Source organism: Sebastes umbrosus, chromosome 6, assembly GCF_015220745.1.
Source record: "Sebastes umbrosus isolate fSebUmb1 chromosome 6, fSebUmb1.pri, whole genome shotgun sequence".
NCBI classification, from domain to species: Eukaryota; Metazoa; Chordata; class Actinopteri; order Perciformes; family Sebastidae; genus Sebastes; species Sebastes umbrosus.
The window spans coordinates 3,906,271-3,978,359 of record NC_051274.1 but is presented as its reverse complement, the minus strand read 5'-3'; the positions used below and the strand labels follow the sequence as shown (position 1 = coordinate 3,978,359).

General features: G+C 41.6%; 2 long non-coding RNA genes across 2 annotated transcripts in view; one reads left to right on the top strand and one right to left on the bottom strand.

The window, feature by feature from the left end:
- The first annotated feature begins 34,988 nt into the window (after nucleotides 1-34,988).
- On the top strand, nucleotides 34,989-52,431 carry LOC119490146. The gene is made up of 3 exons (XR_005207338.1): nucleotides 34,989-34,999; nucleotides 48,430-48,431; nucleotides 52,319-52,431. It is a non-coding gene; the product is annotated as an uncharacterized LOC119490146 (long non-coding RNA).
- A 9,593-nt stretch (nucleotides 52,432-62,024) lies between these two features.
- Nucleotides 62,025-72,089, bottom strand: part of LOC119489366 — a 16,800-nt gene continuing 6,735 nt past the window's right edge. The window contains exons 2-3 of the long non-coding RNA XR_005207159.1: nucleotides 62,177-62,179; nucleotides 62,025-62,035 (exon numbers count right to left, since the gene is read on the bottom strand). This is a non-coding gene — a long non-coding RNA (uncharacterized LOC119489366). The remainder of the gene's footprint in view (nucleotides 62,036-62,176; nucleotides 62,180-72,089) is intronic.

The window sequence follows — 72,089 nt, the reverse complement described above, 5'->3', positions numbered from 1 at the left end:
GTCACCTCGGTATCTGATTTATCTGATACCGCTGTCTTGTCATTGTGTATCTGTAACTAACGATGTGAAGTGATAATGACATTTTTTTTTTGTGTGTCCTGCTGTACCCTGTTCTCCTACTCCTCCCTCTCTCACTTCGCTGGGGTCATCTAAGACCAGAACAGAGTAGCAGGACTTTATACTTATCACTCATAATGGGGGGGAAGAGAAAGAGAGAGAGAGAGACAAAGACATAGGCCCCCGTCTCTCGTTCGACCCTTCTATTTGTCAGGAGACTCAATCAATGTGTAATTACCGTGGATGGCTATCATAAAAAACAATGGCAAGAGCCCCTCTCAAGGTTATCCACCTAATTGTGTTATTTATAAATATGAAATGGTTATAAATGCGGCCGCCACAATGGATGGGGCTAACGTCTGATGAACATGATATATTTCCAATTTGCGGTGTGAGATCCATGTGGACAGGTCGATGCGGCTAAGAGCTTTTCTGACTGTGGCTAATAGCGCTGATAATAAAGGCTCATGCTTGAATCTGGCTCTCAGGTAAAACAGATAAGAACCTTGAATTCATTCAACCCGGTTTGACACCTCAGTGGTTTCATTGGTACTGTGTTATTTTTTTTGGAAGCCCCACAAGTGAAGGGGTAAAATTGTAATGAATTAAGCCAATTCAAGAATACCATTAATTCCTAAATAGTGGCTTTTATTTATCTTAACTGCAGAGGTAGGCCTTTATTTGTAATTAGTATTTTTACTGTTTTGTATGTATATTTTATACATCACTATCTTGGTAAAAAGCCTCTCTGTTTTCTGATCTGTCCGTCCATCCATCCATCCATCCATCCATTCATCCAGACGAGACATATATAAAACCTCCAGCGTGTTCTGGGTCTACCCTGGGGCCTCTAAGCAGTTGGGTGTACCCAGAAAACCTCTAATGGCAGGCGTCCAGGAGGCATCCTGATCAGATGCCCGAACCACCTTAGCTGGCTCCTTTCAATGCGAAGGAGCAGCGGCTCTACTCCAAGCTCCCTCCGGAAGTCTGAGCTCCTCACCCTATCTCTAAGGCTGAGCCCAGCCACCCTACGAAGGAAACTTTTTTTGGCTGCTTGTATCCGTGATCTCATTTTCAGTCGCTCCCTAAAGCTCATGATCATAGGTGAGGGTCTGAACTTTGATGGACTGGTAAATTGAGCGTTTTGTCTTCCAGCTCAACTCCCTATTCACCACATTGGTCCGGTACAATGCCTGCATCACTGCTGACACCTTCTGTCCATATCACGCTCCGTCGCTTGAGGTAGTGACTCACTCAACATGGAGGGAGCAATCCACCGTTTTCTGCGAACCATGTCCTCAGACTTGGAGATACCGACTCTCATCCCGACCGCTTCACACTCGCCTGTAAACCAGTGTGTGCTAGAGGTCACAGTTTGATGAAGCCAACAGAGGCACATCATCTGCAAAGACCAGAGACAGAATTCTGAGGTCCGCAAACCGGACACTCTTCTCTCCCAGGGACAACCCTGCGGGAGGCCAACACCCACTGGAAACGTGTTTGTTGCTTTGTGCTGAGTACATGGACACAGCTCTCACTTTGGTTATACAAGGACCAGATGGCTCATAGCAATGACTCAGTTACCTCATATTCCTGCGGTCGTAAGCCTTCTCCAAGTCCACAAAACACATGTAGACTGGATGGGCAAACTCCCATGAGCCCTCCAACCACTCTGCAAGGGTAAAGAGCTGTTCCATTGTTCCACGGCCAGGACGGAATCTGCATTGTTCCTCCTGGATCTGAGGTTCAACAATTGGTCAGAGCCTCCTATCCAGCACCCTGGAAAGCCAACCAGCCAATGCGGAAGTACCTTAAACTTGTATTATTTCTAGTAGCCAGCAGGGGGCAACTCCTCTGGTTGTTAAAAGAAATCAGATTGTATAGAAATCTATGAAAAATGAGTCTACTTCTCACTTGATTTATTACCTCAGTAAACATTGTAAACATGAGTTTATGGTCTCAATCGCTAGTTTCAAGTCTTCTTCAATACAGCATGATGTTCATTTAGTGAATTGTGGTCTCATTTAGAGTCAAATAGACCATAAAGCAGGGGATGCTTTAGGGCGTGGCTACCTTGTGATTGACAGGTTGCTAGCACGGCGTTGTCTAGTCTGGGTTTTGTCCGTATTTTCATCTTACGACTTAAACCCTTTCACAGTGTGTTTTCAGTTCATGAAAGTTAGTTGTAACAATATGGTCGCCTGTCAGCATTCGGTTGTACTTGGCTCTACCATCTTGTGTCACTTGGTTCACAAAAAAACAAGATGGCGATTAGCCAGTGTTACTAAACATACACAAAAACAAATAGTCACATTATAGTGCAAGTAACTTCACCCTCTCCCAATGCTTTTAACTGGCCTGTATGATTGTATGTGCTGGCCGTTTTGTACCAGCTATTATTTCCAAATATTATTTGAATACCAACTCATAATATTTCTGAATTTGTAGTATATCAAAAAATAACTGGTGCTTGGATGAACCTGAAAAACTTGAATTTCAAATTTTTCTTATTTTTCATGTCAGAAAATATTCGGTTCTACCACGTCATGTTTTTAGAGCACGCGGCTCATATCTTTCTTCCTTCACCCACAGCACCGATAGAAACGCAGCTTTGACTACCAACCTCCTCATCCACTGAAACAGACTCTTATTCCCAGCTATCTATCAGCTGTCTCCTCCCCAGAGTCAGTCAGTCTCAGTGAGTCAGCCTCTCTCATCCACCTCTATCATGCTCCTCTGCTCCTCCTCATCGCTCCCAGCCCACCACGTTGCTTCATCACCTCACCCCCCCACCACCGCCACCACCACCACCACCACCACCACCACCAGCACCCAACGCTTGACGTGGGTCTCGGAGGACAGACAGCTCCCCTTTGCTCCCCTGCTCACTGGAGGATGAAATTAGCCTGCGGTGGACCGTCCGTGGCGGTGGGTCACTTCAGACAACCAGGCAGCGGTTCTTGACTAGCGCTTTACCCTCTCCACCACCACGAGCACCCACAAACTGACCCCCACCCTTCCACACCCCCGGGCTCCTTGCCAATAATCCCTCACACCCTCCAACTCACCTCACGTCCATCCTGCCCTTTTTGCCCCTTGAGTTAAAGCCATTTAACCCCCAGCATGGGGCAGAAAAGCAGGGGCGCAGGGGTTGGAGATTGGCCGCTTCACGTTGAGTTAGAGAAACTTGCTGTTTAAATCAAAGCCTGTTTGGTATTCCAGGGAGTGAGAGCCTGCTACTGTCACATAGCAGGACTAGGGCCCGCTGTATATAAGCTCTGAACACTCTGAATGCCGGAGGATGCTCTCATCGCCTCTCCGGAATGTTGACATCCTTATATTTTCTTGCAGATTTATTTCATTTCGGTCCATGATAAAGCTACTGTCTAGCTGCTTCATCTGAATTTACGCAGAAAACCCTCTAAAGTCTCTATCCATTTCTTGGAGAATGCAGTTATATGACAGCACTTGAATGAAACTGGAAACCATTGTGTAATATATGCAACACCAAGCTCCCCTCCTCTGCATATCATTATTACAGCAGTTGAAAGCCCAAAATAGTCGCACACTCCAATCTCATCCAATCCCCCGAAACACAGGACCCGTTCTTTCACGATGCATCCGTGCCAGAAGTCCCCAAAGTTAACGGCGCAATTACTGTGAGTGTCTATTAAAGGGGGCATAAAAGATGGCTGAGTGTGATTCACCACTACATCAGACACATAAAAGAACCAAGATGTGGAGGAAGAGGTGTGAACTCCCATCTTGGAGCAAAGGAGGACAATTACACCGAGGTTTTAAAGGATGAGATAAGAGCTTGTCTTTAGAGTCTATTTGCTCCAGAATGAGCTGAGGAACAGTGAGGAGTTTGTTGTATGATGGGAAGGTGGAAGGTAAATTATTATCATTTGCTCTTCCCTTGGAGTAGTAGCTCCCCTGTGTGGCTAATTTCTGGCGGACATTTTCGATCGCCGAAAGTGAGGATTCTCTGTAATTGATTTGGATCTTGTTAATTTCACAAATTATTAGGGCTGTCAATCGATTTAAGTATTTAATCGTGATAAATCACATGATTGTCCATATATCATGATTAATTTTTTATCTGTTCAAAATGTACCTTAAAGGGAGATTGGTCAAGTATTTAATACTCTTATCAACATGGGAGTGGGCAAATATGCTGCTTTATGCAAATATATATATTTATTATTGTAAATCAATTAACAACACAAAACAATGACAAATATTGTCCAGAATCCCTCACAGCTACTGCATTAAGCATTCAAAATATTCTTGAATCATAACATGGCAAACTCAAGCCCAACAGGCAACGAGGTGGGAGGTCAAGGGACCCCTTTGAAAATGGCCATGACAGTTGTTCCCCGCCAAAATGTAGCGCAAGTTTGGAGCTTTATTTCACCTCCTTCGCGACAAGCTAGTATGACACGATTGGTACCAATGGATTCCTTTGTTTTTTTTCTAGTTTCATATGATGCCATCATCAACCATATCATCACTCTAGCTTTAAAACTGCATCCGCTACAACTTCTGAAAGAGTTAAATTTGACAGCCTTACAAATTATGGATGTAATAAATTGTTCCTCAATACAGTTTTTTTTCTCTACCCAAATCAAAAACTATTCTAACTAAATATAGAACTTTTACTGAAAAATAGAAGGTCTCATGAAAAAAAGACAGAACATTTTTTGTTCGTTATAAATGCTCAAACCAAATTATTTTCCTCATAATGTTCATAAATGGCTTAAGATCAGGGGTGGAAGTAAAAGTCTAGCAGGTCAAAGACAAACTCTTCTATCTGCGCCAAAGTTGGATGGAAAGGGGAGGCCAGTAAATGTGAGCTGTTGTTGTCACTTTCAATAGACTTCACAATAAAGACGCCACCTTTCAGAGAATGTTCCCTTGAAATGTCAGGGCCATCCTCAGGAGCCTTGAAGGACGGCGTCTCTTTAAAAGCAATATTGGCAGTAAACATACAAGGCGGAGGCTGTCTATCTGCTTTTGCCATCAGAGCGTGGTGGAGGATGATAATCGCTGTGGAGGAGCTGCACCTATAAAAAAACAAAAAATAGCATGGAAAACAACATTTCAAGTGTGCATATCGGCAAGACAGGCTAATTGTTTATGACAAATTCTGCACTACTAGACAAAATTAAAAAAAAAACATCTGGAGATGGTGAATAGCAGCAAGGTGTCCTGTCTTGCAGTATCAATTGAGATGATTACCTTGGCACTCAAGCTTGTTTGTGCATTGAAGGGTCACAAATACTAATGCGTTGCCATATACAAAATCTGAGTAACAAATATTTTTCTTTCCTTTAGGTGGTTAAGATGTGTTAGTTTAATTGAGTTTATACTTTAACTCCTTACCATTCCGCTCCCTTTTCTTATAGGGTGTGGGGGGGGGATGTTCAAGGGTATATAAAAAGTCAACATTATATGTCACATAGAAGTGGTGTATATCCGCTGAAAGCTGGGAACCTGAAGATTAATTTGAGATGCAGCTCAGCACTGTGTGTCAAGTTGTTCTGGTCATCAATTAGAAATACAAAATAATTGATAAACAAATCATTCAATTAAAATAAATTGTGAAAGTGTATAAGAGCGTAGAACATGATGATATAAGCATATGATGGCCATCCACGTGCTCAGTTATGTCTCATAAATTGTTACAGCAACATTTGGGTTGATACCATTTGTTACAAAGATTTGGTGCTAAATTTAACTATTTTTTACCATTTGAGAATTGATAAAAAATGATCAATAATCCCTCCAAAATACCACATTAAGACACCAAGACCTCGAGGAACACCATAGAAAAAGCCATGCTGTGATTTGGTTTCAAAAACTTTTGACATTTGGAGACTTCTGCAAGAATTGCATTTTTTGGCGATTGGATGGCGAGCGCTTCTGTTCTGGAAACTGCTCAGAAACCCCCTTATTGTCAATCTCCCTAGGAAAGCCATCCATCCTCTGAATGCTCTAGGTCTGTAGTTTGTGACTATAAAGTTTCATGAGGCTGTGATTATCCTAGAGGTCACCACAGGTCACTTTATACAGTGATGTCAAATTTCAAAAAATGGTCTCACTATATGAAATGGCTACTATGGAGACTAACATCATCACACATGAATACAATTGGGTCTCATTGGATCCAAAAGAGTCTCAGCTTTACAGTGATACCCAATTTTGTGCAATTCCAAGACTGTTTATGGACCCCAGTGTTGGGGACGCAGATAGGAGCTAGTGTAATTATTAGAAAATATTAAAGATAAATATTGATATTAATAAATTATCAATATATATATTTATAATAACAGGGTGGGTCCCACGCCAGTATGCAGAAATATTCAAATACACCATTTTAGTATAGGTGAAAATAAACACATTTATACTGCATTCAAAAAACTGCATGGTTTTTGCCCAAAACTACATTATCATATAGTGGGCATGTCTGTAAAGGGGAGACTCGTGGGTACCCATAGAACCTATTTTCATTCACATATCTTGAGGTCAGAGGTCAAGGGATCCCTTCGAAAATGGCCATGCCAGTTTTTCCTCACCAAAATTGTGCGTAACTTCGTTGCGTTATTTAGCGTTCTTCCCGTCAAGCTAGCATCACATGGTTGGTACCAATGGATTCCTTAGGGTTTTCTAGTTTCATATGATACCGGTATCTTGACTCTATCTTAAAATCTTAGTCCGCAACTGAAAGACACACATAGCACATAATGTATAGCGAATAAATTAAAATATATTCACAAGTCAGCAAGGTATATTTCATACCTTACTGAAGCTGAAGTTGATGCAGCTAAAATAGATACGACGTGTAAAGACAAAAGTGAAGAGACAAAAAGAATTCTCAGAAACATTTGTGTCAGGAGTGTGTACTGATGGATATTTAACGCTGAATAAATCAGCTCTGCGTTGGTTTTGACATACTCGTACCTCACTGATCATGTGGTGAGCTGTGAGTTGACGGGGTGGGGGGGGTTTGAAGGTGAATGTATGTGCACTCAAACACATTTCTATTTTCAGTGTTTTTGTCAACAACAAAAAAAAGGGCTGTCAAGGGAAAAGAATGTTAAACTTGAAACAAGTGGATGAAGCTTCATCAATAACACCTCCTCAAAGTTACACTAATCAATATTTTTATATCCCCGTGACAACGTAGTCGGGGGTATATAGCGCTCTGCGTGTCCGTCCGTCCTTCTGTCCTTCCGTCTGTTACACTTTCGTTTCCGGAGCAGAACTGAAAAAAACATTTCCCTTAGGAACTTCAAATTTAGTATGATGGTTGCCAGTGTGGTCTAGTCGTGCCTTTTGGGGGTTAAAAGTCCAGGGTGCCCAAAAGTATTACAATTTTGGCCAAAAAATAGATTTCTTTGGGGCTTCAATTTCCTTTCTGGAGTACAACTCAAAAACTATTTCACTTAGGAACTTCAAATTTGGTGTGATGGCTGACAGTGTGGTCTAGTTGTGCCTTTTGGGGGTTAGAAGTCCAGGGTGCCCATTAATTAATTAGTTAATGCCCATTAATTCCATTAGTTCCTAAATAGCAAAACCGTTGGCCCTACTTTAGTAGGGGTCAAGTGTTGAGCGGGGGTATGTGAGCCATGCTCACTTTTGCCTTGTTTATAATAACAATCGATCAAATGAAATGTGTATAATGTGAAACTTGTCACTCATAGTGTCAAAACCACAGGGAACTAGCATCCAGTTATGCAGTGTCCCTCAGCTCTACGGGACTTGCTTCATTCTTACCGCTCTCATCAAACGGTAGACAAAGTTAGCGACTTGCTGGTGAACATAGTGGAGCATTTAGCAGCTAAAGAGACAGATATTTCCCTCAGGAGTTGGTGGAGACCAAAAATGGAGCTAAAAGACTATAGAATATTGGACTTAATTAAATGGCATCCTTTAAATAGTAGGAAAATACTGTGCCATTGACTTTAGACCAGGTTTTTGTTCCTCAATGGCACAATTACGTACTTGCACAACATGGGCGCTGGGCATGACAGTGATAACTGTGTTGGTTGGAAAGTAGCAATAGACGGGTTTCTGTGTGATGTCTTCACAGAGATGCGTGTGCAGCTAATGGGTAGAAAGCACGGAATGTCTAGCAGAGCCAAACTCCAAAGCAAAGATGGCGAGGAGTTGTTGTGCAGTAAACTGCACCAACCGCAGAAAAGATGGATAGAAAATGTTTAATATTGCGAGGGGATCACATGCCTTTGCTAAAAACAGAAGGAGGAAGCTAACGTTAGCTAACGTTAACTAACGTTAGCTAACGTTCGTTTAAATTTGAATCAAACATATCAGCAATATTGTATTGACTTTTGGTGTTACGTTTCCAACTGAGGGCTAACCGCTAACGTTTGCGAGCAACCAGCAACACACTGTTTAATAGAGATCCATCAGGGGTCTAAAGTTAATGTTCATCTGCCCGACATACAAAATGCTGCTGTGTGACTGGTTGTACTAATAACAAGACCAAAATCCAAGTCTCAAGTTTTATATCAACCCTATACCTGTTTAGGAATTGCTGAGGATCAATTGTATGGCGGCGGCGGTGGCCATCAAGAGGGACTCACGTAACTTAAACTCCGACCGGAGTGTCAACCAAACAGACCTTGGTCCCCCAAGTCAAATCACACTTATGTCTGATCTAATGTTACCCATTTCATAACAGGTGATAACAATAAATAAATCTCATACTAATACCTCATATGATAATGGTATCTGGTGGTCGGACTCTGCAGGGGTCTAGTGTAGTCAACAAGAATGTACAGACAATTCGAAATTTACGTCGATTACAACCGCTGCCAAAGCGTTTTTGCCCCCTGAATGTGCACGCACCCAGAAACGTTTGTATACAAGAAACCCGTCTATGCACCGGGTGTAAGATAGGGCCCTAGAAGTCATATCTCAGTTTCTGTATAATCTGAGTCACCACTGATTTTTTTATGTTTTCATGTTTATGTTTAAAAAACAAAACAAAAACAAATCTCCATCACTCCATCTTTCACCAATCTTCCTATTTAGTGCAAATCCTCAAGAGCTTTGTTGTAAATGAAATGAGATAATCTCATGTGCAGTAGTTTACAGTACATACAGACCCATTATTCAATCCAACTTGTGTTCTCTTATGATTTGATCTCGCAGGAATTATCCTTCTTCCATCAGCAAGGAGCACATTGCTCAACAGCTTAAGGGAGAGTGAAGTAAGTACATATTAACAGATGGATCCGATCATGGATGTGATAAAAATGGAAATGAAGAACAATGAAGCCCCTTGTTTTAATTGAATGATTAAAGACTGTAGAAAAATATCATTCAGGGAGACAAAGGTCCTTTTGAAGTAGCGTCCCACTCTTTCAAATCTCTTGCTTCAGAACTGGGAGTTAATTTCCCTTTCCACTGTTTACCATCTTAAACCTACAAGCTGAAGAAGAATCTCATGATTTACTTACCACTACTAATTATAGCTTTAATTACCTGGCAAATTAACATCTTGCAATCTGCAATTTACTATTATTATCTTCCATTTCACTGGCAAGTGCCCAGCATTTACATTGATGGCAAAAGCTCAGGGTAACCTTTTCAGGAAAATCACTTTAAGAAAACCAGTAACTGACTCACATTAAATGCCAAAGATGTTCAATCCAGTTCTATTTAATCCAATTATCTCATATGGTTTGTGTGCGGGAAGCCAGTGGGGGATCATGGTGTTGTCACTGGAGTAGCGGCACCTATTTGGTTGTGAAAGTAGCTTGATGATGACCAATAGGGATGGGCGAATCGATACTGTGGTATCGATCCTTCGATACTCACAAACTACTCATTTGGTATCGATTCCTTTTAAATGATATTGATAATAAATTATATAAACAAAACGTAGGTGGCTGCATCACTTCTAATTGTTTTTAATATAATGTTTGTGCCAAAACAGCCCTGAGCTGGCCCATGTCACATGACTGTGGAAACATATGTGAGATCAGAACATAGCGCACAGTTGCGCACTTCCGAATCAAACGTGAGTCTACTGCAGAAAGTCTATACTGAGAATGGGCCGAGTGTCGGAGAATGACAGAATGGCAGAAAGGAAACGTAGCGTTGTGTGGTGCTACTTTTCCCCAGTCTCCTTCAGCTCCCTCTGTCTGACAAAAGACGTTACAGGAGAGTTTTGAGAGAGGGAAAGCAGATCCAGGTACAGGTAGCACCGTTTATTAGTTTGTTTTTGCCGTGTCACCGCGTCTACCCCTAAATTCCTAAACATCATCATCACAATCTAATTTTAAATTTGGTTGTTACATGAGTTTCAAGTTCATGGGCACAACAATTACAGTGAAGCGGTTGTTGGCAATGAAAATCTTGCAAATGAAATAAAAAATGAGAATCTAAGACATTAAATAGTGTATAAAAATATAGGGTTAAAATATAAACATAAATAAAATGTGAAATATAGTAATATACATTTGTGGTAGACAGCAATTGCAAATGAATAAACGTGAATGAAAACAGTTTAGTTGTTTTTTTTTTCAATTTTTGTATCTGTTCAAAATGTACCTTAAAGGGAGATTGGTCAGGTATTTAATACTCTTATCAACATGGGAGTGGGCAAATATGCTGCTTTATGCAAATGTATATATATATTAATTATTGGAAATCAATTAACAACACAAAGCAATGACAAATATTGTCCAGAAACCCTCACAGGTTCTGCATTTAGCATAAAACAATATGCTCAAATCATAACATGGCAAACTGCAGCCAAACAGACAACAACAGTTTTTGCCACAATCTGCATGTGATTATCATAAAGTGGGCATGTCTGTAAAGGGAACACTCATGGGTACCCATAGGAACCCATTTTTATTCACACATCTTGAGGTCAGAGGTCAAGGGAACCCATTTGAAAATGTCCATGCCAGTTTTTCCTTGCCAACATTTACTGTAAGTTTGGAGCGTTATTTAGCCTCCTTCCAGATAAGCTAGCATGATATGGTTGGTACCAATGGATTCCTGAGGTTTTTATAGTTTCATATGATGCCAGTAACTTCACTTTAGAAAACGTTAAAGAAATTAGTGGCGTTAAAACGAATATACATATAATAATAATAAATATATATTTTTTCTAAAAATTGCCATTATTTAAAACAAAAAAAATCACATACCGATTTAAGAAACCATCGGTATCAGTATCTATCAGTATCAGTATCGTAAAAATTGGAACAAAAATTATCGGTATCGTATCGAATTAAAAATGTGTGGTATCGCCCATCCCTAATGACCAAGTGGTGACAAGGACTGCAGCACAGGGGGGGAGTTGGCCCTCCCAAATCGAGGAGTAAAGGTGTGGGGAAGTAAAAAAACAAAAAAAGGAGGAAATAAAAAGGAAAAGGAAAGAAGAAAATTTCTCACTATTATGTATTTCACGCTAGAGTGAGCATTTGACATATCCAATTTCTAACCTGAGACACTTACTGTGTCTTTGTGGAGCTGAGAGGGGTTATAGGGGAGATTATGGCATAACAGATCAGTGTGTGTGTGTGTGTGTTTGTCTATGCTCAAAGCAGTGGAGTCAGAGCCAGATAATAAAACAGTTTTTTTTTTGGTATTTGTTGTTTAAATAAGCTTTCACTATTTGAATGTGGCCATCTGACAGAGGGGTTGTTTATTTTCTATTGGAACTCTTTATATGGTTTTGTTTGTGTGTGTGCGGGAAAGAAATGATCATTTCACATTTGTTACTCTCTGGGGAGAGCACATCCAATGCCCTCAGGCACACACACACACACACACACACACACTCTCCCCTCCTAGCCTCTCCTGAGGCATCTCCATCACCATTACAAGCTTTTAAAACCAGACTGATACATGCACCACTGCTGTCAGTCACAGCAAAGTGACACCATAGAATGATAAACTCTTCTTTTCCCCATAGAATTGACAAATTGTCATGTTTTTTTTTTTCTTTGCACACATTTTTGGGCTAATTGCTCAGCTTTGTTTTCTGTCTCCACGTGTGAAATGCATGCGTTCTCATCAAAGTGGATGTGTTGGTTAACGCGAACTGCATAAGCTCTTCAATCACTAAAAAGATGTTTGCCGTCACTTCTTAATTGCACACTATTGCAATTATTCAAGTTATTTCTAGAGGAGGAGGAGGAGGAGGTGGTGGTGCTTTTTCCTGCTTCTCATCCATGCCTACTCTGCCTCTCCCTGAAGCTGACCTGGTGGCTCACCAATCTCATTGTCATAATTACCGTCATCACAATCACTATTATCTTAATTGGCCGTATCTCCTCGTTAGCTGCTCGTTAGCTAATTGACTCAGAGAATATCCCGCCAAACGCTTTGCGCAGTGAGACAAAAGGCGACAGACGGAAATCAAGAGGAGACATCTGCCTGTTGAGAGTAGAGAGAGAAAGTACGACAAGCGCCGGCTCATCTGTCACAGTAATGACTGTCTCAACAACTGTACACAATTATGCGGAGGAAAAACTAGCGCTGCAGCCGCCGCCGCACACTAGTTACACATGAGAACACTTTTCTACAAGTACATGCATAGAACACACAGTCAGACCTAGACAGATGCTTAATGACATGTTCCGACACACAGCTACAGAAGTTAAAAAGAACGCAATTAAACACCGGGTAAGACACACACACACATACTCCCACACACACATGCTATAGGCTCTCTGTGTGTCAAAAAGCCAATTATAGGACATTGAAAGGAACGGGAAGAAATACTGTAATTAAAGCGCGCTGATCTGTGTGGAAAATTAGGAGGAATAGCAGAAAATATCCGAATTATCGTCAATTAAAGCACGCGAGAGCTCGCTAAATATCCATTTAATGACACGGAGATGACTTAAGAAAAGCTAAGATAAGAAGGTGAAACTATAGCTGCTGCAATTTGCTCCACACTAAAGGAATACAACATTTCAGAAGCTTTAGATAAGAATTTAATGTGGGAGTATAGGCAGTATATATCTTTGGCATAATTGAGCAAAAATTCCATAATAATGTTTCAGCATATGTAATTCAAGTGTTCTGAGAGAAACATAGACCTCTGCACCTCATCAGGGCTCTGTTTTTAGGCTTTAAAAAATCTACGGACCAATCACAGGTCATTTCAGAGAGAGAGCGTTCATATTGGCTGTTCAATCAACGGAGGCAGCTGTCAATCACTCGTAAACTCCGATCAAATGGTAAAACAAGGCAGCGTTGAGCAAATATGAATCAATATTCTGTTACTGTAATGCCTATTTCTCGCATTAAATGTTATTGTTTAGCTGTAAAATGAGAAAGTTTGCTCTGGCTGGTGGGTGGTGTTTGGTATTTTCTCAACTGATCTCAACATGGCGGTCAGGTCACAAACTTTCTCAATTTACAGCTAAACAGTACACTACAAGATGTTTCTGAAAACATTTTAATCGAGAAATAGGAGTTAAAGTAAAGTACATTGATCTTGTACATTGAGCTCTGCCTAGTTTGACCGTTTGACTGGAGATCGCGAGTGATTGACAGCTGCTCAGAGACGGCAAGGCTCCAGCTTGGCTCTGATTGGTTGTTTTCCTCCGGTCTGTGAAATCTTGCAGATGTCATTAGGAGCACCGAAGGACACAGAGGCACATGATTTCTTTCAGACCCGTCTCATGCACTACTGTCAGGATATAGTGACCGTTTTTTTAATCATATTTGCTCTAATCTCGCCTACTGCTGCTTTAAGTCATTTCCCAAAACAGTAACCTCTTACATAATTGCTTTTTTTCTGACCTCCTTCCACTGTCTCCCTACTCTGTCCCTGTTGTTTCTCTTGTTGTCACTTCACCAGATTCTTTCCTCCGTTTCCCACCCTGTTCTGCTCTTCTTCCTCTTTCTTTATTGTCACACCATCCCACGGCCTTTTTCCACCCCATTGCCATTATATCCGCTCATTTTCCTTGCTTCCTCTTTCCTTTTACTTTGCACTTTGTGTCTGTCTCATCTTTTTCAGTAACTCTCTCTCTCTCTCTCTCTCTCTCTCTCTCTCTCTCTCTCTCTCTCTCTCTCTCTCTCTCTCTCTCTCTCTCTCCCTCCCTCACTATGTGTTCCTGTAGGGTTGTGGAGTCTGGTGGTGTCACTGGTAATAGGGTCCCATGGGTACTCTGTACACCATTGCTGGGGTCTGAGAACTGCCTGCATACTATGAAAGGGAGGGGACTTGTGGTTTCATGTCCTACTTTAAAAAGGGTACGCGTTCATTCTATGGTGTCACTTTGCTGTGACTGACAGCACTGGTGCACGTGTGTGCGTTCGCATTATGCATAAAACTGAAGTGACATGAAGCCACCAAGAGAGGCTGACCTAAGTAGAGGAGTTTAGGTATTCACAAGTTGGGGTGTGAAGATTTGTGAGATTGACCGTCTATCGGTGCACCAGTTGCACTGATGCAGGCGTACTGAACCTTTATAGTGAATGGAGAGCTGAGCTACAAAATAAAGCTCTCTGGCCCTGTCTACACGTATACAGATATTTTTTAAAAATGGATATTCTCCCCCTCCGTTTAAAAAAAAAAAAAATCTGTCCACATGACTTTAATTTTACAAAATATCTCTGTCCACACTTAAATGCAAAAATGTCAAATGCTTGCTGTAATATTTACATGTCACCACAATTGAGATCACAAGTTAAGGGTCAAGGAATTTTGTTAGCACCCTTCTCACTTCCTTTCCTTCAGCTTAATTACAGTCACTTCATTAATAGATATTGTTGGTGGGGGGGCTGTGATTCCTGGTCGAACTGCATGACTGTCATCTGCTGTCATCAACTGTCTCTTTACATGCATAGATGAGGAAAGGGAAGTCCTTCAGGTTTATGTCCATAGCTCTTCTGAGTGCTCCAAACCTCTCCTTCAATCGCCCAAAAGCACATTCAATCACCGTTCGGCCTCGACATGTTTAATGTGTTCTTTGCTTTGACCTCCTGTGACTGGAACATTTTTCAAATGTAAAGTTAGTCCGAGCAGTGCTAACAAAACGTAAAAAAGCCAGTAGTCTGCCATCTTTGTTATTGTTTCTGGCACATGCTCATTATCCAAAGCAACAATGGGCATGCACAAAATGAGGAGAGGACGCCATCGTTTCCCAAACGCTCTGTTTTACACATCCACACCGATACAAAGTAAAAAAAAAGATCAGCACCGTTTTCAAAAATATCCGTTTGTGTGACCCAAAACTCTGTTTGTGTGTGGACGAGAGGCCAAAACGTAGAGGAAAATATCAATTTTTAGAAATATCTGTATACATGTAGACAGGGCCTATGTCTATCTGTATCCCAATCCTCACCAATCGTCACATGCTTTGGGATTAGTGCTTGAAAGACGTGATACAAGCACCTGTGGCAACTTTTCCCAGCAGTGTGGCTGGCCTTACTGAGCATGTGGTAAACTCACACAGTCTCACGGTAGTTGTATGTAATGTAATGCATTTGATTTGTGTACGTAGACACGAATTTCACTTTTTTCCGTGACGCTCAGCACGACTTTCAACAATGTATTTTTTGTGCGTTTTTATTTCTGCTCCAGTCTTTTCAAAATGAAACTGCTTAGTTAAGTTTCGGAATACATCGACTTGGTTCGGCTTAGGCAACAAAACTACTTAGTTAGGTTTAGGAAAAGATTGCGTTTTGGGTTCAAATAACTCTAGAAATGGCATAACTTAAGTACGGAAGTTACGTAACAAATAAACCAAGTTTGACTTGTGGTTTCACACGGGACAAAAACACTGGTCTCCTGGGCCAAAGTACTGTGTTTTTTGACCCGCCCGTCCACCCCGACCTCCTCTCTACGAGGCGTTCACTGCTCTTTATACTTCCTGGTTCACAATTAAGTGGATTACATACATACAAATTGTTTTTTGTGCTGACCATCTCGAAAAACAAAATTAAATTTTGTGTATATATACACGAAACAATAAATTATATTTTCTTATTATTTCATGAACTGCTGTGGGACTGGGCTTGGTAAGCATGATGTACGTCTACATGTTTGTGCGTGCATGTGTATGTTCGAAGATTGTTAAACTGAATTCAAAATACAAAAATATGCAACCCCAAAAGACTTGCTTCCTCTGCAAATCAGATGTCCATTTGGGGTGGATCAACTCTTAAAGGGTAACTTTGGTATTTTTCAACCTGGACCCTATTTTCCCATGTTTTGTGTCTGAGTAACTAATAGGGACAACAATTTCTGAAATTGGTCCAGTATTGAGGGAGGTAGCTCTCCCTAAAATGGGCTATTGTCAGCCCTGCAGTCAAACCAGAAACTCTGTGTTTGATAGCAGAGCAGATTTTTTGTTCTATGCAAGCAAAATTTGACACAATATAGAAAGCGGCACCAATGATAAGATATGTGAAGCAGATGGAAGAATAGGAATGGGGCAGGAGTTGCCTCATACTCGAGAGGGATCAACAGAAAATAATCCAGACAGTGAAACAACTTGCAAATTAGACAGCTCGGTGACAGGTTTATGGTACAGCTGAGCATTTTTAAAACCACATAAAGCACAGTTCATGACAGTATACATTAAACACCAACTTGGTAGCTGTGCGCCTCTGTCCTGGCCTCTCTACAGAAGAGCGATTATATCCTTAGAAACCACTGAATCATTGCAATAGAGCCAGTTGTGATGACAAAACCACACCTAACTAACACGCCTCCCTAGACCCAAAGAGGCTGGGGATTTGTCCAGCTAACTCTGGTGGATGTACACACCGGGAGGTCCAAACAGCCCAGAGGCCTCCAGTCAATGCATCAGTTTGGAAGCGAAAAAGATTATGGGTATAAATGAGGTGTCTATGGGAGAGGCTCCCCCACTGTGAGCCTTTCAAGTCCAAAAAAAAAACTGCAGTTTCCTGCCAAACAGCATTTCAAAGAGAAGATATCTAATGATAACCTGGACAACCCCATGCATTGCAAACAATCAAGCTAGCAATGCATCTCAATCCTAACTGCCCTAATGCATGAACTTACTATTTTAATAAAGCTCACCGTGAGACCGTCTTTCTCTGGATGCTAAAAGCTAGCCCAGATTGACCATCTGTGCATCTTTAGTCAGTCACAATCTCTTTCTGGACTCTAGGAGAACCAAGACACGACGCTTGTACAATATTCTTCTGGTCATTTCGCGTGTCTCATATCCTGACAATATTGACACATGATTTAAAGGTCCCATATCGTGCTCATTTTCAGGATCAAACTTGAATTTTGTGTTTCTACTAAAACATGTTGACATGCTATAATGTTCAAAAACCCTGTTTTTTCCTCATACTGTCGGCCTGAATATGCCTGTATTTACCCTCCTTCTTAAACGCTCAGTTTTAGCGCATTTCGACGGAATTGCGATGAAATTGCAACAGCATTGCGTTGCATGGCAACAGCTTGGGTCCATGTGTACTTCCTGTCAGCTGATGACATTCACAAACACTGCAACCCGGAATAAACTGGGACGCATTTAGAATGTTTACGTTTAAATCTGTGTAAAGGGTCTAAATATTATATATTTGTGACATCACAAATGGACAGAAATCCTGACAGCTTGTTTCAAATGCAGAGTTTCTGAATACGAGCTGTGTGTATTTCCCTGTGGATTGAGCGTTTTGATACTTTCACAGTACTTGTATAGCAATGAGCCTGCTTTATAATAAAAAAAACGTGAAAATCTCACTTTTTTATAATATGGGACCTTTAAGACACATTGATTTGTACTTTTGCGTCTCCATTAGCTATATGAGAAGTCTGATTATACGCATCTAGTGTGTGGCTAGCCCTCACTCAAACCAGTCCACTTACCCACGATATGAAGGCTACATGCAATGGTACCATATTCCGTATGTACGACCACAATCGTTACAAATGATTTAGCCTGCGGATCGAATATCCAGCCCTGTCGCACTAAATGGCGTATGAATGACAAAGTAATTCACAAGTCATTTAGCGTGCAATAAGAACGCTGTTCTTGCTTTTGGCGTTTTATTTGCACGCCATGTAGTCTGTATTGACCGCAATGTGAAGGCATCCGCCTAAATATGCTACGCTCAGAACTAGTGAGGTAGAATAAAAAGTGAGAAAGACTGCTTATGGTGGGTGGGAGGTGAGATGGATGGGTCCAACACACCAGGCAGGAGGCAAGTGTAAGAGACCGGTGTTCGGTTTGTGATATTTTTTTTGTAGGGCTGTCAAAGTTTACGCGATAATAACACAAATTTGTTTTAACGCCACTAATTTAACATTTCGACGCAATTTGTGACCTCCGATCTTTCGGAGGTTCTAGCGTGCTCAGTTTGAAAGCTGGAGTAAACTACTGGCAGCATATGAAGCAAGCAAACGTAATGAATCCATCGGTACCAACCATGTCATACTAGCTTGACGCGAAGGAGGTTAAATAACGCTTCAAACTTACGCTAAATCTTGACGAGGAAAAACTGGAACGGCTATTTCCAAAAGAGTCCCTTGACCTCTGACCTCAAGATATATGAATGAAAAGGGGTTCTATGGGTACCCAGGAGTCTCCCTATTACAGACATACCCCCCTTTGTGATAATCACATGCAGTTTGGGGCAAAAACTGTTGTTGCCTGTTGGGCTACAGTTTGCCATGTTATGATTTGAGCATTTTTTTTAACATTTGCATAAAGCAAGCATATATTATCCCACTCCCATGTTGATAAGAGTAAATTAAATACTTGACAAATCTCCCTTTGAGGTACAATTTGAACAAATAAAAAATGTGTGATTAATTGAATATTTTAATCGATTGACAGCCCTAGTTTTTTGTACTTCTGTTACGTTGTTTTCAGTACGTATTTTACTTAGTTTACATACTTAGTTTAAGCCCAACCATGATGTGTTTTTATAAAGTAAGCTAAACTCTGTGGTCTTTTTGCCTAAACCCAAATGCAGCCAGAGTTTTGTTACATAGCGTAAAAATGACATGCAAAAAGAGAATGTGCAAATGCGTTCTCATGACATGCGTAATATTTCATGAGTTAACTAATGCTTTTTGGTTGCATTTCCTCTTTGCTGCAGAGGCAGATGTTGCTAGATACCACACACACACACACACACACACACAGGCTGAAGGCCTTGAGAGGCTGACAACCAGCCAACCCGTCTCAGCTATATGTAGTGAAATAAAAGGTCACAGAAGAGCTGCGCCCCTACTGCAGGCATGCACAGATGAAATGCATTTCACATGACAAGTCAAAGCACCAACCCTCCAACTGTCACTGTAGTTTCCTTCAGATCTCAACGAGCCAAAGAGTGTACAGCCACACGAGCAGCTCTGCCAGGCTGCACTTCGGCACAGCCTTGCTCGGAGCATTGCTCTTAGATTAGCATGACGGTCTGCTAACATTTGCTAATTAGCGTTAAATTGACAGTGTAGCTGAGGCTGGTGAGATGTCATTAGTCCTGCAGATATTTGGTCATAAACCAAAGTGTTGGAAACTTTCAACTGATGGGGCTAATGGTGAAAAGTCAGAGGATCACCAAAGTCATTAGGATACAGCTGTATCTGGCAGTAATGAATGTCTGTACCATATCGTGAGTCTGTCCAGTTGATGTTGAGATATTTCACTGGTTAACTGAACATTTTGACCTAGTGGTGGCGCTGGATCAAAAGTCAGGGGGAGTCAAAGTCATAAAGTATAGTGACCAGAAATACATGGCAATCTTCCTAATAGTTGTTGAGGTATTTCAGTCTGGACCACAAGGGCGCACTGTCAGACCAGACAACTGACCGCTAGCAGGGCTAAAAACTAAAAACAACACAGAAAAAGAAAAATAGGACACATTTGTATTTTTAGTAGGGCTGTCAAAGTTAACACGATAATAATGCATTAACGCATATTTGTTTTAAACCTCATTCATTTCTTAAACGCATAAACGCAACTTGCAAGGCTAAATAACACTCCGAACTTGGGCTAAATTTTAGCGAAGAAAAAATGGCATGGCCAATTTCAAAAGGGGTCCCTTGACCTCTGACCTCCAGATATGTGAATACAAATGGGTTCTATGGGTACCCACGAGTCTCCCCTTTACAGACATGTCCACTTTATGATAATCACATGCAGTTTAGGGCAAGTCATAGTCACTGACATACTGACAGCTGTTGTTGCCTGTTGGGCTTCAGTTTGCCATGTTATGATTTGAGCATATTTTTTATGCTAAATGAAGTACCTGTGAGGGTTTCTGGACAATATTTGTCATTGATTTCCAATAATAAATATATGCATTCATTAGCATAAAGCAAGCATATTTGCCCACTCTTATGTTGATAAGAGAATTAAATACTTGACAGATTTCATTTGTCAAGGGATTGGGATTAATCATGATTAAATATTTTAATCGATTGACAGCCCTAATGTTTAGCTTTAAGCAGCAATGCAAGTCATAGCAACTGTGCTTTCACAAGGAAAGCTGCCCGCTAAGCATGTTTTTTTTTTGTGCCAATGATGGTTGATGCTTTGACTTTTTTTCATTTAATCTTTATTTAATCTGGGAGTCTAATTGAGATTAACATCTCTTTTCTAAGAGAGACCTGAAAACAAGAAACATTCATAAGAACACCATTGGCAAAACAGAAACAACACAACACAATAAACAGGAATTAAAAACAGTTACAAGAATCGTAAAAAAAGATCAGATAATAAAGCTTTAAAATCTGTAAGGGGAATGCAAGACTGTAGTTTGTGGACAGTTTGCAGTTCATTCCATTTAAAAGGTGCATATTAGTGCGTACGAGGGGGATATCTAAGTTGAAGTAGTTACTGGATCATGTGCTGTGCTTACTAGATTTAAATGACAGAAGAGCTGTGAGGTAGTTTGGAAGCTTCAACGGTAGCATTGCAGTGTGCAATGGGTTTTAGCAGGAAATGGCAACATGTAGGAAAAACTTGTTTTAACATCTTCTAACATCTTAGACTGTGAGTGTGCGGTGCAAACAACCGCTCAATGTAACCTCAAGAACATGAAATGGGTTGACAACACCACGCCAAGTAAACAAGGGACACAGTGACCAGTAGTACATGTTTCAAAATGAATAAGATGCCTAAATGAACTACTGTCAGGATGTAGCCACATCCCTGTGGAATGAGTTGGCACCTAGTTGAATCCAAGCATCCAAGAAATCCAGTAGTTCTGGAGCTGAAACAGGAAGAAGTAAGGGCGGCTGTGGCTGAGGGGGTCGAGCGGGTCATCCCTTAAAGTTCCCATATTGTAAAAAGTGAGATGTTAATGTCTTTTATATTATAAAGCAGGTTTAAGTACTATATTAATACTGTGAAAGTATCGAAATGTTCAATCCACAGAGAAATACAGACAACCCACATTCAGAAACTGTGCATTTGAAAAAAAGCCGTCAGAATTTCTGTACTGGACTGGCTTTTATATGCAACCTTTTCTCTTTCTACTTCGTTCCATTGCTTTTTACTCCCATCAAAAGTTGTATTTAATGACTCTTACTGCATTAATTATGAGTGGTAGAAATCCCTTTTTCAGAGCTGAATTTAAATGATGGCCTTGTAAAACATTATGACAAGTCTTTACTTATTTCATTATTTTTGATGATAATTTAGATTTTCTTTTTTTTTTCATTTCTTTACTCATCAGGGGCTCCACCATACTTGCCAACCTTGAGACCTTAAAAATAGGGACGTTTGGTTTGGGGGTCCTCCAACAGGAAAATGTGAGTTTGTTTCCTGCATTCTGGTGACTTTAAAAGAATGAAAATGAAATAATAAGTACACTGCAATAGCATAATTTTACCTTTAATTCTCGGGAAAGAAAAACTGAAGATTGTGCCCCTCTGGCGTAAACTAATATTCATCATTTTTTATTAATTTTTTGCCCCTACTTGAGTATTTCCCTCTCTTAGTACTCTCAATTTCCCTTTCCTTCTCTCACTCACTGAAGGTCCATTCAGACTCAACGTGACAACGGCACCACTGCGCTCTGAAGCCCCTTATTTCCAATGGCTTGCATCACGCCAAGATGGCTTATCACTACGTCGAGCAAAGCCCCACTTTCGGTGCTGCCCGCCGTGAGCGTCGAGCGCAGCTCAAACATGAGCTCAAACTGCGCTGTGTCACGAGCATAGACTGCTCTCTTCCAGAAGCTCTATTGTCGTCCAGGTTGAAATAATAGAGCTTATAGGCGTTGTACAGTTCCAGAAACGGGCTGAGTTAACGAAAAGGAAAACAAGTTTGAAAATTTGCCATAAACCGGGAGAAATACGGAAGAATTATTACCCCGGGAGGAAACCAGGCAACACATTCTCACTCCCAACTTGTCATATACCACCACTTGGTCAGTGCCACTCGGCATTGGAGAACGATGCACAGGTTTCCCTTTTTGTGTTACTTTTGGACGGACCAGGGACGGCGTGTCAATATATCCTTGTTACACACATGGTGTCCTTTCAAAATAAACTTCCGTTTTCACGGGAAGTTAGATTTAGGCAACACAACCACTTAGTTACGGTTAGGAAACGGTCGTGGTTGATGTTAACTTCACGTGACTAACGGGACTGGCGATAACAAGTCACGTTACTAACAATGTACGTGACAAGATAAGTCAACATTACTTTTAGTTTCACATGGGACATGAACACCGGTGTCCTAGTTGAAAGTCGTGTGTTTGTTTGACTCCCCCCTCAACGGACTCTCACACTGTTAATACTATGTCACTTGCTAACCCTAACCCTAAAGGGTACCTCCGTGCGTTGGTTTCCAATGCCGAGGGGCGCTGCCTAATCGGCAGTGTTTGACGAGTTGGGAGTGAGAACGGGTTCAACGAGGAGAGGGCAAATTAAAAATGTGAGTCTTCTGGGAAAATCAGGAGGGCTGGCAAGTATAGGCTTCAGCTACTAGTGAACTTCTCTCTTTTAGTCACAAAATGTGATTAGCCAGCAGTCCCAGATACAGATTGAATAACTATCTGCTACCTCCCTGAATCACATGTCCATTTCACGCAGATTGCGAAAGTAAATTGCATGAAAGATCTGGTGAAATTTGCCTGTGCTTGAATCTGGCATTGCTCAATGATACCTCAGCAGGTTGGATGTTTTCCACCAGTCTCCTAATATTATATGTGGGGTATCCTAATTGAAATGTAGTTCAATGCTTGAAATAGACACAAATACCAAATACTGATATAATGTTGAACTCATTGGTCTACGGTTGTAACTGTCCTGAAACTGCAGCAATGCTAGACACTTCATTTTATTGACTAACAGTTTTTGCACTTTAATCTGTTGACATAGAAAAATTGTAATGCCATCATTTTATCAGAAAAATAGTAGGGAAGAGTCATGATATTCCGTCAATATGCTGCAGTTGATGCTTATGATGGTGGTGGAGTTGATGCTTATGGTGATAAGGAGACTAGCGCTTGTGCTTTGGGGGACCTGCCATGGGCATTGCAGTAGTGCATTCTGTATTTAGCTGTGTACGTTTATGCCTCGTCTTCTGTAACATAATTCTGCTTGCTGCAGCACATATTGCCTACTAAGAATTGTAACTTGAACCTGATCTCGATGGCATTTGGGCTTGATATGTGGACATTATTTTACTGCTTCACTTAGTATCTTTGAAAATAAACTTTGAAGTAATGAATCACAGACGCAATGGCCCTTCATTGGTAGGATAGAATGGAGAACGCCATTATATACCTTTTTTTAATACACAAAATCTAAATGTATGGTCAGGTTTTAGTAAGTAATCATTGATGTTGTTGTAATGTAAATAACGTAATAAAGACGTGTAGACGACGTGTCAGCAACGTAGATTTAAAACATTACGGCGAACGTATACACAAAGTTGTTTGATGACTGTCTGCTGACGTAATCACAAAGTTGGGGTAAGGTTATTATATTACGTTGTCCTATATAACGTTTAAAGGGACCATTTGTAACTTTGTACGCGCATAAATGTAGCGGGTTGTCACACATGTGCGCTCGCATATGCGCGTTCGCGTGTAGCCGCTGTACCCTCCTCCTCTGCCTGCTCGCCTTCACTCAGACAGCTCAGCTCGCTCCACCTTTAGACGTGAACGCGCGCTCACTACACACTGCAGAAGAGTTAGTTTAGCTCTGAGAATATCTAGTGAATGTACAGGGGACGTTTGTGCAGAAATAACTGCTGCAGCTCCTCCAGACCAACAGAGGTTTTCCGTGTCTTGTGAAGTGACGGAGCTCTACAGAGATTTACGTTGTCTTCTCGTTACCGACCGGGTGCCGGTGTCTCCTCTGCTCTCTCCGGCTGCGGGCGGAGAGAGCAGGGAGACACGCTGCAGAGCCCCGCTGCCTCAGCCTGCACTTAGGCAGGAAAAGCCAACACTAAGATCAGATCTAAATCATGTTCATGGTGAGACCTTCGTCTGGTCAGCTAACATTACTGCCAAGCAGCTGAAATATAGAGTGATATTGTGCTTTTAGCTGACGTGTGTCGCCTCACTGTTTTGAGCGATGCTCGTTCAGGTATATTGAGAGCGAGCAAGCGCGAGCCCGACGCTGACTTTCGTTGATTTCACGGCCACAGGTGTCGCTGTTAAGAAGCATTTCTGAAAGTTACAAATAGTCCCTTTAAGACTGTAATTGGAACGTATTTGCAACGTTGTTTTGTGATGTTGCAGCGAAGGGGCCATGGTCTTACATTTTTACGTTGATACTACTTAATTTCATACTATATAATGCAGACGTTACGAGACCAATAGAGGACGTTAATGGTACGTCGCCACAACCACATTTTGTTTGTAGGGTCAGCAGGTTGGATGTTTTCCCATCAGCGACGGTCTCCTGAATGCCACCCTGCTGGCCACAAACACAGAGAAAGAGATAGAAAGAGGTCCAAAAAAGAAAAGCTTTATTTTATTGAATTAATTCAGCTGAGAAAGGAATCCCATTTCCCCTTCGGGCTCAGAGGCCTATCAGGAGGGACAATGTAACAAGAGTCTTAGTGCTGCCAAGTCTGAGAAGGGTCAAAAGTCCTGAGGGTCAGGTGGGTTTTATCACTGCAAAAGTCTTATCTGACATTTGTCACAGGGACAGGCCTAGAGAGATAATTGGAATAGGATTCTCTCTTTCTCTCTCCTCCTGCATTTTCCTCTCTCTCCTCTTTTCAGACACCCCCCTACACACACACGCACACACACACACACACACACACACACACACACACACACACACACACACACACAGATCTTCTGCACATTTATCTTGAAGTGTGTACCGAAGTTGCTCTGCAAGCCTTGCCTTCACATCTCTCAATATCTTATCTTCAAGTAAGACGCCCACGGTTGGCATTTTAAGACGACACATACCGACCCCACACATACACAGATAACTGCCGCTACTACTCACTGTCACTCACAATGGCCCACACACAAGCTGCGAGTGTGTATGTACTGTATGTGTGTGACAGTGGGCGAATGATTTGTATGAGGAAGCATGCATTGGCTCGGTTGAGCTTGTGCGGTAGGCTCACGTGGAGCGCTGTGTGTACGTTGGTTTGTGTCGGCGCGTGCATGCATGTATACGTGAGTCACTATTTATGCAGGAATTGATGCATTTTTTTTGTTTATATCTGGGGGTGCGAGTGTGATTGTGTGTGTGTGTGAGAGTTGTTTCTGTGCCTGGTGCAAGCGATGGTAAGCACTGATTATACAGTAATGCTAGGTTTGTCAGGAAGCCAGCGGGCAGCCTGGTTTTAGCCACAGCGGGAGATGGCACCATCATCACCATTATAGCAGCCTCACTTTCAAAACTTAGAAATATGCCAGTCTGGACAAAGTGGTGTCTTTTCTACATTTCATTTGATTCTGAGTGGATCTCAGACTGTCTGTAAAAAAGAACGCCACTTCTGTTTAACTGCCAGTTCATATGGAGTCAGATCAGTCTCAATATTAATGAATGCACACAAAAGGATTCACAAATGTATTTTGTGATTTATATATAAATGACTCTCTCCAAAAAAAATATTTTTCAATGTACACAAAAATAGTTATCATTGTATATAAATGTAAAACAAAAAATCCAAATATATATATAAAAAAAAAAAGGTTTAGAGTTTAGAGAGGGTTACAGGTCTGGAGGACTCCAGGAAGAGGGGATGATAGGGGCATCATCAATGTGTGCAAAAATGTCAAATGTCACAGAATGATGCATGTTTTTAGGATACAGTATAAATATAGTACACACAGCAATTTTAGCTTCATAAAATGTTTAACTATGTTGTATGTATGGAGCTGTAATGTATGCAAAAACATACAGATTAATATTATCTATTCATCAACATGAACCTTTTTTCCTCTGTCTTTCTACAGTACCCATTTATCATATATTAGACTACATTGTGCTCTAATATAATAATGTAGGCAACATTTACAAAAGGATTAGAAACTTCTGTAGACTGTAATGTATATTTCACTCACTCCACCATCCCAGCAGAGATTTGTTTGAAGATTAGTAGACCTACTAAAGTTTTTCAACTGGGCATGTGGCAACTGTACACGGTGTGTTTCCGTGTAACGTTACGGCGGAGGATGCCTCCCTCATTCATTGATTCTCATTCACATCCGTGTTGTTCTCGTTCGTCGTTCACCTCCGGTGTGTCTGAAAACCTTCATGCTGCCGTCCCGCCATTTGTTTATGAGCCACGGCGACCTGCAACAGTTGCGTCACGACTGTGCGCCCTCATTTGCAACTGATTAAGTTTGTCCCACCCCGTTTGTTAGCAACCAAACATTGTGTGGTCCTTGACATTCACATTGAAGTCAACCCTGGTTCCGACCCTGGTCTGACCCACCTCTCGACCTGGGTCGCGAAGCCGAACCCTTTCATACGATCAACACACAATCAACCCTGGTTGAGTCCTCGGTGTGAAAGGGGTATAAGAGACTAAATGCAACCCCTTTGCCCCTTGCGCATTATTTTGTGCCCAGATTATGTGCCGTTTAACTAGGAAAAGTGGAGTAGGACATGCCCTACATGCACTTGCGCCATGCACTTTAGACCCGCCTAAGCCCGCCCACTTTTTAGCAGCCCAATCAAATGCAAAGAATCTGATTTAAATCACTCTTGTAACTGTACACTGCTCAAATATTCCGTTTTACTATAAAATACGTCACAGTAGGCTACAGAAATTGAAGACGCTCTGACTTCCGTTTCACTGGGACTTTAAAGACAGTGGTATCATTCACTTTCCCCTCTTGTGTAGAGACACACTTTCGTCATCCAGCATGTGTAGCTCAACAAAAAAGTGCAGTAAAACGAAGACAGAAGAGGGGAAAAACAAAATGAGTAAACCAGTCAGGCAGCAAATGTATCCTGAAATTAACCATTGTTGAAGGCCTGTGTTTGTGGTTGAGCAGTGTAACCGCCTTTAGGACACGGACCATAATGAACTCAGCGCTACGTGGATACTTTGTTCTGCCATTTCTATTTCACCCTCGCTGATTCTTTATTAGGGTCGTCTGTACAATAGAATGCAGAGTGAGGGGAGATCAACCTGCGTCCTGTTTCCAGTGTTTGTCATTATCTGCTCCACCGCTCTGGCCGTACCGACTTCTTCTTCGAAGTGCAAAACGAAGGGGGCGGCCGTGTAGAGGCAATTAAACTCCCAAGTTGCAGAACGCGAAAGGAAGTTCAACTTTTTCTCTTAAAAAAAAAAACTTCTTTCTTTTCTTTGAGAGAACCGAATTTGAAAGACCAAAGGGCATCAGGCAGCATGGACGGAGACAGGCAGACGCCGAAAAATTCTCTGCTTAAGGCTTTAAATAACGGAGCGGAGAGAGGGGGAGAAACAAGAGCAGAACAGAGAGAACCGTGGCAGAGCCGGGCAGAACAGAGGAGGCTGCTGTAGCCGGTCATTAATAGTCAACCAGGATATACCGCGGGGGGATTGCAGACCGTGGAGGCAGCTTGATAATTCAATCTGTCAAGCGCACGCTACAAGCTAGGCCAATTAACTGGAGAGGAGGCAGACCTGACCCTGACATCCCTCCCTCCCTGCATCCCTCATCCCTTCTCTGTTTGCAACATCCCTGGTGTGTGTTAAACCAACATCTATGCCAGTTAAACTGTCACTCCTGCTGAGGTCAGAAAGAACAGAAAAGTGTGTTCGTGTGTGTGTGTGTGTATTTGTGTGTGTGTGTCTCAGTGCATGCAGAATTACTTCATTCTGTTTCTACAGTGTCTGCTCTAATAATGGGGGAGATGCAGCGTTCACGGACAGATGGCCAAACAACAACCGCTGGTAATTGACGGCTAATTGCAAACACTCGGCAGGTGTTTCCAACAAATGAAACCTGAGTGATTTCTCTCTTTCGAATTCATAGTTACATCTTCCACTCTGTTCTTTTCCTTTCTATCGCTACACCTGTTTTGTCTCACTTCTCATTGCAAGAGAGAAAAATTAGGAGTCCTCTTTCCGCCTCGTCCCACACACCTCTTACATTCATCAGACGTCCGGCAGCATCCCAATGCGAACAAATGATGCAAAAGCCACTAATTAAAACACTTAAAGAAGCCAAATGAATGCAGTGCGGAGGTGTGTGTGTGGATGGTGGAGGAGCACGGGGGGAAGGCGGCATGCCAAGTTAAGAGGAGCCTGGAAAAACATCTTTTCATGCTCACAAAAATAGTGTAAAGAGAAGAGCGTGGAGACCTATTTGCGAGCAAGGTCGCGGCGGAGTGTGAAAGAAAAGCGTCACGGTGAGCAGCATACTGTTAGCCGGGCTTAGTACCAGATTGATTGGGCTTTTATTGTGTAACTGAAAAAAAAGAGCTGAAATTGTTTCACAGGAACCCAAAGCTCGCACATTTCATGTACTGAAACTTCAGATATGCTAAAACGTTTTTCTGGGTAGGCAGGTGGACTCAAGCCACGCAGCTCCCAATGTTTCCTCTGTGATTTTCACAAAATAATATCCGTCGAATGACAATCATTTCTTCAAAAGACAAAAAGAGATAGGTGGGTTTTTTTTAAACCCAGCTTGGGCAACATCTACAGAGAGACACTTAGAATATCAAGCGAATGTTAAAAGGCTTTCAAGTTATTAGAATTCTGGATGCAGGCGTTCCAATTAGATTCATAGCGGCACTGTCGAGCTCTACTGTTGCTGTTTAGCCCATGCAGGTTGGCTCAGTGTGTGTGTGTGTGTGTGTTATAATCTTCACAAGTCGCTATGTGTCACTCTCTGGGCCCTATCTTACACCCGGCACAACTGTCAACATCCTACATTGTGTACTAGCGCCCATCTGTGCGCCCATAGTGATGACCATGATGATTGGTGGTCAGGCGCATTGCTATCTTGCGCCATTGACCAACATAAACCTGGTCTACAGTCTGGTGCATTATTCAGATAGTAAAATGTGTCTAAACATGCAGGTTCACATCACCTGTAGACTCTGCTTGTCTTCCGGTCACTTGCTTGACCGCCGTGACCAGAGAAATCACGGTGCACACACACACCTCTGTGGCGTCTCCTCTCTTCATCCCTCTGTGTGTGAGAGTGTAGACGTCGGCTACTTCAAAGTTTGCGGGCCCTCTCCCCATAAACGGCAGTGTTTTGAGGCCGATCGATCCGCGTATGCACCGCCTCTCCGGCAGTTCCCGGCTGCAAGCCCGTCCGTAAAGCGTATCCGGAGGATTCCGCTCAGCCAGTCCGAGCCCCCCGTGGGATGCATCAGAAAGCATTACAGCTTTCATTATTTATCAATACATGTTTATCATATCTAGCCTAGTGCTTATTATCATTTATTACACGGCTCTATTGAATACTCTATTCTGATTGGTCAATCACTGCGTTCTGCGGTATTTTAATTTCTTCATAACAGATCGTTGCTATGGACGCAGTTCTGATGTCAGACTCTGGAGGACCGTTTTTGTGTCAAATTATTGATTTCTTCAGTAAGTAGCCGTGGGAGATGACACTCTGATTGGTTTGATTCCTGTTACGCCCAAAACACGCCTATGATTAATTGAGAGACTTTGCGCCCAGATTATGCGCCACTTAACTTGGAAAAGTGGATTTGGACACGCCCTAAATGCACTTGCGACATGCACTTTAAACCATGTGCTATAGATCCTCTATAGGGCCCTTTGTCTCTTCACAGCTGCACGGCCATCCATCGTGCTCGCCGTAGGGTTAAAAAAACGCCGTCTGTGCGTACCGTGCGGCTGTGAAATCCAGCACATAATAATATCTGTTTTGAAGACTCTCGCTTTGATAGTCCTCCACCAAAGACGAGTCTCCGAAGAATCATTCGCACAACTCCAGACAGCTTCCATGGAAGTGTACTCTAACTTTCTGTGAAGGGGGGAAGATGTAAAGTTTTGCATCAAAGAGCCTCAAAAGAGTCCCCCCACCTCCCCCATCGACCACAAAAAAAAAATGGATCTAGTTTTGGATGAACTCTCAGATGAGCTTCTTCAGACGAGTCCAAAGAGGTTTCAAAGAGTGAGAGCTGAAGCAGGTGAGGTGGGAGAGAGAGGAGAAGAAGAGGAGAGCAAGAGGTTGAGAACAAGTAAGAGAGCGGGTTAGATGGAGAGGGAGAAAAGCAGGAGACTGGTGGCATGGAACAAAATCTGGCTCCCCTTCATCAGGAGGAGCTGCCTCAGTGAAGATGACTTTTTGGGGTTAGTGCAGAAGGGACCCTTCCCTCCTCCTCCTACACACACACACACACACACACACACACACACACTGACACACCTGAACAGACCTCAACACACATTTCTTTTAAAGGAGTTTTGGCTGAGGGAGAACCATCTTAAAAGGATTAAAGATGCAGAGGATTACCTCTACGCGCACGCACACACTGCGCACACACGCAGCTCATAAACTCCCTACTTATAGGCAAAATAGTAAACAGTAATTATAACGGCAAAGTTTGGAAACCAGAGCCTCACAGCGTAGACGTGGTTTCTTCACAATAAACTGTCAGACAGCAAAGCCAACATTGTTTGATCATGAAAGTTTTATGACACGTTTGCCTTCGCTGTGGCTTACAAATCTTGTGAGTGTCAATTAGCGGCAGCAGATCAGGAAGCCCTGCCAACTTAAAAAACAAACCTTTGTCTTTTCCGCTCCGACTCCAGAAGAATGAGGATTAAAAGGAACGAGGGGAAGACAAAGGGGGGGATGCGTGTTGGATTTGCATGGCAAACATCTCTGACACTTCTGATTTGTTTGTAGTGCGGCAACACTGTCAACCGGTCCTTTACTGTTTTGCAAGTACTGCGTTTAGACACAATTTATCCTCGTTCGTATGATCCAGAAAGGTCATAACTGTGTTACAAAGAGTTGAAAATACAACAAATTTCTGTTTTGATGAGGATTTCATGTGAACCAGCTTAGAGAACAAGCACGTTAGGAAATCATCTCCAACTGGTTAAATCTTATACTGTATCGCCAGACAACAGATGATCAACTTTGTACTTCAACAGTCTGCAAGAAATGAAAGATAACTGCAACAGAAGATATTTAACTTGTGAAATGTACCTCTCTGCCTTTGTCTTTTATTTACCAGATTTATTTTCACCATAGTCTGAAGAAGTTGCTTTAATGTTGCAAATAGGGCTGTCAATCGATTCAAATATTTAATCACGATTAATTGCATGATTGTCCATGATTAATCACAATTCATCCCACGTTTTTTATCGGTTCAAAATGTACCTTAAAGGGAGATTTGTGAATTATTTAATACTCTTATCAACATGGGAGTGGGCAAATATGCTTGTGTTATGCAGATGTATGTATATATTTATTATTGGAAATCAATTAACACAAAACAATGACAAATATTGTCCAGAAACCCTCACAGATACTGCATTCAGCATAAATAATATGCTCAAATCAACACTGTAGCCAAACAACAGCTGTACACTGACAGCTGTTGTTTGGCTACAGTGTTGATTTGAGCATACTGCCCCAAACTGCATGTGATTATCATAAAGTGGGCATGTCTGTAAAGGGGAGACTCGTGGGTACCCACAGAACCCATTTTCATTCACATATCTTGAGGTCAGAGGTCAAAGGACCCCTTTGAAAATGGCCATGCCAGTTTTTCTTCGAAAAGATTAGCACAAGTTTGGAGCGTTATTTAACCTCCTTCACAACAAGCTAGTATGACATGGTTGGTACCAATGGATTCCTCAGGTTTTCTAGTTTCATATGATACCCGCTACAACCTCTGAAAGATCAATTGTGTTAATGCGTTAAAGAAATTAGTGACATTAAAATGAATTTGCGTTAAGGCGATATTATCGAGTTAACTTTGACAGCCCTAGTTGCAAATAAAGTTCAGTAGTCTACTTGATTTGATTTTGAGGCTTGTTCTGTTGTGTCTGCAACAAATTGCAGTTTGAAACATTTCTCCAGCATGTCATGTTTTTTTACAGATGTAATAGCATGGCGATATTCCTGGGATAGTAGGGAGAATTTTGGTCTTATTGGTGGAGTAAGTCTTCGGTGGGAGAAATGCAACTTTTGGCTAACCCAAGTCAGTGAGGTGATGACCTCACAATCTCACTCACTGCTCATTCATACCACTTCTGCTTTTACTGGTTGTGTTGCTTATTGTACTTTTTACTCCACTACAATTATATGACAGTTTTAGTTACTAGTTACTTTATAAATCAAGAGTTTTGCACACCAAACATATCAAAATGTACAAGTACAGATGAAAGAATTAGGCGATTATTCGATTGACAGAAAATTACAACACAGTTCCAGCTTTGCAAATGTGATGATTGGCTGTTTTTCTTTATTGTTATTTCAATCATTTTAATCCATTTTCAATAATTTTGAGGTTTGGACTGAGATCTAAACAAATAGAATAATGAGCAGATTAATCCATAGTGAAAATAATCTTAATTTGCTTTCCTATACAAAATTAGCTGTCTAGTTTGCAAAGGTATTGAGGAAGTATGGGAATTTAATATTCATATTCATTGTCCTACCATTACATTTAGTTGCACATTTTGACTTATGTTTTTTATTGTCTAATTAACTGTATTGTTTTCACCTCCATAATTATGTTAATTCATACTTTTGTTTCCAGTTAATAAGTAGAAATTTACCGTTTGTATTTCATTTAGTGAAAGAAGCAAAAAAGTAATGAATGAAGGTGATATATATAGTATTATTTTTCATCAAACACAAGTGTTTGTGAGTTTCATTATTCAACACAAGAGCAAAAACTGACCTCTTTCAGCTCAGTGAAAGAGTCCCAAAGGGAAAAAAAAGTCAAAGAACATACACTACAGAGTTGCCACACTATGAAAATATATTTGTTTTTCAACAAAAATGATATTGTCCTAATTAACATGTCTATAAACAGCATTATCACTTTTACAATTAACCATAATCTGTAATAGATTGCTACAGATTTGCCATCAAGAGACAATTAACCTTAAAGGGACTATTTGTAACTTTCAGAAATGCTTCTTAACAGCGACACCTGTGACCGTGAAATCAACGAAAGTCAGCGTCGGGCTCGCGCTTGCTCGCTCTAAATATACCTGAACGAGCATCGCTCAAAACAGTGAGGCGACACACGTCAGCTAAAACCACAATATCACTCTATATTTCAGCTGCTTGGCAGTAATGTTAGCTGACCAGACGAAGGTCTCTCCATGAACATGATTTAGATCTGATCCTAGTGTTGGCTTTTCCTGCCTAAGTGCAGGCTGAGGCAGCAGGGCTCTCCAGCGTGTCTCCCTGCTCTCTCCGCCCGCAGCCGGAGAGAGCAGAGGAGACACCGGCACCCGGTCGGTAACGAGAAGACAACATAAATCTCTGTAGAGCTCGGTCACAGGAAGTCCGGTGGGGGAAACGTCACCACCCACTCTTCCAAAAGTATGCCAAACTGCTTGGTAATACATACAGAATATAATAGTTTATGACACTGAACACATGTTGTAATGCTTCCATCATGATCACTGGCAGTGTAGAGGCAGCTTGGTAATTCACTGTAGCCATGAGTAGGCGAGGGAAGGCTACTAACCAGGAGGAGCTGTTGTTGGACTGGCTGTATTTACGAGCAGGTACACAGTGAGCTCAAAAAAAGAGTTTGAAAAAAAAAAAAAAAAGCCAATTATTCATTTTGTAAATAATACAAGGAAGAATGGAGATGATGGTTGGTTGTTCTCCCATATCTGTCCAGACTGAAGTATCTCAACAACTATTGGATGAATGGCCATAAACTTTGATTTCGTTGACCTAAGCGTTGACTAATAAAGCAGAAAAAAGTGTGTTTTTTATATGAAAAAGTACATAAACTTTGATATAGACATGATTTCTCAGCAGATTAATTAGAACTGGTGATCCCAGGATTTTTCATCTAGAGCCATCATCAGGTCAAAATGTGTATTTGTCCAGTCCTTGATATGAATACTTGAATATTAGATTAACTGCGAAACTAAAGACATTCCAATTAGCCTTGACTGCAAATATTAGCATGCTATCGCGTTAAACTACGATGGTGCACATGGTAAACATTATACCTGCTAAATATCAGCATTGTCAGTTGTTACCATTGTCAGCCACTGTACATCCATAGAGTGGTAGCGTGGCTGTAGTCTCTATCTTATACCAGGCGCAGAACACATTGTAACTGTCATTGCTAGTTTCAGACCGATGCAGTTGACATTTTCAGGCCCAGCGTGACCCATGTTGTGTAAGTAGCAAATGTACTTGCGCCCATCTGTCCGCCCACAGGCGCGAAGGTCTTAAAATGAGGTGTGGTCAGGTGGCGCATTGCTATATTGAAGCAGCAGAAAGCGATTGCGCCATTGACCAACGTAAACCCCGGTCTAAAGTCTGGCGAAGTATTTCCCTGCTATTTAAAGAGTACATTATTCAGATAGTAAGATGTGTCTACACAGGCAGGTTCACATCACGCACACACTCTGCTTGTTACACACACACAGGGATGCAGCAGCAGCTCTCCTCCTCCTCAGTTAAGTACAGTGTCGGCGCTAGAACAATGTTTTTATTTATGTTAAGAAAAACACTAAATTCAGGTGGTAGGTGTTAATTCACAATCTAATGAATATAATGAAGTAAGGCTCTCAGGAGTTCTGTATTGCTCAACCTGCAGTGTGCTCTCAGCGCTCCTTCGGTCACTGGCTCCTCATCACTCTTGTGTGTGCGAGTGTACACGTAGGCTACTTCAAAGTTTGCGGGCCCTCTCCCCCTTAACGGCGGCGTTTTGAGGCTGACGAATCCGCGTCTCTCCGGCAGTGCCCGACTATAAGCTAGTGCGTAATGCATCTCCGGAGGATTCCGCTCAGCCGGTCCGAGCCCCCCCTGTGGATTGCATCGGAAAGTAATACAGTTTTCATTATTTATCAATACATGTTCATCATATTTGGTCTAGTGCTTATTATCCTATATTGAATTTTGCCCCCCCGCCCCATGCCACCTGCACTGGTTAAATAGATTATCGGTGCATTTGCTCATATGCAGTCAAATGGAGTTGATGGGACAGACGATTGGGAGACGGTGGAGGCAGAGGGTCCACTGGCCAAGCACCACATACTGTACATCTGCTCGCGCACATTCACTTTATGCACGAGCAGATCCATTTTTCTTCAGCAGAAAAATGCGCCCGGTGCAGGTGCACCTGACTTTTAAATGAAATGGGAGATGACACTCTCATTGGTTTAATTCCTGTTACACCCAAAACACACCTATGATTAATCAAGAGACTAAATAAAGCCCCTTGAACCTTACTTTGCGCCCAGATTATGTGCCGTTTAACTCACAAAGATGGAGTTGGACACGCCCTAAATGCACTTGCGCCATGCACTTTAAACCATGTGCTATAGATCGTTTAAATAGGGTCCCTAGTCTTGTTCCTCTAGGATTTAAGGTGTTGAAGAGGAAGAATGCTGCTAGTAGGGAAAGATGTAACTTGGAGTTGGTCCCAGCTACCAAGTTAAGATGCATGCTTCTAATAATCAATTCCTACAGATAACGTTATCAGAGAAACACTAAGTAATTATGGCTATATCATCCAGCAACAATAATTCAGGCCTCACAGCCCTCCACCTCCCCACGAATCTCCATGTTCGCTCTCTTCCACAAATGTCTTGAAACAGAAGCAGACACATCTTTTCAGTGGTGGCAGGCATCACTATCATCCTTCTCCATTTCCCAGCTGTTAGACAGCTAGTCTATTGTACGGCAATGAGATATTACTTTAATTTAGAAGAAAGGAAGCAAGGAGGACAGTGCAGGCTCTGGTGTTTTCTCTTGGCATCCATTGTGTCTTGGGAGCTAATAAAAATGAGACCGCTATGCAGTCGCAGCTACAGCAGAGGAACCCCCCACCACCACCACCGCCCTCAACAATCACACACTCACATAGCATTGTATGCTTCTTTATTGGCTTAATAACGGGGGACTAAGGGCATGGTGGAAACAGTTTTCTCTCTGTGAGTGCTGGAGCCAAAAATCAAACATGAACGCATTGGCTTTAGCTTCTCTGGAGGACTTGGAGGAACAAAACAGCACAGTGATATAATTAACAACTGCCTCCTGTGAGACACATGTGAGCGTGTGCTTTTGTGTGTCATTGTATGTGTAATATATATCTATGAGTCTGTGTACAGATGCACCAGTGTGGGCATGGTCTGTTACACACCCCGCCCTCTTTACACGTGCATGCGCACATATGCAGCAACCTGTTCTTCCTATCGCTTTTGAAGTTGAGAGAACAGACATGGTTAAAAACAGGATTCCTTGTGTTATAATAATGAACTCCGCCGATAACGTGCACTCATCTGAGTCCCACCGCGCAGGCATGCCCAAAATCTAACCCCTAACATCTGAAGGACGGGGCAAACACGGTAGCCCAAGAAACCACATTAAGGAGAAACTCTCGCTATCTCCCTCCTGACAGCTCACAGGGAAGCTGTAGGTAACAAATCAAAAAAGGAAGTCGAAGCCCCAAAACATTTAAATGGAAGTGAGGCACGGTCTCACAATGGTTCTCGCCTTATCTTGCCTTAAACACCTGCCATGTCGGCTGCTACTTATCCTCTGATTACAGCTGTAGCCATTTTGCTGTAATTCGCCAAAAAATTATTCCTGAAATAAATAAGTATTATAACGTGCAGACAGAGAGTGAGACAAGGGGGTGGGGGGGGGAGGCTATGGGAGAGAGAGAGCATGTAGTGAAATATTCAAGTGAAATATTCTCTGGGAACATGGTGTTCTGAGATTGGAATAAATAAGTAGACAAGGAGAAGAGGGAAGAAGAAAAAAAGGAAAGTCAAAATGAGGTTTGACGTGATGTCTAGTCTGGAGTCTGGGTTGCCTCTGTTGCACTGTTGATCTCTGTTTCACACAACTCTCAAACAAGGTCATATTATAGCGCGCAGTGTGCAATGAATGACAACTTTTCTGCATTCACATTACGCATCACAGTGTTATCTGCAGTGACCCTCAGTTCAGCAGCCAGATTCTAAAATGCGGGGTGTAAAAAGTGGAGAAAACGCATTTTTATGCCACAGAAAAAAGGAAAGAAAAGTAGTCTTGTACATGTACAGTTCTTTCTTTCTCACTTTATCAGAGAATGATGGACGTGTGTCTGCTTCCTGCCATACAGTAAGTGACCTGCTCGGCTGTTAGTACCGGACCAGACCATTTGAAGTAATCGTGGAAAATTAGGATACGATTATTATATTAGGCTTTGGAAGCATGACATCTGTCTCCTCATACCCACACAGTAGGTCTTCATCCAGTTCCAAGTAACCAAGACTAAACCTGGGACCCGAGTCAGGCTGGTTGCAGACTACATTCAGTCCAATTGGTTGGGTTGGGGCAACACATTCTCACTCCCAACTCGTCAAATACCGCTGCTTGGTCAGTGCCCGCTGGCATTGGAGACCGACACACGGGGTACCCCTCTTGCGTTACTTTTGGACGGACCAGGGACGGCGTGTCAATATACACTCGTTACATGCATAGTGTCCTTTCAAAATAAACTTCTGTTTTCACAGGAAGTTAGGTTTAGGCAACACAACCACTTAATTAGGGTTAGGAAACGGTCGTGGTTGACGTTAACTTCACTGACTAGCGTGACTCACGGGACTGACGATACCAACAAGACACGTGACTAAAGACTGACGTGACAAAATAAGTCAGCGTTCCTTTTAGTTTCACACAAACACCGATCTTTTTTTTTTTAAGTCTTGTGTTTGTTTGACCCATCCACCACCCTTCCAGCCCACCCTGAGTGGACTCTCACACTATTAATACTAAGTCACCTGCTTCAAGCGTCGGTATTTGACAAACTGGGAGTGAGAATGTGTTGGTTTATATTGAAAACAATGGAGAGGGCCGAGTAACTTTATGCTCTGCCTTGTTACATTTAGGGCACACAACTTCCTGCATTGGCACTGGATGTTGGCACTGGACGTAAATCGTGAGGAACGGAATCGTCTAATATGGACATAATTCCTTTGGACACTGGGCTGAATCATTCCTGGGTCACTTTTGGATCATTAAAATGTATTTATGCATATTGGGTTTGGGGTAGGTTTTCTACAGGTGAAGACCTCTATTATACAGTTCAACATGTTGAACTTGTTTTTTTGTTCTATAAAATTCTGATGGTCTCACTGTCTTTTGGTGTGTCTTATCAAAATTCACACAAGCCACTCAATCCTCAGCTGGTGGGATAAACTGCTCAAACATGCATGAATATGAGTGTGCACCAAGTCAGTTAAGATATAATACTGGCTCAGTATTAGCATGCTCAGCACCCCACCATGGTTACACAGCTGCTGAAAATAAATGCGCAGCCAATACTTCTTAGTTCAAAAGAGGACACATCAATTTGTTGCCCACTTTTTGTTTTTCATAAGGTGCGAGGGAGAATCAGCCCTAATTCAGGCAGTTCGTAATGTTTTTCCTATTGATGTGCAATACTCACACAGAGCCAATTTGCTGAACAATCTGACTATGGAAGTTATTAGAGCCACATACTCTTTTCATGGAATCGAAGGACATGTTGAATCCACATGAGAGTTTTCATTCTTTTGTGTGTATGGATTCATGAAGATAATGGAGATTCCACAATTCTACAATTTCATTCAACAGACACTTTTGTCCAAAGCGACATACATTCTGAGAGTTCGTACAACACAAGCAAGGATCTAGATAGGAGGGAACAACGTGAGTAAGAGCCAACAACAGTTTCAAGTCTGATCGGACACAGGTGCCGACAGGAAGTGCATAGAGGCAATGCACAAGGTGGATAGAAGCAGATTTTTTATTTTTTATTTTGTCATCGTCATCATTATCATTATCAACAACGCCATCAATGTCATCATCATCATGAATATCCTAATCAACATCAGCAACATCCTCAATATCATCAAAATCATCATTATCAATGTCATTAGGTTAGCTTTTTCTTAAATGTGGAAAGGGACTCTGTGGATCGAGTGGAGTTCAGTAACTCATTCCACCACAGGGGGACTACAGTGGCGAAGAGTCTAGCTAGCAACTTAGGGCCCTGTTGTGATGGGAGTACCAGGCGCCTTTCATTGGCAGAGCGTAGTGAGCGGGAGGGAGTGCAGACCTGGATGAGGGAGTTCATTTAGGCGGGAGCTGTTTTTGTTGCTGTTTTGTAAGCGAGCAACAGAGTTTTGAATTTGATGCGAGCGGCAACTGGGAGCCAGTTGAGAGATATGAACAGCGGAGTGACAATGCGTTACAAGAGCCTGTACCAGAAGTATAGTTGCATGAAAATCAGACCCTACCTAACAGGTAGGGTCTGATTTTCTTGATGTTGTACAGGACAATCGACACGACCGAGCAATTGAGGCCACGTGAACCTTAAAGGTTAGCTGGTCGTCAATCATGACACCCAGATTCCGGGAAGACTTTGTGGGTTTGAGTTTGGTTGGTCTCAGCTGGATATTGATCTGTGGTTGTATAGATGGGCTGGCTGGGATGACAAGGAACTCAGTCTTAGATAGGTTGAGCTGTTCTTTCATCTATTTAGAGATATCGGCAAGGCATGACGTAATCTGTGCCGAGACTGTAGTGTCATCTGGCGGTAATGATAGGAAGAGTTGGGTATCATCCGCATAGCAGTGGTATGAGAAACCATGGGAGCGGATGATTGTACCAAGTGAGGTGGTGTATATTGAGAAGAGAAGGGAACCGAGCACTGACCCTTGAGGCAGCCCTGTGGATAAGCAGTGTGGTTTGGACACTTCTCCCTTTCAAGATACTCTAAAAGATCTCCCTGAGAGGTAGGACATGAACCAGTGGAGGGCAGATCCTGAGATACCAAGCTTAGAGAGTGTGGAGAGGAGGATTTGGTGGTTCACTGTGTCAAAGGCAGCTGACAGATCTAACAGCAATAGAGCTGAGGACTGGCCAGCAGCTCTCGACAAACGCAGAGATTCTGTTACCAACAGCAGTGCAGTCTCGGTAGAGTGGCCCCGCTTAAAGCCAGACTGATTTGGGTTGAATAGATTGTTCTTGGACAGGAAATCAGAGACTCGATTAAAGACTGTACGCTCAAGTATTTTTGACAGGAAGGGTAGAAGTGAAACCGATCTGTAGTTTTTGACCTCGGTTGGGTTTTTTGAGCAGTGGGGTGACCCGAGCTTGCTTGAATGCAGTGGGGAACACAACCATTGACAGCGAGGAGTTGAGGATGTGCGTGACGGCAGCGTTAAGTGTAGGGGAAATGGTCTGTAGAAGGTCTGATGGTATTGGGTCCAGCGGATCGGTAGTGGGCCGAGAGTCCAGCAGAAGCTTGGAGACTTCGTCCTCAGTCAGAGGGGAGAATAAGGTGAGAGAGGTGCTTTTAGCTGGTGGCTGCAGGATGAGTTGGTCAGGCTCAGAGATCTGAATACTGATGGCCAAAACCGTATCGGTAAAGTATGAGGCGAATGTCTGGAGTGAGCAGAGTAGAGGTTGGAGGAGGAGGTGGATAGAGAAGTAAATTAAATGCAGAGAACATTTTTCCGAGCATCTGTGGCACCACAGATCTTGTTTTGATAAAAAGATTGAAATTCTACATAATGAGATTCTTCTCAATAGTATGATTATGGTATTATTACTTTTATTATCACTAATAGTATTATACTTATGCACACAGCTTACAGAAGTTTTCATGACAAGAAGTTGTCATTTAATGGGATTCTCTGTAAGAAGAATTTATACGTGTAAAAAGTTATATACAGTCCCTTTAATGTTCTCATAGCGAGTCGATCAAGAAAATACAGTGGAAGTATACACAGCTCAGTATAAGTTAACATAACTTTATCATTTTTAGGTTTTAATGCAAGCATGAGTAATTTCTTTTTATCATCATTAAAGACTGAAATGTGATGTGAAGGATGTGCTGATATGTGAAGAGGCTGATGATGGTGATAGCTTCCGTACTAGGGGATATAACACACTGATAATGAAACACAGTGACTGTGAATGTAACACAAATTAAATCAGGCATTTTAATTTTAATCTTCTGACTCCCATCAGATCTGCAGAGAATTACAGTGTTTAAGTTTCTCCCATCTTGCCCATCTGTCAGTCACTGTTGCTTTATTCTCCGTCTCTGTGTCATCCACCCTCCTGTCGCTCTTTTTTCTCCTCCAGTACTCCTCATTCAGACACCCGCCCCCACCCCACATCCCCCCATCCAGCAACACCACTACTGACTCAGTAGCAGGTAACAGACAGTGTAAGAGGATCTTTGATTCAAATTTCTCCATTCAAAGAGTCTCAAACAGATAGCAATGCTGCTCTCTGCTGGCCATATAAATGAAGTTATTACCATATGAACATCTGGAGATGGAGGAAAAGTGGGATACTTCTATTGGTAGGAATAAAATTTTAGTAAGGAATTTTCACATTAAAATGACGATAAATAATTTAGGTTCATGGGTAAATCTCCCAGCAGTAGCTTCTGGCTTTATAATTGCACATTCGCTGTCAGCTTCTTCTGTGCCTGTGCTGGATTTACACATACTGGTTTCCTCAGCCTCAGGCTAAATGGCGGTTCAAGGTAGACAGCTCATCAAGATGAGTGACAAGTGTTGAAGCAGGAGCTTGACCAGCTGAGGGGGAGGGGGGAGGGGGTGGAACCAACACTGCACTGCAAAGGTGAAAATTCACATATTTGAGCTTCAATCTCAATTTTATTCTCGAGCAAGAACATCTTATCACAGTGACTGTTGTTGTTCATAAAGAACAGGGAAATCACAGTTTGAAATCTATCCTGACAAAACAAAGCTGTCGTGGCTTTGAGGTGTTTCAAAGTACAACCAATGATGCAAAAAAATACCAATATTGTGCTTTGTATTGATTGTCGAGCACACCAGAAAAGGCTGATTTTGACCAGAAATTGGTAGATAATGACTGTTTCCTTGGCTTTGATATAATTAATCAATGCTTGATATCTACGTTCAAGAATCTTTTTTTCAGTATTATTTACAGTGTCTTTTTGTGTGAAGAAATTTGAACTAATTTATAAATTATATATTCACTCCATTTTTTGAGGGTAACGTACAGAGCTACGGAAGACTATCATTATCTGTCACCGGTCTATTTATCTGTCATCTGTCAATCGTTCATCATCAGAAATGTATAAAGTATGTGCGAAAGACAAATACACATATAAAGAGAAGCTGACAGAGGCAAAGGGGGGAGATATTACAAAATTGAAGTTAGTTTATTATATCGATCTTCATAAATAGGAGGACCTTGACAGCTTTGCCACCCACATCCTTGATGTGTTTTGACGTTAGTGAACACCTGTCAGCAGTTAAAAAAATATATAATTCTGTGGAAGCTGATGTCCGATTTACACATGGGTAGGTATATGACATTAAGATCTACAAGCCAAGTGCCAACTACACAATCGTCCGGACAAAGATAAACTAGATAATATTATGCTACGGAATACTAACAAAATGTCAGCTAATACTGCATATCTAATCTACCGTATCTTGCTAAATGAACCCCATAATGGTAGCCTACCTTTGTGTCTGACTGTATGCTATATACAGTAAACAATTTGTCTTATTCACTGTACAGTGTTTTGTGATAGATTTTGACATTTTCAGTAAACAGCTAGCGGATGGCACTCTTACCGTTTATCCTTTAAAAATGGCCGATTTGCTGTTGATGACGTGATATTCCCGTGCCCTATGGAGTGCAACATTTTTTTGTAGGCCAACCAGGAAGTTAGCATCGCCCTGGGTTCCGTCGACAAAAGGTAATGGGATTTTTCCATTTGGTTTTGGAATATTGCAGAAAATAAACTCTGTGGCACACACACGTTTACGATACGTTTTGTTCAGCAAGATAATATCCACAAATGAACACCACTTTTATGATTTTAAAAAAGTAAATGCAATCACCAGAGGTAAAAAGCTAACATTAGGCTATAAACAAACTACACCACGGTCGCGTCAACCCAAGTATACACAACGAGGCTGTATAGTCGTCGTGATGATGTGTAGTAGTCTCATTTAGCCACTTAGCCACCGGCTTTTTTAAGACACATTACGGCTTCAAAAATCTTTGGGGTATTTATTTATTTAAATTCTCTTAAGCTTGTGTTAGCCACAGACCTTTTTTCCGACATCTAACTAAAAACCCGTTTTGAAAAACCCATTGACTTCCAGACGAGGGAACCAGAAGTGCTAAAATACTAACTCATTTCCGGGTTTTAGGACTCACTCCTGTAGCACTGTTTTCTGCTGTTAAGTCTGTATTCCACTCAAAAAGTGGACGCTAGTTAGCCTAGCTAGTTAGCCTAGCTTGCTAGCGTTAGCACTAATTGTAGACACTAATGTAGGGGGGCGCTATCGTGGAGGAATAATGAATAAAAAAAATACGTTTATTCTTGTTGGTAATTACAATTATGACCAAATAAGTACATGTCAAAACAAACATCAATGATATAATGACAATAATGATAATAATTTCAGTTTGATTTTAACAGTAGCTCATGTCCGTATGTGCTGCGACAAGCTGTACACTATAAGCTTCCTTCATCCCATGTTGTTTGGCAGCCATCTGATACTTGGCTGATAAGCACAAGCTACCACACTGATGCTTTGCAGCAGAGCAGGCTTCTTGCTATTGGAGAGACCTGTGGAGACAGATGGGAGATTTACAAATGCTGGAAGAGCAGAGAGCGGAGCTGGCAATGGCACACCTCAGAGAGATTTCCATTTACTACAGGCTTCTTGTCTTCATCAAGGTTGCCGCTATGGTGTCACTTTTCTGCTGCCAAAGTGAGCCGTGAGTGAGACGAGAAAGACAATGTCACAACATCTGCTTTGTCTGTGAGCCTCATAGCAAAGACGGCACTTTTATCTGCATCTATTGCAATCAACTGTTATTTTATCTTGTAGATTTAGCAAAAGTATTTGTACATACAGCCGTAGCTTTTATGCATCAAACTGTGGGGGAAATTGAAATGAAGTTGATGAATATTTATCTTCTGCCAGCATTTCTGTCGTCAGTCTTGTTTGTTCGAGAGGTAGAAGGCAGTAATTCTGCAACTGAATAGCTTCCTAATCACACATTACTAATCTGGCCTCGCTCTTGTGTCCTTGCAAACAGCTCCTCGCGCTCACCCGGCTTTCCCTTTTGTTTGCTAACCCGTCTAGCAGCCTCGCGGATAATAACGCGGACCATTGCTCCGGTCACAATGAGGAAACGGATCCCAACTCAAATCTCATAACCTGACGGTGGCAACTCACCATTGATTTCTTTCATAAACCACGCTTGGTGTCTTTTTCCCTCTCCCGCTCTTTCTCTCGGTGTCTCAACCCGCTGTGCTCTCGTCACCCACAAACTGCACCCACCCCCACCCACACCCCTAAAGAGTAATTACTCACTCTTTTATTTTCTCCTGCGTGGCTCCCTATCGGGCTACTCATCTCTGACAGCGGTGCAGCTCAAATTAAATTCCCCCATCTGATAATGAAAGTCATTAGGTCCCGCTGGAGCCTTGTGGAAGGCCAAACAAAGCCTGGTGGAGGTCCGTGTAATAACCCCAGGAAGGGACAACACACAGCTGAACAGAGAGAAAGAAAGGCGGACATGGACTCTCTCGATGCACAGCCGATCCCTTTTATTCACAGGCATCATGTTTTTGAAGAATAAAAAAGAAGCTTTCATAATAAATAATAGAAAGGAGATGAAAAATACATTGCATGTGCACGAAAACTGTATTTTCTATGTTCATGAAGACTTTACACAGCATTTGCTTTTTCACTGGGGTTGTCCTGTACCTGGCAGCATGATCGATCACCACACCAGTGTTCAAGCTAATTTGAATGTGCTCGTAAATTAGGTGGCATTTAGAATTTCCACCATGGGAGTGAGTTTAACCGTCTTCCAACTCTATTACAAACATATGCAGGAGCTGTGACCTTTGTCACTCATGTGAGTTCTAGTGGGAGGGTTGTATGTTAATTTGCTTTGGCCCTTCTGGTAAGACTAATAACTATGTTAATTTTTTGCACATTAAACAACACAATCATTCCCAGGAATTTGTGGTTTGGGGATACCAAGAATTATTTGTAATATTTGTCAGAGCTTTTTATTTATTTTAACTTTTTTATTTATTTTTATAAATCTATTTGCAAAAAAACATTTTTTTTTTTTAAATAACAAAGTTTTTGCATTAAAAATGATGTAATTCAGAAACATCTTAACAGACAAAAGTCAAACAAAAAATCATGCCTCATTCTAACAAATAAACTTCTTCATGAGTGGCCAGGGACCTTTACTGCCCAAGAATTCATCCTCGCAAGTTCTGGGGAACTTGTTTCAACCATATCCCTTATCAAATATCTAAAACTCACCATTTTATTTTTGTTTTTACTTTAAGGACTCTGTTAGGGGTAAAAAATCTGTCAATTCATCGTTGAGTAAATCCCTCCCCATGCATTGATTGTCAAAACATAGTTTAGCAACCAAAACAAGGCATGTCAGGCCTGTCAAGCTTTGGATTTCTCCACATGTTGAAGCAACATGCGTGAGGCTGTAAGAACAGCAATACCAAAACCAAAAACACACAAGCAAAAGTATAAGGAATCTGTGTTTGTCTGCGCAGGCGGCGCCATGCCATTGTTCTGATGGCTCATTATTCCGATACAACAACAGTCTGAAAAATGTCCCATTGGACCAAAAGCCCATTTGTCCGACAGCCCGTTATCCCGAAAACATTGAAAACAACAATGTCCATTGTTCCAAAGGCCTATTGCAACAAAGAGAAGCAAATGGCTAATCATTGGGCAACGTCAGTCAGTCATTGGACCTCCCCGGTTGCAGTATTTTTTGCACATGGGAAAAGTTAATCTTCTGGGCTTTCTGTCAGAAAGTGTCTATTTTAACCCAAACCATGATCTTTTCCTAAACCTGACCAAGAAGTTTTGTTACCTAAACCTAAGGAGACTTCTGGCAGAAAGAAGGCTAACTTCTCCCATGAACAAAACATAAAATGTGATGTGAGATTATTCTGTATGGAGATTTTTGGAGCAATGGGCCTTAGGAACAATGGTCATTTGTCTTTGGAATAGGCTGTCGGACAAATGGGCTTTCGGTCCAATGGGACATTTTCCAGACTATTGGGGTTTTGCAATAATGGGCCGTCAGAACAACGGCCAGTCACAATGTAGGCTGCAATAGTGTCTGGCTAACTAGCTACAACCTACAGTAATAACTGAGCATCCCTATCAAGGCAAAAGAGCATGTTAACTATGGAATTGGAAGTTGTAAATACTGGATTGAGAGTACACTGAGGGGTTGTATGTGATGGTGAACACATTTGTGTAATCAGATGTTAATAGCTAGATAGAGAACTTTGAAGTTTATATTTGAATTTACAAAATAAAGCTTTTGTTTTTGTTATTTTCTTTTTCTTTTTTTCTTTTTTTTATGGAAATAGTGACCAAAATGAGCCACCTTCTGAGATTACAATACTACAGAATCAGTTTTATTAGCCAATACAAGTGTGTTAGGCATTTGCTTCCAAAAAACGCAACACAGAAGAATAAAAATAGACAAAAAGTACTTCTACTAATAATAATAATAATAATAAGTACTCAGACTCTCATTTACTGTACTACTACTAAATAATTATCGCTATCATTGTGAATTGCATATGTGCCACGCGAGAATACAAGAATGGAGCTAAAAGAGCTAAAAACACAGTAACAATGTATTTCTGTGCATAAGGTCATATTTTTACATTGTGTTAGTATTTTTTCTCTCTATATATACAGTTCTCTTCTGGAGAGAAATAGCAATCTAAACCTGGTTTAAGGATCTTGAAAACAAATTAGACATTAGTTTGATTCCCCTGCTAGCCGGATAATAAGGTCTAATGAATAAAAACAGCAGAAATGGCTGTCTCGTGTGTGTGTGTGTGTGTGTGTGTGTGTGTGTGTGTGTGTGTGTGCGTGCGTGCGTGCGTGCGCGTGCGTGTGTGTGTGTGATGATGGCCCAGGTGGGGAGTCCCTCTATTACAACACTCAAACCATCAGGTTCATTAGGGCCAACAATTACACATTCATGAATTTGCTGTTAAAATGGCATTTGGTGAGCTGAGTGCGCCAGCTCCTGTCAACCTTAAGTGCTGGGTAAAATACTTTTAATTGGTCTCAGTCTTTCGCCTGGTCGATTATGGGGGTCGGCTTTCTGGGAGTGTGGTTGAAACATGGGGGGCTAAAAGCCTCCAAGATGGTGGGCTGGCAGACGCAGAGTGGAGGAGAAGCTCTGGAGGGAAAGGTCATGGTAATCACCATAAAGGGCAGCATGCAAAATAATTAAAGAGAGAATAATTGGCTGTGAGTTGTTTATGTGCATCTGTGTGTGTGTATGTCATAGTAGCAAAAGACAGATTGAGCATGTGCACTGTGCGTAACAACATAGTAAAGGCAGAGAGACAGACAGTATATAGCTATGTGAGTGTTTAAATGAGGGCTGGTGGTCATCTCTGTGTACAGGTGTAGACAAATTTGCAGCTGTGATTACATGCTAGATGGAAAAACCCCACCACATCTGAGGCCTGTACTACAAAGCAGGATCTGGGGTTAGCAAGGTAACTTCAGGGTTAACCCTTCAGGGTTTTCCGTCCAACGACGGTGGTTCACTTCTTACTGTGTTAGATCGCCATGGTAACTCATGCTGCACACCTAACCTGCGGGTTATGTTCGAGATAACAGACCAACTGGTATAAAAGCACCGCCTACTGACCAATCAAAGCTCAGTGCGCCGATCGTATGATAATATTACACAAAGACGAAGACGTTAAAGTCATAATTCTGGCTAAAAGCAACACAGTTCAAACAGAAGAATGCAGCGAAGACAGCTGGGTTTATGCTGTAGGCGTTTACCGCTTTGAATAATGTGTTTATATGTATTTTTTTTATTTGCTCCCAAGTCCGTTTCACACCGCCGGAGTCGGGGACGCAGCTGAAAGAAGGCTGAAATAGTCACACACACCACATCATTACCCAAGAGCATAATGAAGTGTTTTGTATTCATCCATTCTATTTTGAAAGCTATTTATATATCACTGCCCCATCAAGACGACTATATCTGACTTTTGAGTATTCCATTAATTTAATAAGTCTGTTTGTGCAATCACACATCAGCATTTTTTTCTTTTGCCAGCTGTCCTTCCTGCATTTGGCAGCTTCAACTGTGTTACTTTTAGTCTGGATTATTTGCTTAATCTGCTCTTGGTTTGTAAAATGTGCCGCTCGGTTGACAGTAGACTTGTACATGTTTGTGATTGGTCACATGCTGCAAACGCCGCCCCCTTTCATGTGTAGGCGCTCGTAGCCAGATTGAGAAACCCTGGGTTGATTTACCAAGTTGATGACCACCGTCGTAGGACCGCTTAGCGTGATCGTGGTTGTTAGTGTTAGTTATAGCGGGGCGATTAAAGGGACTGTTTGTAAGAATCAGAAATGCTTGTTAACAGCGACACCTGTGGCCGTTAAGTCAACGAAAGTCAGCGTCGGGCTCGCGCTAGCTCGCTCTACATAGAAATGAACGAGCATCGTTCAAAACAGTGAAGCGACACACGTCAGCTAAAACCACAATATCACTCTATATTTCAGCTGCTTGGCAGTAATGTTAGCTGACCAGACGAAGGTCTCTCCATGAATCAATGCTGATCCTAGTGTTGGCTTTTCCTACTTCAGCCTCCCGACCGCGGCCGGAGGAAGACACCGGCACCCGGTCAGAGACGATAACGTTTCTTACTGCGAAGCCCCGTCACTTCACAAGACACGGGAAACCTCTGTTGGTCTGGAGGAGCTGCAGCATTTACTTCTGCAGAAACGTCCACTGTACATTCACTAGATATTCTCAGAGCTCCGAAGTCTTCTGCAGTGTGCAGTGTGCGCGCATGCACGTGAGGTGGAGCGAGCTGAGTGAAGGCAAGCAGGCAGCCAGAGGAGCAGAGTACAGCAGAGACTCCGGTCCTTGAGATCAAAGCTACGGTCTCCCCCACGTCCTCCGACCGCAGCCAACACTGTTTAACAGACGGGCTTCACTAGATACAACTTTGCAGTTTTGGTGCTTCCGTGTAGTTTGTGTTGGAGTCTTGTCTGAACAGCGTAGCCACACGCGAGCGCACATATGCGAGCGACCCAGGTGATTTATACGAGTTATGATAGTGATTTTATACAATTGTGCATTTTGCAATAAAAGCAACAAAGTTGGCACATGGTTTGGACATAGGTTTATATGATACAAAAAGATATAAGTTATATAGTTTGTGGCCCGGCCGCCATGTTGAGTTCAGTTGAGGAAATACCAAGCACCGTCCACCAGCTGGAGCAAACTTTCTCATTTTACAGCTAAACAGTACACTACAAGATGTTTCTGAAAACATTTTAAGTGAAAAATAGACATTACAGTAACAGAATATTAATTCATATTTAATCAGCGCGGCCTAGTTTGACCGTTTAATCGGAGTTTGCGAGTGATTGACAGCTGCCTCCGTTGAATGAACAGCCAATAGGAACGCTCTCTCTCTGAAATGACCCGTGATTTGCCAAAGCTTCCCGTCATGGGCCTGAAAACGGAGCCATGAGGAGGTGCAGAAGTCTTGTTTTCTCTCAGAACACTTGAATTGATATATGCTGAAAGGTTACTATGGAATTTTTGCCCAATGATGCCAAAATACATTTTGCCTACTGCCGCTTTAAGTTGTTGATGCGATGAACTGTCTGCCAACAAACCACTTTATTTGACAGCGCCTGTGTGATAGTCGATTCCCTCATTACCAATAAATAGAGGTGGCATCATGGGGGTCTTCTGCAATGTCGGAGAGGACGCTTAATGTTAGCAGTGCTAGCACATCATCATTTCATCTGCCCTTACAAACAGCAGGCGTTGCAAGAGTTTTGACTGTAAACACGATATAACCAGCCTTATGAGATGAGAATCAGAGGCACGCAAATGGTCGAGGGGGATCGATGCCCATGTGGCATTTGGTCAATACCTAACAATGGAACACGTTGAAAACTAAATGCCATAGGAGCACAGTGCTGGAGTTAATTGTCGGATACTTCTCTCCTGCTGTACTTTGAGGGGCTAATTAGCTTGCGGTGTCTGGAAAGGGATAGGTGGCTGAATCAATGTTCCCAAATGAAAGGATGGAGATACACACTATGGCGTGTGTGTTTTTTCCCCTCTCGAGTGATTTCATTGATTTTGAAAGTCAAAATGGAAGGTATTCTGCTTCATAGTCAGTGGTTTTAATAACAGCTTATGTATTGTTTTCTGCTTTTTATTCCTCACCTGTTTGTTCGATGAATGCTCCAAATAATAACATGCGAGTTGCCGTATTCACAGACGTCCAATTGCAGAATAAAATGGATTTTTCCGAAAGAAAGAAGGGGACGCTGAATCATTTGATTTTAGCCGACACAAACGGAACCATTTTACGACGCCATTGCTAGAGCGATTTACATCTGTTGTCACAATGGGTGGCACTTACTGGTAATGTCTATAATCAGCCTATTTAATGCTTTCAACAGAGTGGCAGATATGAAACAGATGGTGAATCTGCAGGCGTACTCTAAACACAACACACTCCATATTATTGAGATCAGCAGTTGGTGAAAGGCCGCCGCATCTAAACACTTTACCTTATTAGAGGCTGCCGAAGCATAGGTGAGTTAGGAAGGCTAGCTGAAGCTCTACCCTTTGATAAAGCGTTCTTTACTGGACTAACCAACCATGTAAAGACGATGCTTGCATTCACAGGTAGAAATACAGGACACAATACAAAGCATCCGTCCACTTTAACCTTCCACTGCAAGCACAAGAGAGACTTTTGTTGGCTTTGTAGTTCTCCTTTGGCCAGGATAAAGAAACCCCTCCTTGCCATGCTGCAGCAGAGATTTGATCAGACCCCCGCGGTGAATCATGTTTACGGTCCTGCACACACTCACTCCATTCTCCTCAGGAAAGCCAGGGTTTGTTGCACATCTGAAATCTCCTTACAGGTGCAGGACAAAAGCGAAAAGCATGGCAAGAGAAACACACGTTGCCTGATTACCATCATGTTTGGTGAAAATGCTGCTGTGAGCAGTTTGTCAAATGAGGTGCACGTTTGGGAGCTAACAAACAGAGAGGTTAGCGTTCTCCTCGGATGCTCGTTGAGAGGTTATGGCTGCAATCAGAGCCTCTGATGGAAATTGAAACAAAGCTGCCATTTAGGGCCCCGCATACACACAATATGGAGTCATGAAATCATGCATGAAGGCTTTAGCTATGACCAGTGTTAATATCTGCAAAGGCCTGTGTGATTTCTTTGCCTAATGCCGGGCACACACTACGCAAGAATCAAGAAGATTTTTTGGGCCTGATTCCCCCCCCCCCCTCCCGACAATCGTTAGCAAAGCCCCGATTTTTGATGGTTCTAAAGATTATCTTTCCAGATATTCCTGTGGTGTGAGGTATGTTAGGAGTGTTTTTTACATCCCCCAATTGGCTTGGAAGTCCATCCTGGCCCCACGGATTTCAAATCATAAATATTAAACGTGTTCAATATTTACGATCGGATATCCTGTAACCCCGAGGACAGCCGATGATGCAGTCACGTGGGAAAGAACGATAGCCAATTGAGAACCCAGCTGACTGAAGCGGAAAGACGACAGGGACAACCAACCAGCGCAGAAATGGAGGACCAACTTGTTGATTAGTGGCAACAACGCAAGTGTATATTTATCATATCTCCATGACTTCATCCATCCATCCTTCGTGAATTTTCAGTACAAAGTAGTGCAAAAGCTAACATCGCTAATTCTTCCTGCCCGTCGTCCGCCATGTTTGTTTACACCAAAGTAAACGATTGATTGCGAGAGATTTTGCGACACATCCGTCTTTTTTTCAGTCAGGACTCTTGTGGAATCTGTTTTAATGTAACACAGACTTTTTATGTAGTTACACAGCGTCGAGCACGGTGGGCTTCCGGTCAGTTTACCACAATACCACAATACCAGAAGACGGTCTCACGCTAATTTGTTTTAAAGTTTGGATGTGTTTTCATGGAGATCTGTGGCAAAGAGTGTTTTCAGCACATGTAAGTAAATTCCTTTATCGTTCTTGTTTTTTGATTACTGAGCTCAGTATGGAAGTCACCAAATCCAACCATATATGATATTAATTAACGTCTTGTGGCCTAAAACATAGCACCCTTTTGAAACATGTAACCAACTCATAGCAAATGTTCGCTGTAGGCCTATAAGCCAATTTATACTTTGGCTTTTCTGTATACTTGTCAGTTTAACCCAAGTGTACTTAAATATACTTCTGTTAATTATATCTCTGATAAGGACATAAAGAGTAAACTGAAAGTATACTCTCTTATTTTAAGTTTAAAAGAAGTATACTAAAAGCACACTTAAAGGGACTGTTTATAACTTCTTACACGTATAAATCAATCCGGGTCGGTGTCCAAAGCGCGCTGGCGTGTGGCTATGCTGTTCAGACAAGACTCCAACACAAACTACACGGAAGCACCAAAACCGCAAAGATATATCTAGTGAAGCCCGTCTGTTAAACAGTGTTGGCAGCGGGAGAGACCGTAGCTTTGGTCTCCAGGGCCGGAGTCTCTGCTCCTCTGCTTGCCTTCACTCACACACCGCGCTCGTTCTCGCTCTTTTGCTCCACCTCACGTGCATGCGCGCAAAATACACTGCAGAAGAGTTAGTTTAGCTCTGACAATATCTAGTGAATGTACAGTGGACGTTTGTGTAGAAATAACTGCTGCAGCTCCTCCAGACCATCAGAGGTTTCCCGTGTCTTGTGTAGGGTTAAAAACTCGCAACTTTTTTTCCCACAGAATGAGAGTAAAAAAACACAGAGGGGAGTGAGTAGAGAGGCTCTGCGTGTTGCTGCCAGGAGTGTGGGTAGTGGGCAGTCTATCAGAGGAGTGTATATCTATAACATAACATTATATATATATATACTGTATGTCTGTTGCCGCTAACTAAACTTATGAACAAAAAGAAATTTGTCAATGTTTGACACATGTATGACATATTTGTTAATATTCATATATATATATATATTGACATGTGTATGCTACTCTATGGATGGATGGATAAATAGACCTGATATAGATGGAAAGACAGACCCACAAACAATATTCGACTGTAAATATTAGGGCTGTCAAAGTTTACGCGATAATAACACATTAACACAAATTTGTTTTCACGCCACTATTTTCTTTTACACATTAACGTAACTTGCGATTTTTAGGTTGTAGTGGGCTCAGTTTTAAAGCTAGAGTGAAGATACTGGTATCATATGAAACTAGAAAACCTAAAACCATGTCATACTAGCTTGTCTCCTGACCTCAAGATATGTGAATGAAAATGGGTTCTATGGGTACCCACGGGTCTCCCCTTTACAGACATGCCCACTTTATGATAATCACATGATGTTTGGGGCAAGTCATAGTCAAGTCAGCACACTGACACACTGACAGCTGTTGTTGCCTGTTGAGTTTGAGTTTGCCATGTTATGATTTGAGCATGTTTTTTATTCTAAATGCAGTACCTTTGAGGGTTTCTGGACAATATTTGGTATTGTTTTATGTTGTTAATTGATTTTTTTCAATAATACATATATACATACACTGTACATTTTGAACAGATAAAATATGTATGTAATATATATATATATATTAATTTGCGATTAATCACAATAACCTACGGACAATCATGCGATTAATCGAGATTAAATATTTTAATCGATTGACAGCCCTAGCATATACTGTAGATAGAATTGTATTGAATGAATTGCCTTCATACAGACTTTTCTAGCAAGAGTTACAACTACCCTTCAGTCTGTTACAACTTACAATACCCATGGGATGAGTTGTAACATTTCACTTCCGCCACTATCGGTGCAATTGTACAAGAACGGTGGGTCCTAGAGGCAAATTTCCAGTGTTCATTTGTAGCAGAGATGTGTATGTTGCTTGTCTAAAAACATGATTAATCTGACTCAAATCTTTTTTTTTTTTAATTATTTAGCCTGAACCAAAATGTGTTAGGTTGTGCCCCGCTCTCCTCTACACCCATATAGTGCTGCAATCACTTCTCCTTGGAGCCATCAGGTCGGAGGATATGATCTTCACAAGAACAGGCAACCTGTCATTGAAAATGTTCTTTAAGTTGACGAGCCGTCATTTATAATGCGTCAGAGATGGCCTCGCGGTGGCAATCCCATTCAGCTCCGAGCCCAGCGCCATTCATGCTTGGGAGAAAGGCAAAAAAAAAAAATGCTGTTCTAATTAACATCCCCAGTGACCCGAAAATAAACATTTATTTTCCCATCTTCTGCACACAGTGAAAGATTTTTGACATTGTCCTTTGATAGCTTCCGATTTCCATTTTCATCTGGGTTTTGCTTCCCCGTGTATCAACCCGTAATTTATGCATCAAATTCATGCATAATTAATTTCGACTTTACCACTGTATAAGTATTAAAACACCAAAACAAATTCTGTGATAATGGAGGTGTTAGAGGTCTCCCTCATTTCAAATTAATACCTCCCCCTTCCCACCTTTTTTTTTCTTTTCTTTCTCTCTGTGAGCAGGACTGAAGGATAAAATAGATGGAAAATATCACACAGTGACAACACTATTCCAGCAACAAAGTCCACGTTTGGTAATTTAACATTCATATATTTCTGGATAAAACACGCTGTTAGACGGATGGATAGTCAAATCAAAGAGGAAATTGCTTCTATGTTTCAGTGGTGAATCTGTATTTGTATTTTTCTCCCTTATGGCCTCATTAACATCTTTGTCTTTGTTGTAAAAAAAAATTCCCTCACACACAGAGTACACATGAAAGAAAGCGATGGAGTCCTTTTAACAGTAAAAGTAAATCAAAAATAACTGCCACAGCTTCATATTGTGTGTGACGCATATCAGACACATTTAAACTTGTTTCAGTGTGTGCAAATCTGCCAGTAGGAAGATGTTTATTTATGTTTACAGCACATTGCATTGGCTTCAATCTTCAAAAAAATCAGGTTGATGGATTTCAGCACGAGACATTGTGACAGTCACTAAGTCCTTCAAGAGAGATGATCAGCAGAAATGTAATTCCATGTGCAGGTGAGAGCTTTAATCATGCCGTATTGGGATATTCAGTGTGTATTACAGAATATCATCACACAGAGTCTACCAAAATATTACAAGTGCTGCTAAATAGCCATTAGCACAATCCCTGTCTCACTGTCATGGATTAAATAGTCCCACTACAGTATATCCTACCTCTGCTCCAACTGCGTTTCCTATTCATGACAGAAATGGGTCTAATAGGTGAAACTAATAGCATGCCATTTGACGGCTGCTTTTACCCAAAGTGCCAGGCAGCATCACGAGTGCATATATTTTCAGCACAGGTGGCCCGTGTGCAAACTGAACCCCTAATCTTGGTTTAGAAGGTAAGAATAGTATTTGGGCTAAGCATTGAGATTTTAAAGGGGACATGTCATGCTCATTTTCAGGTTCATACTTACGTATTTTGTTTAGTTTCTACTAGAACATGTTTACATGCTTTAATGTTAAAAAAAAAAAAAACATTATTCTTCTCATACGGTCTGTCTGAATACACCTGTTTTCACCCTCTGTCTGAAACGCTCTGTTTTAAGCGCGTGTTTCTTTAGGATCCCCTCCCAACAAGCCCAGTCTGCTCTGAAAAATATGGCGCACCTTTGCAAAGGTAGTTCTCAATCCGTGGGTGGAGATACTCAGATGGGGGGGGGGCGGTACATCAGACTGGCACATAATCATAATAATAATAATAATCACGTATCGCATGTGCCTCAAATCTCAGTGTGAAAGCCTCGGTTAACCCGCTACACAACAGCTTTTCAGCATTTTCTCTCCTGTGACGGCGGGTTTCTTTCCCCCTAAAGGGAGCTCAGCCTCGGCGATGATGCAAGGCTGGTCTGGTCTATAGCTTGGACCCTCTATTATATCTTTTTTAGGACCTGTCAGGGAACAATTTGGAGATCAGTGTTTTGGGATTAATTGTTGGTGCAACCAGCTACAGAGCAACTCTCCAGCATAGCGTTATTACTATTACCGGTTTGTTTAAAGTAGAAGTTTGGAGACATGTTTCAACTCCTTCTCTTTACTCGGTTTCCGTTTGAAGGACACAGGATTGTTTTCCCCCAAAAGGGAGCGTTGTCATGCGATCCTACTCTGGATGACATGTTGCCGGTCTGATGTATATTCTAATGAACATACATGTGACATAGGAAGGGGAGCCAAATCTGAATGGCTTGTTTTCTGATCTAGGAAGCACACAAAAAACTGACAAGGTTGTCTTATTCCAGGGTTGGTAGGCACTCCAGATTCCCAAATGTACTGTATGTGCACAGGCACTGAAAAATTGAGTTTTTCATGATATGCGCCCTTTAACTTTGCATTGGAACCTCTGTATCTTTCTATATCGATGAGATTGAGACATGTATTTGTATATATACTGTATATATAAAAAAAGAAAAGTAAAATCAGTCCTCCAACAAGCATTTAATCTAAAATGTGGGACACAATTCTGACGTCAGAAAGGTGTGGGTGTGTTTCAAATGCTGTTTAAGTGTTAAAGTTGGGGCATACTTAAGGCCGTGTTCACTGCGTAATTAAAATAAAAAACAAGCATGAATTCACAATAGCTGCGACCACATCAGACATGCATCGGCACACATAACCTCACAAACACTTGAAGGGAGGGGAACTCTTTACTGAGACCAATGATATCTCCCACGCGTGTCTACGAGAAATGATTCATGAGTTATGAAAGAGGGCGTGGCGTAAGTATAGGGGGCAGGACTAAGCCACACCGATAAAACAGGCACTTTCTGCTGAGTGCAATCATGTCCCCCACAATTGTCCACGGCATACAGTTCATGAGTTATGAATGGCGTGAGGCTAAAGTGTAAGTGGCGGGGCACTAATGAAAAAGGAACTCTGCTGAGTGCAATCCTACAAGAGTCTACGACAAATGGTTCATGAGTTTGGCCACGGTACGTGAATCCATTCAGAAGTTATACACCTTTTTGTTATAAGCCAGTCTCACTGCCACACCCCCTTTTTGCCAGTTGGCATGAACACACACCTTCACACACACACACGACCTCCATGCCAAATTTCAGCCTGCGAGGGAGAAAACTGTGGTCACCAAAAGGGTTGGGAAAGTTTTGTGGACCGACCGACCAACCGGTAGACATAGTGAGCTATAGAGCTAACGGTCACAGCTAAAAACAGCGCCTTCATTCATTTCAATGAGGCCACTGTGATGGCACAGAACGGGTGCCAAAGCAGAGGGCTCCGACCAGAACGTGCAGGGTCATGTGGCAACGATGTGGAGCCTGGCTCAACCTTTGCCACAACACACTGCATTAGCCAATCATGTCTGATAAGACCATAAATCTATTACTCCGGCCAGCCTTGACCAATTTTTTATCCTCTCACCAGAAACTGAAGCAACATACCCCCCAACAGTTACTGTTTTCAGTCTGTATTCTGTTCAACTCACTCACACTGCTTGCACCCTGAAGGGCTGGATATAGTCCAAAACGGTCCTGTTTACACTACATGGGGTTTTCTGTCCACATACGTGTTCTCCCACGCTGACACAGGCACATGATGGAATTCATGTCACATGGGACGCTCGTGGCCACACAGATGTGGAAGTGTAATTTGAGCTTGAGGGGACATGCTGGCTGTTGTGGTGAGTTGGGCCGATGACAAATGAATTCAGCTCAATCAGAGACACTTAATGTCAAGGAATTGACCATTTATAGCAGATGTTTGTACAGTTAGATTTGGCTGAAAAGGCTCTGCTCTTTGAGGAAGTGCAGAGTGAATCTAAGCAGCAGTATGGGTTCTTACAATGTTAATGTACACCGATCAGCCATAACATTAAGACCACTGACAGGTGGAGTGAATAACATTGATTATCTCGTTACAATGGCATCTGGCAGTGGGTGGGAGATATTAGACAGTAGGGGTGAGACGATTCACTCAGCTCACAATACAATACGATACACGATATTGGGTTCACGATCTCGATACGATACAATATTATAACAATAATTTTAACAAAATTTGAATGATGAAAATATATGACTGAAAAAGTAGCCTTTTATTCAAAAGACACAAAATGCAAAACAATGCTGTTGTTTGCCTTATAGTTCAATTTTTTGATGGTATCAGTCCTTCCTCCTGTCCTCTGCTGATGTCACTCATCAGGTAATGTTAGGCTTTGTCTCAGCTGATCAGTTTACCAGTAAGATACATGACAAACTAACCTAAACAGTTAGACTACACAGCCTACTGCCAGTTTTAGTCATTTAAAGTCATTCACAACTCAACTAAATAACTAACACGTGTTTACAGTTAGCTGTTAGCCGCCGAGCTAACGCGCTCTGCTTGTGTAAACAGCAGCGGTGGATGAGAGACAACGGACAGAGCAGATTGAAACGTTGCTTTCCTTCATGTTTAACCGTTTCATCATGTTTATGCTTGTTGAACAGATGTAATAACGTGTCTTTGCTTTACACTTGCAAAGTTTTATTGCACTTACATAGTTGTCAACTCGTCACCACGGGGGCAGACTGCGCTGTATGTGTGTTGATGTGTGTGGAGCTCCGACCCAGAGCAACAAGGCCTATTGAAGGCGGCTGGGACACGGGCAGACATGGCAATCGGGGTATGACGCATGCCCAGTGTAACTGAAGCTGCGGCCGTGCGTTGCGATTGGTTAAATTTCGGCGAGGGCAGACCAGGTTTTACCGTGAATGTGTTGTATCCCAAAGATATGATGCGTACTCACCTCCTTTCATAGGCCTTGCAGAGCAGCAGGAAGAGATTGCAGCTGCCCAGAGCCCGTATGTACGTAGTACCTATTATGCCCTGATATCGCGATTCAGTTTTTCGTCTCGACGATGCATATCGTCACGTTTTTATATCGCGATATTTCGTGGCACGATATTTCGTCACACCCCTATTAAACAGCAAGTGAACATTTTGAACTTTGTTTTGGAAGCAGAAAAAAATGGGCCAGCGTAAGGATGTGAGCGACTTTGACAAGGGCCAAATAGTGCTGGCTAGACGACTGGGTCAGAGCATCTCCAAAACTGCAGCTCTTGTGGGATGTTCCCGGTCTGCAGTGGTCAGGACCTACCAAAAGTGGTCCAAGGTAGGAGAACCGGTGAACCGGCGACAGGGTCAGACCCGAGGCTCATTGATGCACGTGGGGAGTGAAGGCCGGCCCGTGTTGTCTGATCCAATAGAAGAGCTACTGGAGCTCAAACTGCTGAAAAAGTCATGGCTGGTTCTGATAGAAAGGTGTCAGAACACACAGTGAGGAGCAGTTTGTTGCGTATGGGGCTGCGTAGCCGCAGACCGGTCAGGGTGCCCATGCTGTCATAATGTTACGGCTGATCGGTGTGTCAGGGGTAAAGGGTCACCTTGAATATTAAGTAAGGGATAATGTAAAGCAAGCCGGTCATTGTTGTGAAATAACAACCCAGACAGGGCGATGCGTCCACCAGATTCCGACATCAGAACTGCGCCCATGGAAACAGTCTGTTATACATAGCAACGATCTGCTATAAAGAAATAACAGACCGTAGAATGCCGTGATTGACCAATCAGAATCGAGTATTCAACGAAGTGGTGTAATAAATCTTAGTATTACAGGACAGGTAGCGCTGCTAAAATGATTTGTTGTTTGGGATTTAATTTAATTACCACTAAGACACTAACAGGCCACAACATATACTGGACTCTGTTGCCAACAACAAGAAAGGATGCAGACCTTAACTGAACCCCACAGTCACTTCATTCGTATAAGTATACTAGGTATAAGTGCATCAGCTGAGTAATAATGAGAAGTGTTAGGTTATAATGGCTTTGCACCTGCATGAATATGATTGGATGTTACCAGTCAGCTGATGTCAGTCATTGTGAAGCATGAATGAAACAGGCCCAACATCAGTGCTCTACCTGAACTAATGCTACTTCATAAAAAAAAAGTCACTCCTGGCATCATAGAATATAGTTTTAATTACTCCATTAATGTCTATTTAGTGAGGAATGGGATACAGTATGCAAGGTGTAAAATAGCCATAGCCAAATGAAAATAGTTTCTGTAGCTAGCCCAGTTTTTCACTTGTAGAATTGTCTAAAAACTTGGCTAAGCCCCTCCCTAGAACCAGGGCTGGACTGGCCATATGGCATACCAGGCACTTACTGTATTTAAGAGCAAATTCCGGATATAAAAGTGTTTTTTAATATTTGGTTTGCATGAAAGGGTTAACCCCTCAGAATAACTAGCTTTCTCTATTGCACATAATCCTATATAGAATATACAGCAATGCTTCAGGGGTAAAGTTTGAAAGTGGTTAATATTCTAAGCAGGGCAGGAAAATTATGTCTGATGAGGAAAAAGAAAGTAACTTGGATGGAAATTAGAGCAGTCATGTGTCAACACAGCAATTAACAAGACCCTCGCCGCCTATAGCTTTAATGGAGTGGGAGTTTTATCAGGCGTATTAACAGCTTAAGTCTTCCACACCGGCGCCAAGGCTCTGTGTCAGTCAACACTCCGTGTGCCTCCTATCAGCTCCGGTCACTTGGCTGTCTCTGTGCAACTGTTCTTTTTACCTTCTAGCATCAAACTTTTAATGTCATGACATTAGATTTTCATAAGAGATGGCTGGGAGTGATGAGTCTTGGCTCGATCGATACTGCCGTTCCTCCTCTGAACTGTTGGTAGTTATGGTGGTGCCCTTTTGCCGAGTCTCTCATCTGGTAATCAGGAAAAAAAAGCAGAGGCTAGACTGAAAGAAAGATTATTTGTGCTCTGTCCAAACAGCAGTGGTGTTACCAGTCGAGGTTGGTTTGATTTTAACCGTCCACTCTGGTGATTTCAGTCAGTCATCTAGACGGTAAAATAATTTGCTGGTAGACTGTGGCAATTTAAGGACACCAGAGCCAGAGAACAGCAAAACTGGTGAATCTCTCTTTGAGTGGTTCCAAAGATACTACAGCCTGGGCCACGCCCAGCCTGACACCTTCATTTAATGGCCTTTAAAGGTCCCATATCGTGCTCTTTTTCAGGTTCATGTTTGTATTTTGGGTTTCTACTAGAACATGATTTAATGTTAAAAAAAAACTTTATTTTCCTCATATTGTCTGAAACGCTCCATTTAGTGCATTTCAACGGAATGGCAACGGAATTGCATTAATAGGCAACAGTTTGGGTCCATGTTTACTTCCTGTCAGCTGATGTCATTCACATACACTGCAACAGGAAATAAACTGGGACACATTTAGTATGTTTACGTTTAAAACTGTATAATTGTCTAAATATTGTAGATTTATGACATCACAAAATGACAGAAATCCTGACGGCTTGTTTCAAACGCACAGTTTCTGAATACGGGCTGTGTGTATTTCTCCATGGATTGATTGTATTTATATATCACTTAAACCTACTTTATAATATAAAAGACATGAAAATCTCACTTTTTACAATATGGGACCTTTAAGATCATTTAAGGTGTCACTATCACCATAGAGGAATATCAGTCACAGGAAGCAGTCTGTGTCAGAACTGCCCAGCTGTGCGCATACCTTTTCCCACACATAAACTGGTATAACGGTGTAAATGGTATAACTGGTAAAACGGTATAACTGGTATAACGGAAGAATGTGCGCATGTCACGCAGACTTCAGACCAGGCTGCGGGTGATATGATAAGGCAGCCCATTTGCATGAAAAGGTGTTTAAATGCTAGCGTGCAATAAGTATGCCTTTCTTGATATCTGCGTGTCATTTGTACGCCATGTATCCTCTACTGACTGCAATGTCAACGCATCCGCGTATAAATGCTACGGTAAGAGTTAGTGACGTGGTATAAAAAAGCGAGAAAGACCACTTCTGGTGGGGAGGTTGATGGGCCCAACAAACAGTGGATTTTTAACCAGGAAACAAGTGTTTTAGACCGTTGCTGACAGGTGTTTTCTTTTGCAAGTTACGTTAGTGACGTTTGTGACGTGTTTTCTGTTGTTGTGTTACATTGTTTCCACACAGTAGTTTACTTACTTATTTTAAGCCCAGCCATGAGGTTTTCCCTTACCCTAACTAAGTGGTTTTCTTGCCTGCGCATTTATGCGTGGCGTACAAATGACACATGAAAAGCAATTTAAAGGGACTGTTTGTAACTTCTTACACGTATAAATCACGCAGGTCGGAGTCCCACGCGCGCTAGGCTGTTCAGCCTCAGACTCCAACACAAACTACACGGAAGCACCAAAACCACAAAGTTCTATCTAGTGAAGCCCGTCTCGCAAAACAGTGTTGGCCGCGGTCGGAGGACGCGGAGGAGACTGTAGCTTTGGTCTCCAGGGCCGGAGTCTCTGCTGTACTCTGCTCCTTTGCCTGCCTGCCTGCCTGCCTTCACTCAGCTCGCTCCACCTCACGTGCATGCGCGCACACTACACACTGCAGAAGACAAGAGAGAGGCTGAAGCAGGACAACACAGTCTCAGCATCGATTCATGGAGAGACTTTCGTCTGGTCAGCTAACATTACTGCCAAGCAGGTGAAATATAGAGTGATATTGTGGTTTCGGTTGACGTGTTTCGCCTCATTGTTTTGAGCGATGCTCGTTCATGTCTATGTAGAGCGAGCAAGCGCGAGCCTGACGCTGACTTTCGTTGACTTAACGGCCACAGGTGTCGCTGTTAACAAGCATTTCTGATTCTTACAAACAGTCCCTTTAATAGTGATAAAACAATTTACTGCAGATTCAATTGTATAGCGCAAAGTGCTTAAAAGGTCCCACATTGTACAAAGTGAGATTTCCCTGTCTTTTTTGATTATAAAAAGGTCTCGGTGCTACATAAATACTGTACCGTGAAAGTATCAAAACGCTCAATCCATGGAGAAATGCACACTGCCCGTATTCAGAAACTGTGCCTTTAAACAAGCTGTGAGGACTTCTGTAAGGTTGTGATATCACAACGATACAGTCACTGGTAGTAGTGCCGCTAAACTCTGTGGAGTTGAAACACACAGTGAGTCCCCGGCTGCAGTGACACTGTGAAGATGGTAACAGAGCCAAAGAGTACAGAAGCAAAGAGGCAAACTCTGGTGCTTTTTTGACAATTTAAATTGTTATGTCCTAAAAGTTGTAAAATGAACTAATAGCTGAATCCAGAGTTATTTTCCTCGACATAATGAACGTGCATCAGACCAACGGGACTGCACCGCCCTGCACGCTCATATGACATTTCCGGTTCTGCCAGTTTCCTGCTAGCTGTATGCGGCTGTAATAATGGATATATTGGATGTAATTCATCACTTTTATTATCTTCTAATACACCCGTGGGCTGTAAACTGTCAGCCTGTACCGTGGTGGATGTATTAATGTCTCTGTTCCCAAACAACCGGCTATCGGCCAGTAGCTAGTAGTGCTAGTAGCACGACATCAACAGAATTTAATGTAGTTGTAGGTTATTTACTAACACGCAGGACAAAAGCACAGGACACAACCTCTTCTACATCCATGGTATGTGGTCTGTTGGACATCCATTTTGGATCCTTGACATGAAAAGTTTGAGATTGTTCTCAAAATCTGTGTGCTGGATTTCTTCCATATCCGTCCATCGCTCACTTGAACATGCTCCTCTGGGAAGCAAAAAGTTTAATTAATTAATAAATAAGTAATTAAGTAAATAGTTATAATGGTATGTATATTTATAATATTTTTATTGTTCAACACAGGAAATTTTGGTAGGGACATTAAAATTATGACAACTGAATAGAAATAATTGTTTTATTTTGTAGGGCACTTCGTAGGCAAACATTTTACTGGCGTCCGGTAGTCGCTTTCAGTCCAAAGTGGCGGAAGCGTAGCTCTGCTGCTGGGCGCTGACGTTACAAATGGAACGAACAAAAGACTTTCACTTATTAGCAATATACGTTCTTTGACGGATGTGGAAGACCGGAAAACACTGATGTAATGCTATATGCCACGAGCTCTTGTAATACAGATGCCAGGTGTGTAAATTGGTAAGTGCAAAATAGAGGCATTTCAGCTAGGAGTTTTAGTAGGTGAAATTACACACATGCTCTTTCAGGAAAGGATAAAATTCCTGGGCTCCTGTGGTAATAATTACCTATTATCAGCCATCCTCTGCTTTTGCTAATGCACTCTAGAGAGAGCTTTACACTTATGGTGTTCTTTAATAAAATATTTCACTACACAATAGAGCAAAAATGTTGCTAACATTCAATTTAAAAAGCCATCAAGCTGCACACATTCTGTATGATCTGCAGCACCGGCAGCACTCAGATATGGGAAACTCTGCTCCCAGCGTACATATTTTATACTCAGAAATGTAGCTACATCATTCTTTAGAGAGAGATTTGTGTTATAGAATATCCTTTTTAAAGCCAATTGATTGTTCCATATAGTCACCAAACAGCAGAAAGTGATGAGGGGGGAAAGGTGAAGATGGATAAGTGAGGAAAAGGAAAGAAAGAAGAATGGGTTTGGCGGAGGGAGAGAAATAAGTGTTGAGAAGCGAGACCGTGAAGAGGCAGTAGTTGTAGCTTCAGCAGGCAGATTTAAGTCTGGCGTCAGACTTACATCACTTGTAATACAACTACTCTTATTGTGGCCTTTGACTACCATGAAGATGAGGCGACAGAGGTCAACTTCTATTAGACGAGAGAGAAAATGCGAAGGAAATGTCGGCAGATTTCCCCCCAACAATGTCTCGGGGAAAGTGCTGACGGGGACAGAGCCCGGAGAATGAAAGATCAGGGTTTTTTTCACACACCTTTATCATTGTAATGAGCCAGAATGGACAAGGGCCGAGCTTTTTGCAGGACGGTGTTATAATGTGCATGTTCGCAGCAGGTATGGAAAGATAGAGAAGCGAGCAAGAGAGGGAGGGAGAGAAGAAGGGAGAGTTTTTATTTCTTCCTTCAGCGTTTCATTACTTTCTATTTCCCATTAATACAAGCATCTCCGGAGTCAGCAGACAGCGCAGGGGTAAATGGAAATGAAAGTGGAGCATCTCGCCATGGTTTGGCTGCCATCAGCGTGGTGCATTTAGTCGCGCACACAAGCTGCCATCACGGACAGCGGGAGCCGTTTGCGGCCGGCGTTTCGCTAAAGCAGCGGGTGTTCGTCATTTGTTTGGCGAGATTACATGGTGGGGGATCTCGTTCAGGAGGTTTCACTCTTTGTTTCACGCCGGATGGGTGGGCAATGTTTGGAGGGAAATGAAGGAAGAATAACAACTGTGAGAAATAAATGCCAAAAGTAAACAGCAGAGATTGAGGAATGTCTGGAAAGCACAAGAATCATTGTATATAGCCATAGTCAAATGATGAAAATGAAGCTGAGAATGCAAAATATTCTCACATCTTTGTCCTTGATGAACATTAAAATCAAACAATTAAGGATCCTGTGACGATTCTGTCCGTGTGCTCAACTTTAATCAAGAGAGAAACTTAATGTCATGTCGTCTGAAAAGGATGTCTCTTCATCAGTGCACAAAAAAAATATAATAAATGAATAAAATCAAACATCGAAGCTTATTTTCCACATGACAAATCCCTTCCAAGTGAATGAAATGAGCTTTGAAAGAGTTTCGAGGGAAAGAGAGCAGACTTTAAAAAAAATGCACAGAAGGATCATAATTAGGGGGAAAAAAGCTTCAAATGTCGGTTCCGCTAGCTTAGACTTCTCCCTCCACCACGTCATGCAATCTGCCTTTCTAATTCCCATAAGCCCCCCAGGCCAATTTTCTGCTATGCTAGCACTATCCTTCCAAGGAATTGCTTATGTTAATATGGTGGATAAAATACTCTCAGCAATTAAGCAATTAGTGTGTCTGAAATTTACTGTTGTTGTTTACTGCCATTAAATATTGCCATTTTCATGCGTCCTCGACCAAGTCCAAAATGGAATAAACAAAGAAAACTACTTTTTTTTATTTATATTATTATTATTTTTTATCTTCTTTAGAATTTGGGATTGGGTGAGTGGTCTCTCAGTACAGAAAAATTATAAGATCATACAAACACAAACGGATGGTGGGAATTTATTCATAAATGTCTTTAATAATTGTCTTTATCTTTGGGGCTTTGGACTCAATTGATTTATGTCTCATAAAATTGGGTTTTCAATTTCACTTTTTCTGGTGATCTCCTTGCATACCACTTTGTAATATGGCACCCATTATGGAAGGTTTACAAGTTTTGATGGCTTTAGTAGCCGTTTAGAAATCATTTACTAATGTTTCATAAGTTACAAGCTTCAATAATAATGACTTTTGTTTAAAAATACCTTTGGCTGGTGTTTATGCTTCCTTTGTATGACACTTGCTTTGTCTTTTTAGCTAGTTCTTTAGCAGTTATAAATGTCAGTATGTCACGAATGAAGGTAAATAGATCTCACTTTCACATAAACTGTCACTTCTGCAGCTGCAAATGTTCAAATGCTGTATTTGATTTTCTCTCTTTTTTCTCTCTTTTTTTTGGCCGCTTAGGGGCCGCTGATCAAGCTGTCAATTGTGAAATCACATGGTAAAGTTGGTATGGTGAACGTGTTAGCAAGCAGTTGCCTATTTACACATTCTATCATATATGGAATGATATGTGGTAATATTAGCAGCGGAACAAGCTTAAAACCGTTTAATAATGTTGTTACAACAACAACGACGGTGAGACTGAACCAAAACAGTAAAGTTGTAAAGTGTCCTAAATCACTCTTTGGACCAGATCGCAGTTACCTGCATAAATGCATAAACCTGCATAAATATGAATAAGTAATTAATAAAGGGTTTTTATAATCGTTTACCAATGTAAGTGGTCAAACAGTCCCTTGTCCCTTAGATTGAAAAACAAAGAAAGTGCTGGAGGAGGATAAATATACGGAAGCCCTGAAAGGCAAGCAAGATTTTTTTTTTTTTCTGGTGATCCATTTTCTAAGTCTGATCTGAATTATTTTCACTCCTGTGTTTATTTCCCCCATCATTTCTATTCCCAGTAGTGATTTTGAAACGCTTAGACCATCATGTTGGGAAACTTATATAAATGAACAGGGAACTGAGCAAAATGTGAGAATCCAAATATTTGGACAATTTTACAGACTTTCTTTTTGGTGTCCAGTCAAAATGTTCTAAGGAAGGTAGGGTTTCCTTGGACTACCTTAACCTCAGTATTTATAATATCCAGGCGACGGATACATATATCTGTAAAACATTAGTAAAATTACTTCTTAATGAAGCCATTTATAAAATGTTATGAACCCTTTATGATTTTTTTTTAGTAAGTGGAAAGTCTTCACATCTGACTGAAAAATAATAAGTGAATTCTGGCCTGTTTGTATCTGAGCTGCCTGTCACGCATGAACTTGATTAGATCCACATGCAAATGATTTTCTTCCGTATGTAACCATGTCCGTATGTTGATTGGCGGCACGCTGCGTTTGCACCTTATTTTTAATGTGCCCCCATGCGTCTCTGACCACCTACAGAGGCGCTTTGAATGATTACATCTTCGATACGTCTGCGGCGCATTTACATCTTAAACTAATGCATTTTTGCATAAAGTTATGATTACGGCTGAATCATCACCAGGAGCATACTGAGTGAAATTGTAATTTTTTTTTTTTTTTGTAAAAGTCAAGGCTTGTTATTAATGCAACAAAGCTTCAGTGTAGCATGGGAAACAGCAAGGACAGACAGACATAGACTGATGGGGGAGGAGAGGAGGGGAGAGGATGAAAGACTGGCGGCTGGAGAGAAAGAGAAAGAGAGAGAGAGAGAGAGAGAGAGAGAGAGAGAGAGAGATTATTGCTCATCATAATATAACCCAACCTGAGCTGAGGTAAGAGATGGGAAATTACAGAGGCTCCTAAGTGCACTTTTTGATGCTGAAAGAGCAGGTAAGGCTCTTTGAAACCAGCCCATCAGTGCTTTTTCCATGGTGTAGTGGTAGGCCATACAGGCATAGGTAAATAACACCTGCAGCACTCAGTCAGTGTGACCCAACAAACAAAAACACTCCTCAACATCAGACATGTATAGTGTGTGTGTGTTGATGTGTGAACTGCTTTCTTTCTTTTCCAATAGAAGTAAACTCAAACAGTATGTTGCTGTTGTCTGTTCTGGCCCTCACATCTCCCTTCCCTTCTTTGGTTTCCTCTGCCCTCTTTTACCCGCTTTGACCTCCAGTTTACCTTTCCATTCAGAACCACCATTATCCCTCTCAGACATCTCAGGTCAGGTTGTCTCCCAAGTCTTCTGGTTCTTTCTCACCTTACGTTACATCATTGCACCTTTAACATATCCCTGCATGCCTGTTTTCTGTTTTTTTATTGAAATGTTATCCCTGACACTTCCACCTGTTCTAAAACATAAAGTAGGGTGACCATATTTGTGTACCACACGTTCATGCACACGCACATGTATGTACACACAATAGGCGTTTATCAGGATGGGGGACAATTATTTTTTTAGCGCATAGCAGATCTACCGAGAGCATCTTTCAGCACCATGGACAGCGCCTCAGCAGACGAAAACCGTGGGTGTATTAAGAGAACTGGATACAGCGTTGGAGGCGGGGCCTCGTTCATTCCTATGAGAGTTGCTCAGTGGCGCATGAAGCCTAAATGGCTCGACTTCCACGTGGAAAAGTACCCGGATCTTGGGCACTTAGAACAGACGCAGTCACATGCCTCGGTCAAGGGGTCCTAACGTCACGCCATCGTCATGGCTTGCGCTCAAGCCTCGGTCTGGGTCTCATTCACATGAACGGAGGAAGGGAAATAACTGGATTCAGCTATTAGTGCATTTTACAACTTTTAAAACTTAATGATTTAATTAAGGACTATTAGAGTGTTCGTACTGGGGAGTTTATTTACCTCAAAAAAAATTATCCACTGAGTTACTGACGTCTCTTTCTCAATGTAAGTCTATGGGAAAAAGTATTTTTGGACCCAATGGCATCATGTTACGGACAGGGAAGTTGTAGTACTGTCGTTTGCTCACTATGAAAGTTGGCATCAACGACCGACGCTCTTCCTGGGGGATTGACCAAAACTTATGTATTCTAAACCGCCTGCTACATACTACTGAGGAACGCAGTATGCAGTATACAGAACATTACAGTACACAGTTAGGTCAGTGTATGAAATTATGGGTGAATGCTGACATGTAAAGTAAAGCGCTTTGAGTGGTCGGAAGACTAGAAAAGCGCTATATAAATGCAAGTCCATTTACCATTTACATATTGCATACTGCGTTCCTCAGCAGTATGCAGTATGGAACACTTAAAGCGATTTACTTTGCGCTATGCTAGACAGAACTTTAGCATTTAAACAAGCTCTTAAAGCACTGGGAAAAAAAAAAAACTCGTACCACTATTGCAATAATATCGAAAAAATACAACTTCGATTTTTGTTTTTATTAGGAGATTTCATTACCGGAGTGAGCTTTCCCCTGCTTTAGGCGCGTAACGTTACAGCAATTTAGAGCCGTAACGAAGTCTGTTTTTAGCAAAGGCATGCGATCCCCTCGGAATATTAAACATTTTCAATCCATCTTCCATCCATCAGTTTACTGCACAACAACTCCTCGTCATCTCTGCTTTGGAATTTGGCTCTATACTGGACATGCTGTGCTTTCTGCCCCATAGTTGTGCGCATCTCTGTGACGATGTTGTACAGACTGTTCATTGCAGATCTCAGAAAATCCTTTTGATAAGTTACCATTAGACTTCCTGTACAAATGTTTCCAATATTTCAATTTTGGTCCGTCAATAATTCATTGGATAAAGACATCATATAACAATTCAAAATGCAAAATGTTAAATAACGGTGGATTATCCAGTAGCAGTATATTTGCAATGGGGACTGAAAGCTGTCCCTTATCTCCTTACTCATTTATTTTAGCTGAAAAAAATGTTAGGTCAAAAAGTATGAAACAACAGTTACATAAAGGGACTTAATTAATAATGTAGAATCAAGAGCAACAATGTATGCCGATGATGCAAATTTCACATTAACACTAACAAAATAAAAACATTTGATCCATAAATGAATAGATAGAAAGATAGCTATAAACCTGATATACACCTTAAATACGCAGGAAGACACCATAATAATCCCATGGAAAGATATATTTAGTATTATCTATAATTCAACTTTAGAGTTCTCCATAACACATAATACAAATACATCATATATAAAATTCTTACCCACCCTAAAGATGCAGCATATCTGGGACCTTGAGCAAACCAGCTTGTGTAGATTTTGCAATGATGATGTGGAATCAGTCTTCTGTGGTACTGCCCAGTTGTAGCCTTATTTTGGGGATCAACTTCAAATGTGGATTGTGAATTATAATTTTAAAAAATTACATTCAAATCATAATTTTAAGAGACTTCATTTGTAATTTTGTATCCCTTTGGGAAAGGAAACGTAAAATATCTACACAGGTTAAAATAACAGATTCCAGAAAACTCCTTTGGATGATAGATAGATTACCATCAAAACACAAATCCGCAAGCTATGAAATACCCAAAGGGATGGGAACAACTGAGCCATGGTAAAGGATGAGGATAGAAAGTGAATACATTATCAGTTAATTAAAGCGTGCCCAGGTGTTTGCTGAATTGTGCTCTTCCTCCCTGTCTTTTGCTGCTGCCGTATGCAGTATGGAGGGTTGTGGGGTTGTTGGTATGGGTATGAGCCCTGCTGCCCGATTGTAGCCTTCTATTTCTATTGTGAAGTTTGAAGAATAGCTTTGCTAAAGCCACACGCCTGTTTCCAGCTTATTATAGGCATTATTGTGCACTATTATATACAGTATGTTACCTGTTCACCTATCTTCGTCGTGCCTCGTAGCGCATAAGGCCTCTGGCTTCTGTAATAATGCGGTTTTAAAGGGAGCCCTCCGTCCAACCCCCCAACCTGGAGGACCAGGGGACACACTTTGTCTGGTCTCTACCCTTTGACATATTCGGTATGAGTGTCCCTACCAAGAGCACAAGACTTCAGCCGACATAGCTCTAGGATTCATGGAGACGCGCAAACCACCCCACCATGATAAGCTGATGATCCCTTTGGGAAGGACATTATATATATATATATATTCCTATTTAAATCTGCACACATTTTGATGCTAAGCTTCCGGTTTCTTTTACCAATGGCTGGGGATTTCCTCTATTCTTAATGAACCGTTGCTCAGAGGTATCTTTGTCTCCTTCTCCCCTTTCAATTGTCCATTTGGTTGAACCATTGTACAGCATTTTGTTCTCCATGTTCAAAACCATCCCTTCATACAAAATAACATCTACAGTATTTGTAAAGAGGACTTTGTAC